Source organism: Ranitomeya imitator, chromosome 4 (assembly GCF_032444005.1).
Source record: "Ranitomeya imitator isolate aRanImi1 chromosome 4, aRanImi1.pri, whole genome shotgun sequence".
In the NCBI taxonomy this organism is placed as follows: Eukaryota; Metazoa; Chordata; class Amphibia; order Anura; family Dendrobatidae; genus Ranitomeya; species Ranitomeya imitator.
Genome location: NC_091285.1, coordinates 52,446,415 through 52,518,503, shown reverse-complemented (window position 1 = coordinate 52,518,503; position 72,089 = coordinate 52,446,415). Strand labels below are relative to the sequence as shown.

Below are 72,089 nucleotides of genomic sequence, written 5' to 3'. Positions count from 1 at the left end.
TCTAGCTAAAATAGGAAAGGATAGGACAGAATACTGTGCAGTCAGTATAAAACCCTTCCAAAAATATCCACAGCAGATTATACAAAAAAATCCTCCATCTAACTAAAGACATGGAACGTATATCTGCAACTCCAGAGAATCCTACACACAGAGCAGAAATACAATAAAAAATCCAGCACACAGCATGTGTGCCATAGGAAAAAAACCAGACACTTATCTTTGCTGAATTGGCAGCTAAGCAGGAGAAACCAGACAGAGGTCCAACACCTCCCAAGAACCATTGACAACTGGAAAGGACTAATGAATCCTGCAAACCTAAATACCCCAGTCAGAATTGCAATCAGCAGATACACCTGACCAGGACAGCAGCCCTGGGACAACTGCATTACCACCTACAACCACCGGAGGGAGCCCAAAAGCAGAATTCACAACAGCTCTCATGGCTAAGACAGATATTGAATCTGCATTTTGGTTGTTGCCGGTTTATACAGATAGTGTTAAATTGTTGAGTTGTTATTGGGAAGGGTTTTTTTATGCAGATAGGTGTTTGCTTTTGGGCTGTTCTTTATCCTGCACCTTTTTTGAGGCTTTTAGTTCATTTTTGGAATGGGTAGTTAGGGAGGTGTCAGGTCTTGATTCTATCATTCATTATCTGGATGATTTTTTCTGTGTTAGTCCAGCCGAGTCGGAGTGTTGTCACAGGATTTTGAGAGCAATCAAGAGGGTGGCTGGGCCTTTCGTACTTCCATTGGCTCCAGGCAAGACATAGTCCTTCAACCGGATTCGGACTCTGAGCTGTCTTCAGGTTAGATTTTTTCAAATTACCTATTTTTATTTCCTGACTATCTTTTTGCTAGGTTCACATTTGAGAGGATTTCAGTTCCCTGCGAATCCAGGGAACGTATCTTGAGGAGTTCTCTGTGCGAGGGGGATGCGGTGGTGCGAATCGCACTCCCCGCAGCCCGCTGTGTAGCTGGTAACCAGTAAACACAGCGGGTTGCTAGGGACCGCGTTCCCCGCTCTCCCGCATGCGGGGAACATGCGAAGGCTGAGAAAATTTCTAAGTTCCCTGCTGGATTCGCAGGGAACTGAAATTCTCTCAAATGTGAACCTAGCCTTATTTAGAACCAAAACAAAATGTTAATTTGAAATTATTTATCTTGCAGATGAGGAGACTCCTCCTCTACCACAAAAGAGAGCTCGGTTGGCGAGTGAGCCGACAGAGACCGCAAAAGATGGCACAGTGTGGCGTGAAGTACAAGTGGGGAAACGTCTCCATTTCACCCCAATAGAACCGTACCCCACAGATGGAGAGCCAAGTGCTAAGGTCAGACGAAGTGTCCGGAGTCATCTTCAGAGCTTCCTCTGTTTTATCTCTCTTGACATGCTTCGTAGCATTCAAGAATGGACTACTCAACATGCACGTCACATGGAGCGGGTGGATTGGTTCATGGGTCTCCCGGAACTAATGGCATTTATTTCAGTCTGCTCTTGGGCTCCCTCTTGTGGTTTCAAGTTGTATGGTTGCTCCTTGGAGTTAGCTGTCATTAGCTGCCTCCACTCTCTTCGGCTCGGCTATTTAGGCCTGGCTCTTTCTTCAGCCAGTGCCACTTGTAAATGGTTCCTGGTTGGTTTCACATCTCTTTGGATTTCCCTGTTATCCTGACCAGTTCAGCAAAGCTAAGTTTTTGCTTGCGCTTTTCTGTTCACAGATTGTGGACTTATCCATTCAGTGCTTTCTATGTTTGTCCAGCGTTGTCAGTATGAATTAATTCTGTCTTGCTGGAAGCTCTGGGAAGCAGATTTACCCTACACACCTTTAGTCAGGTGTGGAGATTTTTTTTGTAAACTCTGCTTGGATTTTTGTAGTGTTTTATACTGACCGCACAGTATTCCTTCCTGTCCTATCTATCAAGCTAGACTGGCCTCCTGTGCTCATCCTGGTTTCATTCTGTGTATGTCTTTTCCCTCTCCACGCACAGTCATTATTTGTGGGGGGCTAATCTATCCTTTGGGGATTTTCTCTGAGGCAAGATAGTTTTCCTGCTTCTGTCTTTAGGGGTAGTTAGCTCTTAGGCTGTGACGAGATGCCTAGGGAGAGTTAGGAGCATTCCACGGCTACTTCTAGTGTTGTGTTGAGCTTAGGGACTGCGGTCAGTACAGTTACCACTTCCTTCAGAGCTCATTCCATGTTGCTCCTAGACCACCGCATCATAACAGTATCCTGTACTATCCTTTCCTATCTAGGTAAAAGTGCCTCCTTTGCTTATCCCTGTTTTCTGTCTGCGTGTGTCTTTTCCTCTCCTACTCACAGTCATTATTTGTGGAGGGCTACCTATCCTTTGGGGGTCTACTCTGAGGCAAGAGAGTTTTTCCTATTTCCATCTTTAGGGATATTTAGTCCTTAGGCTGTGTCGAGGTGTCTAGGTCTGGTTAGGCACACCCCACGGCTACTTCTAGTTGCGGTGATAGGATCAGGGTTTGCGATCAGTAAAGTTACCACTGCTCCAGCGAAGGTCATTTCATGCTGCTCCAAGGCCACCTGATCATAACAGAAAGGCAGAGACAGCCGCAGAGGACCAATTCGCCACATCCGCGCCTTTCTTAGTCAAATCAGTCAAGGGTTTAACCACGCTGGAAAAATTAGCAATGAAACGGCGATAAAAATTTGCAAAATCCAAAAATTTCTGAAGGCTCTTCACAGATGTGGGCTGAATCCAATCATGAATAGCCTGAACCTTAACCGGATCCATCTCTATAGATGAGGGAGAAAAAATGAAGCCCAAAAAAGAGACCTTCTGCACCCCAAAGAGACACTTAGACCCTTTCACAAACAGGGCATTGTCACGAAGGATCTGAAATACCATCCTGACCTGTTCCACATGAGACTCCCAATCATCGGAAAAAATCAAAATATCGTCCAAATATACAATCAAGAACTTATCAATATAAGTCCAAAAGATATCATGCATGAAGGACTGAAAAACAGATGGAGCATTAGTGAGTCCGAATGGCATCACAAGGTATTCAAAATGGCTTTCGGGCGTGTTAAACGCAGTTTTCCATTCATCACCCTGCTTAATGCGAACAAGATTATATGCCCCCCGAAGGTCAATCTTAGTAAACCAACTAGCTCCCTTAATCCTAGCAAACAAATCGGTAAGCAAAGGCAAAGGATATTGAAACTTGACCATGATTTTATTCAAGAGGAGATAATCAATACAGGGTCTCAAGGAACCATCTTTTTTAGCAACAAAAAAGAACCCCGATCCCAATGGTGAAGAATATGGCCGAATTTGTCCTTTCTCCAAAGTCTCCTTAATATAGCTCCGCATGGCGGTATGTTCAGGCACAGACAGGTTGAAAAGTCGACCCTTAGGAAACTTACAGCCTGGAATCAAATCAATAGCACAATCGCAGTCCCTGTGCAGTGGAAGGAAACTGGACTTGGGCTCATCGAATACATCCTGAAAATCAGACAAAAACTCTGGAATTTCAGAAGAGGAAGAAGAGGAGATTGACATCAAAGGAACATCATTATGAACCCCCTGACAACCCCAACTAGTCACAGACATGGACTTCCAATCCAACACAGGATTATGTACCTGCAACCACGGAAAACCCAGCACGATAGCATCATGCAAATTATGCAACACCAGAAATCGATAATCTTCCTGATGGGCTGGCGCCATGCGCATGGTCACCTGTGTCCAAAACTGGGGCTTATTTTTAGCCAAGGGTGTAGCATCAATGCCCCTTAAAGGAATAGGGTTCTGCAAAGGCTGCAAGGAAAAACCACAACGCCTGGCAAACCCAAAGTCCACTAAATTCAAGGCGGCGCCTGAATCCACAAACGCCATGACAGAAAATGATGACAATGAGCAGATCAATGACACAGATAACAGAAATTTAGGTTGTACAGTACTGTTGGTAAATGAACTAGCAATCCTCTTTGTCCGCTTAGGACAGACTGAAATGACATAAGAAGCATCGCCACAATAATAACACAACCCATTTTGACGTCTGAATCCTTGTCGTTCTGTTCTAGACAGAATCCTATCACACTGCATTGGCTCAGGAATCTGCTCTGAGGACAACGCCACAGCGCGCACAGTTCTGCGCTCCCGCAAGCGCCGGTCAATCTGAATGGCCAGAGACATAGAATCACTCAGACCAGAAGGCTTGGGAAACCCCACCATGACATCTTTAACGGATTCAGAAAGACCCCTTCTGAAAATTGCCGCCTAAGCATAATTATTCCATTTAGTCAACACAGACCATTTTCTGAATTTCTGACAATATAATTCTGCCGCCTCTGGACCCTGAGACAGGGCCAACAAGGTCTTCTCAGCTTGATCCACAGAATTAGGTTCATCATATCATATAATAATCCCAAAGCCTGAAAAAAGGAGTGTATATTAGGCAAAGCCGGATTCCCAGATTCCAGGGAAAACGCCCAATCCTGCGGGTCGCCACGCAGCAGGGAGATTACGATTTTTACCTGCTGAATGGAATCACCGGAGGATCGAAAAAATTTGGACCTGTCACCAGAAAACAAATCAGTAGTAGGAATCTTCAGTTCTAAAGCAGGAGTCTGAACAATATAATCTGAAATACCCTGTACCCTGGCAGCAAGCTGGTCTACACGAGAAGCTATTTCCTGAACATTCATGCTAGCACAAAGCTCCTCAGCCACGCAGAGATTAAGAGGGAAGAGAACAGAAAGCAGACTGAAGAAAAAAAATTGGCTCAACACCTTTCTTCCCTTCTTCTGAGAGGCATTTAACTCATTATTGGCCAGTTGTACTGTTATGATCCTGTGACCTTGGAGCAGCATGAAAACTTTCACTGGAGTAGGTGGTCACTATACTGACCACAAATCCTGATCTTAACACCGCAACTAGAAGTAGCCGTGGAGTGTACCTAACCAATCCTAGACACCTCGTCACAGCCGGAGGACTAAATACCCCTAAAGATGGAAATAGGAATACTATCTTGCCTCAGAGCAGAACCCCAAAGGATAGACAGCCCCCCACAAATATTGGCGGTGAGTCGGAGAGGAAAAAACATACACAGGCAGAAAAACAGGATTTAGCACAGGAGGCCACTCTAGCTAAAATAGGACAGGATAGGACAGAGTTCTGTGCGGTCAGTATTAAAACCCTTCAAAAATATCCACAGCAGAATATACAAAAACTTCCTCCATCTAACTAAAGACGTAGGAGCGTATATCTGCAAATCCAGCGAATCCTACATTCAGAGCAGGAATACAATCAAAAACAAGCACACAGCCTGTGTGCCACAGAAAAAGAAACAGACACTTATCTTTGCTGAAATGGCAGCCAAGTAGGAGAAGCCAGACAGAGATCCATCATGTCCCAAAAAACATTGACAACTGGCAAGGCCTAATGAGTCCTGCAAGCCTAAATACCCCAGTCAGAACTGCAGTTAGCAGATACACCTGTCCAAGACTGCAGCCCAGGAACAACTGCATTATCATCTACTACCACCAGAGGGAGCACAAAAGCAGAATTCACAACAGCTTAGTAGATCAAATCCGGCAGTACCTGTGCGCATGTTGAGGTACTTCTAAGACCCGCGTGACGTTTTTGGTCATGTGACTCCCGCAGTCATGTGGTATTGATGCAATCTAGTACGGTGTGAGAAGAGGACCACTACCTCGACGTGCGCACAGGTGCCGCTGGATCTGATCTACTAAGGCCGGGGCAGCGCTTCAACAGTCGATACTTACCAGCTGCCACACCGCTATCGGCAAGCTACTCTTTTCATCTACTTACCAAGACCCCTATATCTGGAATCAACTATTATTGAGACACCAAGGGGATCTCCTGCAAGCACGAGCTTCTTTATATCACCACAGGTAAAATACCATTCTATTTCTAACTCTGTGGATTTGACGTGCTTGCATTTCTCCTAGGCCTGTATTGAACCCCTTTTAAGCTCTTAAATGTAAACACAGCCTTTGGATTATCCAAGTGACGTATATAACTGATGAAATGGTTGCTTACTGGTGATCATAGACAGTCTGTGTAATAACACACAGCAGAGTTTTCTTTTTTTATTTATTAAAAAAACTGTCCAAAAATTATCCCTTTTTTCTTTTGTGATCAGCAACATCATTCTGCCATTGCCTGTAAGTTCATGAGAATGATTGACATTTCCGTTAGAGTTGGTAGTTTAGAATTAACCTCCTTGGGCCTGTTGCCTAAGTGAAACTTAATTTACCATAATTTACTATAAATGAGGCATACAAGGTCCTGGACCTGATAGCAGCTAACCATACTTGTAGCAATGACACTGAGTCTTTGGATGGTATTAGTGCCAAGAAATGAAGAATGCATATTTGAGAATTGTACTGAAGCTAAAGAACCGCCAACTAAGAATTAGCATTACCTAATGTAAATTTAAAAAATTGTTTCTCTTTCAGTGGAATCCACTGGAGTGACATCCCCCTGTAGGACCTTACACATGATTTGGCACAGAGTCCTAATGGGGATAGTCACCTTAGGTGGCTTGGCATTGATGGTGAACTTAGACATGTGGGAGTTCAGTTTACACACAAACAGACCATTTAAACCATGTTTCTTGGACACACAAAAGACTAACTGAGAGAACAGAGGTATAGTATGAAGAATATAGAAAGAAGTAGCTCAGAATGATGATGTTCGCGATCATCACTAGAATTATCCCTGACCCATGCCTGATTTCCGCCTTTTGATTTGCCCTAACTCAGATTGCCAATACCAATACTAGAGCAACTACCGCAATGGCTGACAGCCAGCTAGGCATTTGAATCATGTTCTCCATCTTCTCTTACTCCAAGTCATCTGAGTATCGAGGCTGATTGTCCATCTCATCCAATTTTTTGTGATTTTTGCCATTTTCATCCCACTTTCATGTCAGGACAGGGGCTTGATACTGCAGCGCCCCAGGGTCCTGGTCGTTGCAGTGATGTAATTCTTCCACCAGGGGGAGTGATGTTACTTCTGAAGGCAATAAAGATCTCTTTACCAGGTATCAGAAACCATGCAATACACTTCACACTCCAGTCCACCAGGGGGAGCTATGCTCCTATCTATTAGTGCACTCTTCACAATTAGGTAAAACTGGTGGTCTGGATAGGAAGTTAGTCAGAATCTGACTGGGCTTCACCCAGGCAGTAGCTGTCAGGCAGACAGAGGGGAAGGAGGAACATCTAATAGCTGCTGACAGGGTGGTCCCTGACAGGGGTGGGATCCTGTCAGAGGCCGAGACAGAAGGCCATGGAACTGCGTCGGCCCGGCGATCGGCAGCATCCTAAGAAAGTGACACGAACAGCAAATTGTATTGTAGAGGGTGAGAAACGAAGTCATAGCAAAAGGAGAGGAAACCAGGAGTTCTGCCCTGCAAAGGCTGCATCCTTTCTGAGGCGCAGGATCCGGTAGCCGGAACACTGAGGGAGCAACGGTCTCCATGCCTTGCTCCAGAGACCAGCAGGACAGCTAATTCCAAGTTACTAATTCGCCCTATACCAAGGAGGCACGGTGGCTACTTGTGGGGGCTGGGGCGTGCTAGAGTCCCAGTAAAAAGCCTCAGGCCATCAGTCATACGGGTTTGTCCTATCCTTACCATCTGGGGGACAGAGAAAGAGACATAACATCTAGAACATCTACGACAGTTGTAAGGACCTTATGAGAGGCACAGCAGTAAGGTACTACAACATCCAGGCGCTAGAGGAAGGCTACTGATTTCCACCTGAATAAGGGGACTCTGGATTTGCCTTCAGACCGGCCGGACTCTGCCTAACCTGTGACCTGGTGCTCTGGACTGTGGATGCTGAAGCTTTCAGTAAAAAGGTAAAGAGACTGCAACCTTGTGTCCTTGTTCTTCTCTGCACCTCCCACCTTATCACTATCTACACACCGGGAGCCCGGGGGATACACTTCACCTGTGGGTATATATATTATCTAGCTGCCATAACATCACCCCAGCGGACCCCCTAAAGCAGCGTCGGTCATCCTGACCGAATACCACAGGTGGCGTCACGAACATGTCCCTTTAAAGACTTTTCCCCTTTTACAATGAACGTCCCTAGGGCCACGGACCGGGTCAGCCACTGTGACATCCCCCTTGAAAACTGAAGGGCTCGGTACCGAGTACCCCACTGCTCTATGGGGGTGCTCCAATACCACAGCTAGTCTAATCAATGAGGTGTGTGTATGTGTCTCCAATTGGCAAACTTAAAATGGTCTGCCATCGGTGTGCTGTCTGTGATTTTCATATAGCCATATCCATAGCTCCCAACCGTCCCTCATTGTGCGGGACTGTCCTGGTTTTGATGCTTTGCCCCGCTGTCCAGCACGGGACGCTCTGATTCCCGCAGACAGCAGGAGAAGCAGCCGACACACCCCCTTGTATTAAGCCACGCCCCTTCCCCTTAAGTCTGTTTTTCTTCCAGTGTGCGGTACAGCTCAGAGGGAGAGAGAGGGGACATTTCTGAGGTACGTGTGACGCCCCCTTGTGTTAGGCCACGCCCCTTCCAGTATGTTCCTGAGTGAGTCTCCAGTGTGCATGCGGTACAGAACTTCAGAGAGGGAGACACTGAGAGGGGACACTTCTGTTCTTTGAAGTACATAAGTTACAACACAGTCACCACCTCCAGGGCTTATCTGCCGAACAAAGCCCTGGGTGCCGCAATAATCAGCAGACCAGTGGACTGCTGAGCTGATCATGCCTGGCTAGTAAACTAATCGTGCTTGGAATGAGTGGGGCTGAGCAGGGTGGGATGGACTCACTCACAGCCTCCTCTGTTACCGACCTCTGCTGCTGTGATTGCAGATCAACGTATCAGGTATGGAGAAGTCTGTGCAGTTAGCCGTGTGTGTATGAGGTGTATGGAGCGGAGCCTTGTGTATATGAAGTGTATGGAGCGGAGCTAAATGTGTATGAGGTGTATGGAGCGGAGCTATGTGTGTACGAGGTGTATGGAGCGGAGCCGTGTGTGTATGAGGTGTATGGAGCGGAGCCGTGTGTGTACGAGGTGAATGGAGCTGAGCCGTGTGTGTATGAGGTGTACGGAGCGGAGCCGTGTGTGTATGAGGTGTATGGAGCGGAGCCGTGTGTGTACGAGGTGTACGGAGCCGAGCCTTGTGTGTATGAGGTGTATGGAGCGGAGCCGTGTGTGTACAAGGTCAGGTGTATGGAGCGGAGCTAAATGTGTATGAGGTGTACAGAGCGGAGCCGTGTGTGTATGAGGTGTATAGAGCGGAGCTGTGTGTGTATGAGGTCAGGTGTATGGAGCGGAGCTAAATCTGTACGAGGTGTACGGAGCAGAGTTGTGTGTGTATGAGGAGTACGGAGCGGAGCCGTGTGTGTATGAGGTGTATGGAGCGGAGCCGTGTGTGTATGAGGTGTATAGAGCGGAGCTGTGTGTGTATGAGGTCAGGTGTATGGAGCGGAGCTAAATTTGTACGAGGTGTACGGAGCAGAGCCGTGTGTGTATGAGGAGTACGGAGCGGAGCTGTGTGTGTATGAGGTGTATAGAGCGGAGCTGTGTGTGTATGAGGTGTATAGAGCGGAGCTGTGTGTGTATGAGGTCAGGTGTATGGAGCGGAGCTAAATGTGTACGAGGTGTATGGAGCTGAGCCGTGTGCGTATGAGTTGTATGGAGCCGAGCCATGTGTGTACGAGGTGTAGGTAGCAGAGCCTTGTGTGTATGAGGTGTATGGAGCAGAGCCTTGTGTGTATGAGATGTATGGAGCGGACCCAAGTGTGTACGAGGTGTATGGAGCGGAGCCGTGTGTGTATGAGGTGTATGGAGCGGAGCTGTGTGTGTACGAGGTGTACGGAGCGGAGCCTTGTGTGCATGAGGTGTATGGAGTGGAGCCGTGTGTGTAAGAGGTGTATGTAGCGGAGCCGTGTGTGTACGAGGTCAGGTGTATGGAGCGGAGCTAAATGTGTATGAGGTGTACAGAGCGGAGCCGTGTGTGTATGAGGTGTATGGAGCGGAGCTGTGTGTGTATGAGGTCAGGTGTATGGAGCGGAGCTAAATGTGTACGAGGTGTACGGAGCTGAGCCGTGTGTGTACGAGGTGTATGGAGCGGAGCCGTGTGTGTATGAGTTATATGGAGCGGAGCCGTGTGTGTATGAGGTGTATGGAGCGGAGCCGTGTGTGTATGAGGTGTATGGAGCAGTGCCGTGTGTGTACGAGGTGTATGGAGCGGAGCCGTGTGTGTACGAGGTGTATGGATCGGAGCCGTGTGTGTACGAGGTCAGGTGTATGGAGCAGAGCTTAATGTGTACAAGGTGAATGGAGCGGAGCCATGTGTGTATGAGAAGTACGGAGCAGAGCCGTGTGTGTATGAGGTGTATGGAACGGAGCTGTGTGTGTATGAGGTGTATGGAGCGGAGCTGTGTGTGTACGAGGTCAGGTGTATGGAGCGGAGCTAAATGTGTACGAGGTGTACGGAGCGTAGCCGTGTGTGTATGAGGAGTACGGAGCGGAGCCGTGTGTGTATGAGGTGTATGGAGCGGAGCCGTGTGTGTATGAGGTGTATAGAGCAGAGCTGTGTGTGTATGAGGTCAGGTGTATGGAGCGGAGCTAAATCTGTACGAGGTGTACGGAGCGGAGTTGTGTGTGTATGAGGAGTACGGAGCAGAGCCATATGTGTATGAGGTGTATGGAGCGGAGCCGTGTGTGTATGAGGTGTATAGAGCGGAGCTGTGTGTGTATGAGGTCAGGTGTATGGAGCGGAGCTAAATGTGTACGAGGTGTACGGAGCTGAGCCGTGTGTGTATGAGGTGTATGAAGCGGAGCTGTGTGTGTATGAGGTCAGGTGTATGGAGCGGAGCTAAATGTGTACGAGGTGTACGGAGCAGAGCCGTGTGTGTATGAGGAGTACGGAGTGGAGCTGTGTGTGTATGAGGTGTATAGAGCGGAGCTGTGTGTGTATGAGGTGTATAGAGCGGAGCTGTGTGTGTATGAGGTCAGGTGTATGGAGCGGAGCTAAATGTGTACGAGGTGTATGGAGCTGAGCCGTGTGTGTATGAGTTGTATGGAGCAGAGCCTTGTGTGTATGAGGTGTATGGAGCGGACCCAAGTGTGTACGAGGTGTATGGAGCGGAGCCGTGTGTGTACGAGGTGTAGGGAGCAGAGCCTTGTGTGTATGAGGTGCATGGAGCAGAGCCTTGTGTGTATGAGGTGTATGGAGCGGACCCAAGTGTGTACGAGGTGTATGGAGCGGAGCCGTGTGTGTATGAGGTGTATGGAGCGGAGCCGTGTGTGTATGAGGTGTATAGAGCGGAGCTGTGTGTGTATGAGGTCAGGTGTATGGAGCGGAGCTAAATGTGTACGAGGTGTACGGAGCGGAGACGTGTGTGTATGAGGAGTACGGAGCGGAGCTGTATGTGTATGAGGTGTATGGAGCGGTGCCGTGTGTGTATGAGGTGTATAGAGCGGAGCTGTGTGTGTATGAGGTCAGGTGTATGGAGCGGAGCTAAATGTGTACGAGGTGTATGGAGCTGAGCCGTGTGTGTATGAGTTGTATGAAGCCGAGCCGTGTGTGTACGAGGTGTAGGGAGCAGAGCCATGTGTGTATGAGGTGTATGGAGCAGAGCCATGTGTGTATGAGGTGTATGGAGCAGAGCCTTGTGTGTATGAGGTGTTTGGAACGGAGCCGTGTGTGTACGAGGTGTATGGAGCGGAGCCGTGTGTGTACGAGGTGTATGGAGCGGAGCCGTGTGTGTATGAGGTGTATGGAGCGGAGCCATGTGTGTACGAGGTCAGGTGTATGGAGCGGAGCTAAATGTGTATGAGGTGTACGGAGCGGAGCCATGTGTGTATGAGGAGTACGGAGCGGAGCCGTGTGTGTATGAAGTGTATGTAACATAGTAACATAGTAAGGCCACAAAAAGACATTTGTCCATCCAGTTCAGCCTATATTCTATCATAATAAATCCCCAGATCTACGTCCTTCTACAGAACCTAATAATTGTATGATACAATATTGTTCTGCTCCAGGAAGACATCCAGGCCTCTCTTGAACCCCTCGACTGAGTTCGCCATCACCACCTCCTCAGGCAAGCAATTCCAGATTCTCACTGCCCTAACAGTAAAGAATCCTCTTCTATGTTGGTGGAAAAACCTTCTCTCCTCCAGACGCAAAGAATGCCCCCTTGTGCCCGTCACCTTCCTTGGTATGAACAGATCCTCAGCGAGATATTTGTATTGTCCCCTTATATACTTATACATGGTTATTAGATCGCCCCTCAGTCGAGCCGTGCCGTGTGGAGCCGTGTGTGTATGAGGTGTATGGAGCGGAGCTGTGTGTGTACGAGGTGTACGGAGCAGAGTCTTGTGTGCATGAAGTGTATGGAGCGGAGCCGTGTGTGTACGAGGTGTACGGAGCGGAGCCGTGTGTGTATGAGGTGTATGGAGCGGAGCTGTGTGTGTACGAGGTGTACGGAGCAGAGTCTTGTGTGCATGAAGTGTATGGAGCGGAGCTGTGTGTGTACGAGGTGTACGGAGCGGAGCCTTGTGTGCATGAGGTGTATGGAGCGGAGCCGTGTGTGTATGAGGTGTATGGAGCGGAGCTGTGTGTGTACGAGGTCAGGTGTATGGAGCGGAGCTAAATGTGTATGAGGTGTACAGAGCGGAGCCGTGTGTGTGTGAGGTGCATGGAGCAGAGCTGTGTGTGTACGAGGTCCGGTGTATGGAGCAGAGCTAAATGTGTACGAGGTGTACAGAGCGGTGCTGTGTGTATGAGGTGTATGGAGTGGAGCCTTGTGTGTATGAGGTGTATGGAGCGGAGCCGTGTGTGTACAGCATCATGTGTGGCCATTATACAGTACGAAGCATCATGTGGGGCAATTATACAGTATGGAGCATAATGTGGCCATTATACAGTATGGAGCATCATGTGTGTTCATTATACAGTATGGAGCATCACGTGGGGTCAGTACACTGTACGCAGCATCATTTGGGGCCATTATACAGTTTGAGCATCATGTGTGGCCATTATACAGTATGCTACATCATGTGGGCCCATTATACTGTATGGAGCATCACGTGGGGCCAGTACACTGTACGCAGCATCATTTGGGTCCATTATACAGTATGGAGCATCACGTGGGGCCAGTACACTGTATGCAGCATCATTTGGGGCCATTATACAGTATGGAGCATCATGTGTGGCCATTATGCAGTATGGAGCATCACGTGGGGCCAGTACACTCTATGCAGCATCATTTGGGGCCATTATACAGTATGGAGCATCATGTGTGGCCATTATGCAGTATGGAGCATCATGTGGGGCCATTATACAGTATGGAGCATCATGTGTGGCCATTATACAGTATGGAGCATCATATGGGGCCAGTACACTGTATGCAGCATCATTTGGGGCCATTATACAGTATGGAGCATCATGTGTGGCCATTATACAGTATGGAGCATCATGTGGGGCCATTATACAGTATGGAGCATCATGTGTGGCCATTATACAGTATGGAGCACTGTGTGGCCATATTTTTTTTGTTTATAATTATTGTTTACGAAACATTGAGATCAGAAGTGCTAAATGGGTGTGGTTGGGGCGTGACTAGTTGTGAAATGGGTGTGGTCAGGGGTGTGGCTTAAAATTTGCCAAACTTTGTCCCTCTTTCTCTTCCTCAAAAGTTGGGAGGTATGCATATACAGATGAAAAATAGACAGTCCGCAAAAACACAGACATATACACAGCTCAAAAGATCATAACTGGTATGTTTTTATCTATGAAAACTATGTCTAGAACATATATGTAACAAAGGGAAGTCTGAATGAGGCCTAAAGGAAAGGACTAAATGCCTATCACAGTTCAGCCGCACCCTGTGTCTAAATATTTGAACATGACCTTTGGTTTATGAGTATCAGAAAAATAGGTTCATTTTTCTTTTCCTCTGTCAGCCATGGTGTCTGCTGATCTGAGAGGTGAGCTGGACTGCTCCATCTGTCTGAGCACTTATTTATTATTATTATTATTATTATTAAGTTGTTTCCACATCTCAGCATTACAGGATCTGTATAACTTATACAGATCCTGTAATGCTGAGATGTGGACACAACTTGGACTAGTGGATGGTACGCGCAAAATCTGTGTTGCAGGCACCCAGAAGGAGCAGAAGTGTGCCGGAAGAATTGTAGTAAAAGTAAAAATGAGAGAAGGTGTAAGGTCTTAGATATATAAAGTATATGTTACTAATATTGGGGCAAAAACAGAAGAAAGAATATTGGATAACATAACATAATATTTCACATGCAAATATGAAATCACACTCAACATGAGAATCACATCTTATGATAAAGTAGCATATAAATGTCTAATCAAAGCCAAGAGCCTAGAAGGGAAGAGAGTATCTTCCAGAAGACGCAATGAAATAGGGCGCACTACCAACATATAAACCTAATATAAAAAAATATATCCATAAATACGGGGTGCAAGCGAGTGAGAAAACGACCAAATATAACCAGCAGAAAGAAAAGAAAACCAGCAGAAAGAAAAGTATCACTCCAGTTATGCACACCACGTATAAAAAATGAAAACATAATGTAGGAAAAAACACAAGATTTTATTGACACACAACATAATAAAACATACTTAAAAACAGAAAGGCAAGGCCCTGTCCATAACACTCAGTAAATACAGAGTACAATAATATATATAACCCATAATAAGCATACTGATAACCAATGCTATAAGCCTGCCTGTACCCTAGGACTAGATGCAAACCATACGTGGCCAGCTCACAGGACAAACTAACCAACCCAGGCGGATGTATACAAAATCCTAAGTGGCCAGTAAACACCCAAATAGTGCATTTAGCCCGAACGGCTCATGGGACAAAAATATATACCCTAAGCCAGTAAGGCAACAGGATCCCAAAATAACAGTGGGAGAAAAAAAAAAAGCACTGGAACTGCCAGGAAAAACCTCAGAGCACTAGAAGAAGGGGTTACCCAAGTGGTGACCAGAGCGGAGTCCGTGGGCAGCCAGGCAAGCAAGCAGGACAGGGACCAGAGCAGCCCCACGCGTATCGCCCTTCAAGAGAGGGCTTTGTCAGGGGAAGTACCAACATGTGTCCCAAACCCTGTATAAATACCATCCCAATAAATTAGAACAAACTCGGCTTTGGGAAAATGGCCGCCGCGATCTCTAATGCGCACGCGCGGCATCCCGCGGCCATTTTCCTGAAGCCCCGTGCAGCAGAGCACTCGATCTGCGCACGCGCGGCCCCAGGAAGATGGCCGCCCCCACCGACGAAAGAGATGACAGCGCAGATCGCGCGCTGCTTGTTCACCACTACGCCACTACGCCACCAACGTAAAGCTGAGGAAGAACCAGCGATGTCACCACGCCCTCCCGACCTGACCAGCCTGATTGACAGGCGAAAACGGCGACTTTGGTAAGTTATTTCTCAGCATAGGTGGGGAATCGGGGTACACTACATACACTATAGGAACACACAGCGCAGGCCCTATTTAACAGTATTTATAGCTCAATCTAAAAAAACGGGGTGACAGGTTCCCTTTAAACCCTGAGGGGCCATAGTGCCTAATCTATAAATCCACCGGCTGTGGTCCCAGTTGCGCATGCGCCGCTATTCCCGTTCTTTAACTAATACACGCACACGTTCTTTTAGTAATGTATGTATATGTGTGTTAATTTCCATGGTGCCTGTGAAGGGAAGATTATATTAGACATCTTTTCCTCTGGTCGATATATGGCTACATGTTAGTTGAAATGGTTCCATTCATACAGGAAAGTTTTTCTTATATTGTATATCCCTAGGGCGGGTGTTTTAAGTATCCATGTGATAGGTCTGTTGCTTCTTTGGAGCATCTTGGTTGTTAGGTCACTTTGTAGTTAATAACTTTATCATCTGTGGCTGGGCACCTTCGATATTACTAGATTATTGAGATCTCTCTGGTTGCTAAGTAATATGTTGTATTTGTAAGACCATCCCTTTTGCAATGTGATTTTTTGACCATATAGGATAGGCGTTTAGCTACGCCAAGTAATTACGGGGCAGCTTTGTTTACCTAGAGCGTCTTGGTTGCCGGGTAATGCCGCACTGAATGGTGTCTTTATCCCTGCACACTCGCAGCTGTGTATTATGGCTGGCGCTCGGGCATGCCGAGTAAATACGAGGTAGCTCGGCTTACCTGGACCGTCTTGGTTGCCGGGCAACGCCGCACCTATGACTTTGCTGTCCTTACTCATTTCCGCAGCTGCGCACTACACATGATGGGCGTGTTTTAGCATGTTAAATAGTTATGGGCGGCGCTCGGGCATGCCGAGTAAACACGAAGCAGCTCGGCTTACCCGGAGCGTCTTGGTTGCTGGGCAACACCGCACTGAATGACTCCACTGTTTCTCTTCATTTTTTGCAGCTGCGCACTACACATGATAGGTGTGTTTTAGCCTGTTGAATAATTATGAGGCGGCTTTACCAGTCTGGAAGTGTCATGGACGGTTGCTAAGCAACATGGCACTGAACCACTACGTCACCACCGGTCTGGTGCTCCGGATGTAGCGTTTAATATTTCCATACACATGCGGTAATGCTGGCATATTGATGATTGGCTGGATTGTTATTTAAATAGACCCTCATTTCCCCTCCTTACCACACGCCCCCGGAAGAAGAACATATCGAAACGCGCGTAGGGGTTTCATGCTGGTCCTGCGCGTGTGCATATAGGTAACTATGATCTCTTGATTATGCCATAGTTAGGTGTATACCTGACCGTATTGTTAGCATTTTGAGCTTGGGTGCCATATAACACGTTGTGGCTGTGTCCACATTTATGATGGAGTAACTCAAATGTGCATTATTATTATACAAGCCTTATAGGCTGTTTTGATAACTAGTTATTTATCCTAGCACACCGGCACTTTAGCAGATAAAATACTTGTTTCAGGCAAATCATTTGACATAATTGAGTTAACAATAACCAAGGAATAAGCTATTTTGTGACTTACCTCACTATCTACAAGAAAGGTGTTATTGTTCAGATATATGTACCGCACTTAAAACCAGTCATTGGTTTGGAGGCACTTTTCACATTATGAAATTGTATATGTTAATTGATGGATTTTTTTATTATTTCTTTTTGTTATAAATAAAGGAGGCCTCGGTTGGTGTACCATTGAGTTGAATGTGTTCTGTGTAAATTTCATTTTTTTGGACTAATATGTATAAACGTTTGATTTCTGTTTCCAAACAGATAGTCCCTAACATTATAAAGTATTATAATGCCAGAGAATCAGCCTGGCGTTAAAAAGGCGACTAATATGTTTAATGTGGGTGCCTCCGCGTCCAATGTTGCTACATCTGTATCAGATAAAGAAATGTTCAGACAGTATAAGAATGTGATGTATAAAAAGACTAGACTTTGGTGGACAAAAACCACGTTGGAGAATTATGTTGATCAAGAAATTGTGCCCAGGGGACTAAGAGTGCAGCTGTTCCCGACATTTGACTTAAAAGATGACAAGTTGATTAAGCGATGGACTAGTGCCGCTACAGCCGGTTCCCTTGAGTTTCTGAAAATTATTATTGATAGTAATATACAGGCCATCTCTGAAACTGAGAGCGAGTTGGAAAAATTAGAAGAGGCCATGAAAAAAGAAATAAAAAAAGAACCGTTAGAGGCTTGGTCCAATGATTTCAACAATGATATGGAGAAATGGGAAAATGACATATGTCAGAGAAAGAGTAAAAAATATCAAAGAGACTTAAGAGATTACGAGGAGAACAAAGTGTATAGGTGGCAATAGAAAAAGCATCACACTGAGACTAACAGACAACGACAACCGTCGTTTAGCTCAATGTCATCAATGTCTGAAACGAGTATTGGCAGTAATAATCGGGGGTCAAATATGACCACAAGGTTTGGAGCACGCAAACATGAACAAAAAAGACAGGCAGATATATTTTCCAGAACATCCAAGAATAGGGATGATAATTTTAAGGTAATAAATTTATCTAATCACTCTCTTACTGACATCCAATATGAGGTTTTGGCTAAAGGATTAACATTCTCTCCTTCCCAATATCTAGATCCGTTCATAGCGATTAAAGACCTTCACCTCTTTTCGCGAAAAATGATTTTAAAAAGGATGCAGAGGATTACAGAATTAGATGACCTTTTTCCATCTACCCAAGAAAGGAATGCACTAGCCGATTTGGAAGCCCTTGCCGAGGAAAATAGTACCACATCGGTAAGCCAAAAATTCCCTATATCTCTTTTAGGTAAATCTAAAAAATTTCCCTCTCTCAGTTTGTGCCCTGCTATTGATGTTTTTACTAGATTGGTGACCACAGAGATCGAGAAACTGTGCCAACAAGGCTATGGTGGCTCTAATTGTGGCAAAGCTGAGAGAGAGGCAATTGATACCTTGACCAATCTTACCGATGGGGTCTTTAAACCCTCGGACAAGGGCGGAAACATAGTTATCTGGCCCAACGCCATGTATGAGAAACAGGCAATGAAATTATTGAATGACAGAGAATGCTACCGCAAACTGATCAGTAACCCTATGCATTCCTTTCAGAATGAACTGGTCAAAATATTGGAAGATGCCTTTGCCAATGGAACCATCCCAAAAAAATTTCTGGATGTCATCAAAGACATGCATCCACGACTCCCGACCCTGTTATCATCTGGTGGCCTTGGAGCAGCATGAGACGTACTCTGGAGAAGGTGGCCCCTGTACTGACCGCAAACCCTGAACCTAGCAGTGCAACTAGAAGTAGCCGTGGGGGGTACCTAACACTCCCTAGACCCCTCGACACAGCCTAAGAAACTAACTACCCCTAAAGACAGAAACAGGAAACCTATCTTGCCTTAGAGAAAATCCCCAAAGGACAGACAGCCCCCCACAAATATTAACTGTGAGAGGAGAAGGAAAAAACATACGCAGACATGAAATCAGGATTTAGCATAGGAGGCCATACTAGCTAAATAGAAAGAATAGAACAGAGTACTATGCGGATCAGTATTAAAACACTAGAAAATATCCACCACAGAAAATACAAAACACCACATCTGACTAAAGACATGGAGGGTATATCTGCATCTCCAGAGACACAGCAAGGCTGCAAAAAATACTTCACAGACAAAGCTGGACAAGACAAAACATGAAAATGCACAGAACTATAAGGTCCACAGCAGGTGGACAGCAAAAACAAAGCCAGGACTTATCTTTGAAGAAAAGCACAGCGAACAGGAGAGACCAGAAGAGATGTGAATCCTCCAAAAACAATGGACAACTGGCAGGGACTAAAGAGTCCTGCAAAGCTATATACCCCAGTCAGCTTTGCAATTAGTAGATACACCTGTCCAATCCTGCAGTCCAGGCACAACTGCATTACCCTCTACAACCACCGGAGGGAGCCCAAAAGCTGAATTCACAACACGACCCTATATTTGATCCCAAAGGTTCACAAGGACCTTATTGTTTTTAATTGTGCCTTTTTTTCATTTCTTTTTCATATGTCTATATTTTTCATCGGACATCAATTACTTTCCAGTCTCCTGCTACCGGCATAATTGTTTAGAGTCATAATGAACTTGCAATTGAGGATACATGGACGTGCGTTACGTACATGCCTTTTACTATGGTCAAAGATGCATTTCCATCCCCTTGAGAAACGCGCGTCGGGGGTCGCTCTCTGGCTGCGCCCTTCCCTCCTCATCCCTCCTGCGGTAAGCCATCTGGTCACTTTTACTTTCTTGCCCTCCTTGTTCCTCGGGTGCACTGTTTTACCCCTCAAGTATATATGTATGTATGTATGGGGTATCTTCACATTAGCACGAAGCACTTTAATGTATAGTTGTCTTATTAACCCTATTTACAGTTTCTAGTATCTTTGTATACATGTTATTAATGTTCTCACAGTAGGCTATCATAATTGGCATTTACACTGATTTTTTCCAAGTCATTATTGGTTGATTATTGGAGTGTCATAAATTCTTTGCCTATTATGGCCTTAATAGAAACAGGATGTGAGCATGGCACTGGCTCCATGGCCGCACCTTCTCACTCCCGGAACAGGTTGGGTTTCCCCCACCTCACCCCGAACCACATGTGACTCTACCTATGTCATTTATCTACTTAAGTGCCCCTGCGGTCTCGGATATGTTGATGAGACTACCCAACATATCCGAGACCGCATATCTCAACACAAGTCTACCATCCAGTGCAAGCGCATGATGCTACCAGTTCCTTTCCATTTTATTTCAGCTGGACACTCCGTGTCTCAACTGAGATTTCAGGTATTTGAAAATATCTCTCCCCTTAGACGTGGGGGTAACAGGATTCAGAGGTTAAAAGAGAGGGAGGCGTTTTGGATATTCACTCTCCAAACACTTCATCCACTCGGTATGAACAGAGAATATGAGGTTCTTCATTAATCAAACTGATCATAACGTGATTGTTATTTAAATATATGTGTCTAAAGTCCGACATGATATTATTTTGATTATATTGCTCTTTTTTCCCCCCTCTCCCTCTTCCTCTTAGATGCCACAGTGATTACTACAATTGATAGAGAAGGCGTCTTCTTCTGGAAGATATTCTCTTCCCTTCTAGGCTCTTGGCTTTGATTAGACATTTATATGCTACTTTATCATAAGATGTGATTCTCGTGTTGAGTGTGATTTCATATTTGCATGTGAAATATTATGTTATGTTATCCATAATTTCTTTCTTCTGTTTTTGCCCCAATATTAGTAACATATACTTTATATATCTAGGACCTTACGCCTTTTCTCATTTTTACTTTTACTACAGTTCTTCCGGCACACTCTGCTCCTTCTGGGTGCCTGCAACACAGATTTTGTGTGTACCATCCACTAGTCACTGCGGGAAACCGGATCTCACTGCGCATGCGCGTTTTTATATTCACTTCGGCTTTCTCCGGATAAACTCACGAGTCGGGCACCGGATATGATGTCACAGGTTGCACGGCACTTACACCAGACTTCCTGGAATGCCACACACTTCACTGCCTCTAATCTCTGGACGCACGCCGAGCCGTCACTAACACAGGTAAACACCGTTTATTGTGGGGAGCTAGTAGGGGTAGCCGGTTTCTTTACAACTGTGTCCTTTTTAACTATTTTTCTTTTTAACCATTTCTTGGTAATTACCTGTAACCAGTCACATTATTATGACTCTGAAGGACTCATTATATGTTGTTTTGGTCCTTCACTAGAACGCCATTCCGTTGTATATGCCTTGGGCATAGGATACACCACCGCACGCCAGTAACCTGACTTAGGTATTTTGACCTAATTATTTATATTGGGGACATGATTTATCCCTTCCTTTTTATCCCAATCTTTCTCTTCCGCTTTTTCCTTGCTTGGGTCCCTCTGCTTAGCAGACTATATGGACTATATATACTGGTTTGAGAAGTAGTTTTTTTCATGCAAACATGATTATATTATTTTGCTAACAGTTTTGGGTCACCAGCATTATCTATCTGCACATTTACCCTATTTGTTGATTTTTTTTCTGTAGTCACACATCAAATGTGTTGCAATGGTATTATAAACACACACATATATATATATATATATATATATATATATATATATGTATATATATGTATATATATGTATATATATATATATGTATATATATATATATATATATATATATGTATATGGGAAATATGTTTTCTATTATCATAGACTTCCTTGAAAAAGGCAGAGTTTGCCCAAACGTTGATGTGATGAAGTCTGTTGTTCTTTATATCGGCTGAATACCAGAAATAACAGAATTATCCTTTGAAACAGCATCTGTCTGTGGATCAATTGAGTGCCAAAGGTTATCTTATATGGCTATCTTATTTTCCTTTGAGCACCACCCATTTAATGAGTGCGCCACCCCTGATTTAAAGATTCTTCAAGAAGTTAAGTGAATGGGTGTAACTACAAGATTGCTAAGTATTGAGTAAAAGACACTTTCAGTTTCATTTCTCTGTTCCAACTTCCTCTGTCAGCCATGGCGTCTGCTGATCTGAGAGACGAATTGCTCTGCTCCATCTGTTTATCTATTTTTAAAGATCCTGTAATGCTGAGAAGTGAACACAACTTCTGCCGGGTCTGTATTGGTCGTGTGCTGGATACACAGGACGAGTCTGGAGTTTATTCCTGTCCTGAATGCAGAGAAGAGTTTCAGCAGCGGCCGGCACTGATGAGGAACATAAATCTCCATAATGTCGCAGAACGCTTCCTGATTACTCAGCAAGAACATGAGGAGATCACCGGGATCTGCTGCACTTACTGTGTGGACTCTCCGGTACCTGCTGTTAGATCCTGTCTTCGCTGTGAGGCTTCTCTGTGTGATAAACACCTGAGGGTTCACAGCAAATCACCAGAACACGTCTTATCTGATCCCAGCACTTCTCTGGAGAAAAGGAAATGTTCTGTCCATAAGAAAAACCTAGAATATTACTGCACTGAGGACGCTGCTGGTATCTGTGTGTCCTGCAGTTTGGGCGGAGAACATCGGGGACATCGGGTGGAGATGCTGGATGAGGCCTCAGAGAAGAAGAAAAAGAAACTGAGACATGCTTTACAGGAACTGGAAACAAAGAGAGAAAAGAGTGAGGAAAGAGTCCAGAGATTGGAGGAGCGCAGGAGAAAAGCTCAAGGAAAAGCAGCTGGAGAAGCCGAGAGAGTCGCTGCCCTGTGTACAGACATCAGGAGACGGGTGGACAACCTGGAGAAGAAGGTCCTGAGTGAGATCTCCAGGCAGGAGAAGGAAGAGTCACTGTCACTGTCTGCTCGGATCCATCAGCTGGAAATAAAGAAGGACGAGCTGTCCAGGAAGATGAGACACATTGAGGAGCTGTGTAACATGAGGGATCCACTGACTGTCTTACAGGAACCAGACACCGGTGACTTGTGTGATCCTGAGGAGGAGGGAGGTGATGAGGACACAGGAGGACATGATAAACAGCCCCATGATGGAGATGACCTGAATGTGGCTGTGATCTCACACACATTACACACATTATGTGAGGTAATATCAGGTATAAGGAGCGGGATCTATGTGGAGGGTCCTGCAGACATATTACTGGATGTAACCACAGCTCATAATAATCTCCTTATATCAGACGACATTAAAACTGCGACCGGGACAAAAGAGAATCAGAAACGTCCAGAAAGAGCAGAGAGATTCCAGGATTGTAATCAGGTGATGAGCAGGAGAGGATTTATCTCAGGACGACATTACTGGGATATGGAGATCAGTGGATCAGGGGATTGGAGTGTGGCGCTGTGTTATCCCAGTATAGACAGGAGGGGGCGTCAGTCACTGATTGGATATAATAACAAGTCCTGGTGTTTGTGGAGATCTAATAATCAGTATTCAGTGAGACATGACAGTGAAGTGATCAGATTACCTCACAAGATCTCCAGTTATAGAGTCAGGATATATCTGGATTATGAGGCCGGGCAGTTGTCCTTTTATGAGCTGTGTGACCCCATCAGACACTTACACACCTTCACTGCCACCTTCTTCGAGCCTCTTCACGCTGTGTTATATGTATATGAAGGTTCTATAAAGATATTAGGGAGAAGAAGTAGCTGGGTGAAACCATTATAACGTGATACATCCATTGATACGATAGAAAATATCTCAGATTTGTTGCAGTTAAATGTTTTAGATCATTCAACTAATTGCAGTATGAAATAAAGACAAGCTTAAAGATCAAAATGTGTTAAAATTCCAAGTGTTTGCCCCTTATAACTGGTTATATAGCTGCAATGATTCTTTTATTGTGAATTAATATTTAGCGCACTCTTTGCATAATTGTTTTAATTCTACTATTCTGGAGGGTTTTCTCGCATAAACTTCCCGATTCTGTCCTGTAACAATATCTCGAGGGTTATTATATATGATGTATTTGTTTGAAATAACAAAAAAAAAAACTGTTCAGAATAAAGTACCGGCAAATTAAATTAGATATTTGGAATGTTATGTGCATGATGCCTCATTTTCCGCTTGTAACTTGAACGGTGCAAATATTTAACATTTATCATGTCCATTGTTTCTGCATTTTGCTGTATTTTTTGGGTCATAGACATCAATGTGGAGCCCATTTTCAGAATAAAATAAGTGTTGCTCTAATGATTTCTACAGGAAGCGATATAAAATATAAAAAATGTAAGAAAATTGAAAAAATAGAGAAAAGTGTCGCTTTCTGGAGAAAGGAAATGTGATATCACAGGAGCAAGAAACAACAATCCAGCAGGAATATAAAATGTTGAACATTAAAAAAAAATCAAATACAAAATTTACTTGCAGATTTTCGCGAGTTTCATGCAATTTGTAAGTGAAAAAAACACATAAAAAATCCATTACATACATTGACCCAAATAGGGTCAGTATTCAAATTGCCCATTCTTTATTTTCTTTTAGAAGTGTCCTTATTGCTTTGATTCAGTCTACTGTCCGACAACTGAACCCAACGGTCCTTGATCTTTATTTTAGAGATGAACAACACTTGAAGCTGTCCCAGCAGCTACTTAAAGGTCAACGACAATCTATATTAACCCCTTCAAGTCGCGGCCCTTTTTCATTTTTGCGTTTTTCACTTCCCTCCTTCCCTGAGCCATAACTTTTTTATTTTTCCGTCAATATGGTCATGTGAGGGCTTATTTTTTGCGGGACAAGTTGTACTTTTGAACGACACCATTGGTTTTACCATGTCTTTTACTAGAAAACGGGAAAAAAATTCCAAGTGCGGTGAAATTGCAAAAAAAGTGCAATCCCACACTTGTTTTTTGTTTGGCTTTTTTGCTAGGTTCACTAAATGCTAAAACTAACCTGCCATTATGATTCTCTAGGTCATTACGAGTTCATAGACACGTAACATGACTAGGTTATTTTTTATCTAAGTGGTGAAAAAAAATTCCAAACTTTGCTAAAAAAAAAAAAAAAGTGCCATTTTCCGATACCCGTAGCGTCTCCATTTTTCGTGATCTGGGGTCGGGTGAGGGCTCATTTTTTGCATGCCGAGCTGGCGTTTTTAATGATACCATTTTTGCGCAGATACGTTCTTTTGATCGCCCGTTATTGCATTTTAATGCATAGCACTAGGCTATCTTCGGCTGAAGATAAGGGTTATCCTTTTCTGTAGCTATATATATATGTGTTTGTGCCTTGCCATTTTTGTGTATCCACACATGTGAGTCTTATCATTATCAGTCTGGGATTTAATATTAGGGCTTCCCAGGGCCAGTCGTCGCTGAGTGGGGGCGCCATTTCCGCTGACCAGTAGGGTGCCAACCTCCACAGCTAGGCAGGCTGCACAGCAGTAGGGTACAGAGGTAGTGAGGCCCATTTTTAATACACGAGCACTTTTTTGTTATGCACATTGTTGGTCTTTAGTCCGTGTATCTCACCCTGCCACAAACCTAGTTTATATGTATGACTATATATATATATATATATATATATATATATATATATATATATATATATATATACAGTGGGGCAAAAAAGTATTTAGTCAGTCAGCAATAGTGCAAGTTCCACCACTTAAAAAGATGAGAGGCGTCTGTAATTTACATCATAGGTAGACCTCAACTATGGGAGACAAACTGAGAAAAAAAAATCCAGAAAATCACATTGTCTGTTTTTTTTAACATTTTATTTGCATATTATGGTGGAAAATAAGTATTTGGTCAGAAACAAACAAATCAAGATTTCTGGCTCTCACAGACCTGTAACTTCTTTAAGAGTCTCCTCTTTCCTCCACTCATTACCTGTAGTAATGGCACCTGTTTAAACTTGTTATCAGTATAAAAAGACACCTGTGCACACCCTCAAACAGTCTGACTCCAAACTCCACTATGGTGAAGACCAAAGAGCTGTCAAAGGACACCAGAAACAAAATTGTAGCCCTGCACCAGGCTGGGAAGACTGAATCTGCAATAGCCAACCAGCTTGGAGTGAAGAAATCAACAGTGGGAGCAATAATTAGAAAATGGAAGACATACAAGACCACTGATAATCTCCCTCGATCTGGGGCTCCACGCAAAATCCCACCCCGTGGGGTCAGAATGATCACAAGAACGGTGAGCAAAAATCCCAGAACCACGCGGGGGGACCTAGTGAATGAACTGCAGAGAGCTGGGACCAATGTAACAAGGCCTACCATAAGTAACACACTACGCCACCATGGACTCAGATCCTGCAGTGCCAGACGTGTCCCACTGCTTAAGCCAGTACATGTCCGGGCCCGTCTGAAGTTTGCTAGAGAGCATTTGGATGATCCAGAGGAGTTTTGGGAGAATGTCCTATGGTCTGATGAAACCAAACTGGAACTGTTTGGTAGAAACACAACTTGTCGTGTTTGGAGGAAAAAGAATACTGAGTTGCATCCATCAAACACCATACCTACTGTAAAGCATGGTGGTGGAAACATCATGCTTTGGGGCTGTTTCTCTGCAAAGGGGCCAGGACGACTGATCCGGGTACATGAAAGAATGAATGGGGTCATGTATCGTGAGATTTTGAGTGCAAACCTCCTTCCATCAGCAAGGGCATTGAAGATGAAACGTGGCTGGGTCTTTCAACATGACAATGATCCAAAGCACACCGCCAGGGCAACGAAGGAGTGGCTTCGTAAGGAGCATTTCAAGGTCCTGGAGTGGCCTAGCCAGTCTCCAGATCTCAACCCTATAGAAAACCTTTGGAGGGAGTTGAAAGTCCGTGTTGCCAAGCGAAAAGCCAAAAACATCACTGCTCTAGAGGAGATCTGCATGGAGGAATGGGCCAACATACCAACAACAGTGTGTGGCAACCTTGTGAAGACTTACAGAAAACGTTTGACCTCTGTCATTGCCAACAAAGGATATATTACAAAGTATTGAGATGAAATTTTGTTTCTGACCAAATACTTATTTTCCACCATAATATGCAAATAAAATGTTAAAAAAACAGACAATGTGATTTTCTGGATTTTTTTTTTCTCAGTTTATCTCCCATAGTTGAGGTCTACCTATGATGTAAATTACAGACGCCTCTCATCTTTTTAAGTGGTGGAACTTGTACTATTGCTGACTGACTAAATACTTTTTTGCCCCACTGTATATATATATATATATATATATATATATATATATATATATATATATATATACAGTCAGCCAGTTAGTCTGCCTATCTTTTTCCTGTCTAGTATATATGCTGGTCTATATGTGACACCTATATTAGGATCTACATCAGGAGATACAGGGACAGCGAACGGTGATTGGGGGCGCCAATCTCGTATCTGTGTTTAGGGTGCCAACCTCCACTGCTAGGTAGGCAGTATTTAGAGGTTCTGTATGGCAGGGTAATCTAGAGTGCACGGTTGTGTGTTTTATGTGTTTATCTGGTTGTATTTGTGGCATGGTTTTAATTGGTATATTAATTAAAAGTTATATTTTATCTGTGTTATCATTAATATATAAAAGGTTGCTATTGGTTTAATCTTTATTAGAGATGAACAAATATGTTTGGAAAACGATCGCCAACATAAATTCGGCACAAATATGGCACATTCGGAATCACAAGCATTTTTGTCTTATATTCATTCGGTAAAAAGTGCGGGAAAATAATTGTGTTGCCACTAAAGTATTTTCAGCACTTTGGCTAGGATAGTGGTGGTGTATGATGAGCGGGGGGCACATGTTTGATGAGGGGAGTAGTGTGGAGAGCTCAGAGGAGCGGCGTGCTTGTAATTTTTGTTCTCTTAACTTTATGTATTCAAATTACGGCTAGCCAATCAGGGTGCAGGAAACATCCACAATGTCCAGACACAAGGGCTTGAGTCATTGGCTGCTTAAATCACATGTCCCTCTCTATATAAAGAGCGGATATCTTGTTTTAGCGCCATTTTGTCAATATAACAGCGCAGAGAGGCTGCTCCTGATGCTAGTCCTCGGTGCCAATAGATTTTAGCTAGTTAGCTAGGCGGTTGTTTCTAAGTCAGATAATTTAGCTAGTGTCCTGTGTGGCTGTGAAATCGACCTTCCAGCAGATTTTTTTTTCTAGCGCCATTAGTGAGGTCCACAGGCAAAGACAGCAGGGCACATTTCATAGAAGTGTGTTGTGCGTTTCTTCTATTGTGCTCCATGCAGTAATAGACCATTGGAAATCTATGTTTTTCAGTGCTAATGTGATCCAGCAAAGCATATGTCACCTTGTCATTTAGAGCCGCTGAACTTCATCTGTGTGCAGAGTAAGAAAGTAGGAATTAGGCTGCTTTAACACATCAGTGTTTTGCTGTCAGGCTCAATCCATCAAATTTTGAAAAAAACAGATCCGATGAATGATGCTGCCATATCCGTTTTTTCTCATAGACTTGTATTAGCGACGGATGACCTCACGTTTCACCCGTCGTTCGCCAGATCCATCGAAAATGGACAAAGTAAAGTTTTTTGTCTCCGGCAAAGAAACAGACAGTGCCGGATTCGGCGTTTGCTAGAATGGAAGCCTATGGGCACCGGAGGGCGACGGATCCGTCACATGATGGAGTCCGGAGCCAGATTCCGTTTTTTTTAACTGCACATGCTCAGATACAATTGGCCAGCCCACAATTAGGAAAGGTGTATATAAAGCCTGCTATGTAGGGCTTCACTCATCCATTTTCCAGCCAGCAAGACGCAGACCTGCCGCCAGAGCTTAAACCTGCCCCAGGCCAGCCAGCAACAGCTTGCCAGCAGCCAGCCACAGCCTGCCAGCCACAGCATGTTTTCTTCTGGGAGCCCTCCCCCGCGTCGTCAGCGCTGTGAGGTAAATACATTTTTTTCTTTTGTTTTGTTTTTTTTCTTTTTGGTGATGTTCACATAATATACAGTACAGACCAAAAGTTTGGACACATCTTCTCATTTAAAGATTTTTCTGTATTTTCATGACTATGAAAATTGTACATTCACACTGAAGGCATCAAAACTATGAATTAACACATGTGGAATTATATACTTAACAAAAAAGTGTGAAACAACTGAAATTATGTCTTATATTCTAGATTCTTCAAAGTAGCCACCTTTTGCTTTGATGACTGCTTTGCACACTCTTGGCATTCTCTTGATGAGCTTCAAAAGGTAGTCACCAGGAATGGTTTTCACTTCACAGGTGTGCCCTGTCAGATTTAATAAGTGGGATTTCTTGCCTTATAAATGGTGTTAGGACCATCAGTTGTGTTGTGCTGAAGTCTGGTGGATACACAGCTAATAGTCCTACTGAATAGACTGTTAGAATATGTATTATGGCAAAAAAATGCAGCGAAGTAAAGAAAATGAGTGGCCATCATTACTTTAAGAAATGAAGGTCAGTCAGTCCAAAAAATTGGGAAAACTTTGAAAGTGTCCCCAAGTGCAGTGTCAAAAAACCATCAAGCACTACAAAGAAACTGGCTCACATGAGGACCGCCCCAGGAAAGGAAGACCAAGAGTCACCTCTGCTTCTGAGGATAAGTTTATCCGAGTCACCAGCCTCAGAAATCACAGGTTAGCAGCATCTCAGATTAGAGACCAGGTCAATGCCACAAATAGTTCTAGCAGCAGACACATCTCTACAACACCTGTTAAGAGGAGACTTTGTGCAGCAGGCCTTCATGGTAAAATAGCTGCTAGGAAACCACTGCTAAGGACAGGCTACAAGCAGAAGAGACTTGTTTGGGCTAAAGAATACAAGGAATGGATATTAGACCAGTGGAAATCTGTGCTTTGGTCTGACGAGTTCAAATTTGAGATCTTTGGTTCCAACCACCATGTCTTTGTGCGATGCAGAAAAGGTGAATGGATGGACTTTACATGCCTGGTTCCCACCGTGAAGCATGGAGGAAGAGGTGTGATGGTGTGGGGGTGCTTTGCTGGTGACACTGTTGGAGATTTATTCAAAATTGAAGGCATACTGAACCAGCATGGCTACCACAGCATCTTGCAGCAGCATGCTATTCCATCCAGTTTGCGTTTAGTTGGACCATCATTTATTTTTCAACAGGACAGTGACCCCAAGCACACCTCCAGGCTGTGTAAGGGCTAATTGACCAAGAAGGAGAGTGATGGGGTGCTACGCCAGATGACCTGACCTCCACAGTCACCAGACCTGAATCCAATCGAGATGGTTTTTGGTGAGCTGGACCGCAGAGTGAAGGCAAAAGGGCCAACAGGTGCTAAGCATCTCTGGGAACTCCTTTCGATGATCAAAACCCAAAAGTAATGCATATTCTCAGAAAACATTGGAACGTCTTGAGAACTGACTCTGATATTGCTAAGTGGATTACACCCAGACCCTCGGTGACATTCAGACAGGGTAAATCAATAAAGGACCAACTTGTTAACAGTCACTTTGCCCCCCCCCTAAAAAAAGAAGGTACGTGGCTAGAAAATAGAGCCATAGGTACCTTCAGATGTGGGCATTGTAATTATTGGCGGTATGTAACGCCTTCCAGTACGTTCACGAGTACAGTCACCAAGAGAACATACAATAATAAACAGTTTGCAAATTGCAAAACGGTGGGTGTTGTTTACCTCTGTACGTGTTGCTGTCCATTAAACTATATCAGAAAGACCAAGAGACAGTTTAAAATACGTATTGGAGAGCATCTTGGCGACATACGCAAAAAGAGGGATACACCGTTGGCGCGTCATGTGAATATGCATCACGGGGGAGAATTGGGGTCAATTGCATTTAGGGTAATTCAAGTGGTGGAACCATCGGTCCGTCAAGGAGATTGGGATAAGAAAATCTTGCAGAGAGAAACAAGGTGGATCTTTTGGATGGACACCATCCACCCTAACGGACTTAATGAGCAGCTGACTTTCTCGAGCTTCATCTAGTTGTGATGGTGAGAGCATTTCCCATGCGAGGAAACAATGTAGCCTGGTTAATACATTGATATTGTGTTATCCATACAAATCCAGGTGGTAGAGGTACTCCTAGACCGCAACGTTCTTTAATATAGTCGGAGACGATTAAATGTTTTATTGGCTATTGAGCCTTAACATATATATGGAATTTCATATCTGGCAATTATTTGCCGTATAGCTTCCACTATGTTCCATATCCTCTCTCTACTTGATGTTCTGCTGGCACCCAGCAAACTGTATGTTATGCTGCGAATAAAGATACAAATGAAGTCCTATAATTGCCATTTAATTAGGTAGGATGGGATTGTGGCAGCTGATAAGTCATATTTTATGCTGTGGCTAAATATACAGTATGTGTAAACTATTAATTGTCATCTTGTCACTCAGGACATTGCCTGAATTAATAACATCACTTACTTATAATTTAAATGGCAGGCATTACTTGGGAACAATAATATGTTACCCACATTCAGCTGCTGGATTTAACGTACATCTGGGCAGCACACAAGGCAGGATTGCTATGTGCATGAGAAAGTGCAGGCGCATGCGCAGGACAGAAGCGGGCGCGATGAGAAATGGAGACATTATATCTCCGGGACCAACAATGCTGCTCTGAGGCTGCGCTGTACGCAGAGTTATGGTGGAGCGCATGTGCGTTCCACAGAACGCTCCTCATGTCATCAGTGTGAGTATATGCGTTCCACAGAGCGTCATCAGTATGAGCACATGCGCTCCAGAGAGCGCGCCTGACGGCATTAGGCTTCCTGATTCAGCACAGCACGTGTATTATGGTGCCGGACATAGGAGGACGCCAATGCCTAATTAAGGTGGGTGGAGATTAAAGCACTGCACTATATAAGAGAGTGGATATGGTAGCTGGTAGCACAGACTCTGGTATACAGCATCTTGATTCCTGCCTGTAGCTCTATGACCTATTAAGGATGAGCAATCTTCAAGTCCCCTGATGAACCCCCTGAGAAAATATTACGGGGGAGAAACGCGTTGGGACAGCGTGAGCTAATGTATTGACATGGCTGCTCTAAGGGAACGCCTGAGGAGCAAAGAGCTAAGTGGATGATTCTTATTAGCTATGATTTTTATATCACATGGCGCATATTTAGCATACTAAGTACTTGATTTTCTAAGGCATTAGTTATACATAACGTGTGTGGGTATATCCCCGTTATGATAAACTATGAAGATGGGAGTGTTCACCTAACTTATCTATGTAACTTACAGTATATGGTGCATATATAGCATATTAAGCACTTTATTGACTAAGGCATTAGTTATAGATGATATGTGTGTGGGTCTATCCCCTCTATGATAAACTATGGATATGGGAGCATTTTTCTAGCCTATCTGTATCTGTGCACTCAGTAAGGCAGTTTTTGATGTAGTATTTTCTAACAGTATCTTCTCAAGCTGTCAAAGAAAAACTTGTTTACAATCTATATATATAATTGCCTAAGGGTTTTTCCGCCTGTCTGTCTGTCTGTCTGTCTGTCCTGGAAATCCCGCGTCTCTGATTGGTCGAGGCCGCCAGGCCTCGACCAATCAGCAACGGGCACAGCGACGATGATGTCATAAAGGACGTAGACATCTCACGTTTCTGATTCAGCGACGGGCACAGTATCGACGTAGATGTCATAATGGTTGCCATGGCAACGATGATGTCATAAAGGTTGCCTCGACCAATCAGCGACGGGCACAGTGTGCCGCAAATTCTGGAATCATCATTGTCCATATATTACAGGGGCATGCATATTCTAGAATACCCGATGCGTTAGAATCGGGCCACAGTCTAGTATATATATATATATATATATATATATATATAGTACAGCTTAGGTGTATTATACCTTCCTGCTGATCGCAGACTTGTTACTACCCCATAGTTTTACATAGTTCTACAAACAACTAATCAAGCCCTTAGTGACTATTTATTATAAGCAAGTCATTTTTGTAAGGAATAGTGGTAGCCATAGTTGCAGTGTATATAGAAGTGCTTTTGTATTTTTACTATGGATCTAATCTGATCCATATATGTGTGTTTTTGTCTGTGGTTATTAGGTTTTTAGGGACTTCCTAGGGATATAAGGGACAGCCACCGTGGAGCAGGGGGCGCCATAGCGCAAATTTAGGGTGCCAACCTCCGCTGCAAGGAAGGATATCAGACTTTAGGGCCTATTAGGGTCAGAAGAGGCATATTATATGTAGCATTTTTTCATTTTTTCAATTTTTGATGTTTTTTTATTGTTATTTTTTATATTTTTTTTTCAGTTTTTCTATATGGGTTTTTTTGGTATCACAAAAATGTACTCTATATAAATGTCTCTATAGGTAGGCTGTGTCCCTAATTGCAGGAACTTGTAGTCCCTAATAGGGATGTTCTTCATTTAGATTTTTGTTGATCGTATGTATTGTACTTGATTATTAATAAAGACTGATGTTTTTAGGGGCAGGTTTGTTTTTTAGATCTGCAGGATGGCCAAGGGTCATGACTCTACCAGTCATTAGTTGATATGGGGTGATTGCAGTGCTCTTTGCATCCGTTCCCCGTATTGCCATTAGAATCGCAGGTAGGTGACACAGCCAATTACTTCCGGATTGCAAAACCATTTTTTTTTAATCTCTCCTTTAAAGTTCGATTCATTCTTTCTACTATCCCAGATGATTGCGGATGATATGATACATGAAACTTTTGTTCTACATTCAACATTTCACACATATTAGTCATGATTTTGCCGGTGAAATGTGTGCCTCTATCTGATTCAATGACTTTTGGAAATCCCCACCTTGAGAAAACCTCCCTTCATAATGCTTGCCTCACAGCTTCTAGTTCAGCTCTTGGTGCTGAGAATTTTCTTGGGCATTTAATGAGAATTTGTTCATTTGTTTGAGGACACCACAGGGCATAACCTGTGTAAAATTGTCCCTCTTCCCAATACCTTGATCCATCCACCCAATTTTTAGATCTTCCTTTCCTGCCACTAATGTAAACCCCTCCTGGGTCTTGGTCATGTGTACCTCCCCGCAGTCATGTTTTTCCCCTTTGTATTGCATCAATTGTGGCAGGATGTAGTTAGTATCATGAGTTATTGTGATGTTCCTAGGTGTCAAATCTACCAGCCATCTTGCTACTCTTTGGGAAGATACACCACTGAGTGTTCGCTCCAAGAGCATTTTGATGGGCGTGTGGGGTGTTTGCAGTATGATTTCAGAAAATCCTACTATGTATTCTGTGGATAGTATTGCCCAATGTACTGCCAACAGATTCCTCACACAGTCATCAAATCCTATTTCCACAGGACTTAACAATCTTGATAGTTATCCAACAGGAAGCCATTTTCCTTGCCTCTCCTGTAGCAATACAGAGACGTGAACATGCAATGAAAAATGCTGCCACAAGATGTCAGCCAATATTTCATCATCTGTTCTCAAAAGCATAGCTGGATCTAAAGATTCTGCCCCTTCGATTGAATCAATACCATAATTGTCAGTAACCATCTTTAAACAGCCTCTATACCGTGATCCTCTCCACAACATCCAGTTGCACAAATCCACAATAAGTCCATGTTCCTTCATAACATCTGACCCAACAATGGTACCTTCATGTGTTGGTGAAAGATATAAGCCATGCTCAACACATAGATTTCCTAGGTTTATTGTTACTGGCAAAGATTGCTCTGAAAATACTAATTGTCCTCCAAAACCTCTCAGGAAAATCTGTTTACCACTATTACCACTAAGATCCATCTTCAAATCCAGATTAGTTAAACTGACAGCAGCCCCTGTATCCAGTAAAGGTATCGTCACATTAAGCGACGCTGCAGCGATATAGACAACGATGCCGATCGCTGCAGCGTCGCTGTTTGGTCGCCAGAGAGCTGTCACACAGACAGCTCTCCAGCGACCAACGATGCCGAAGTCCCCGGGTAACCAGGGTAAACATCGGGTTACTAAGCGCAGGGCCGCGCTTAGTAACCCGATGTTTACCCTGGTTACCATTTTAAATGTAAAAAAAAAAAACACTACATACTTACATTTCGGTGTCTGTCGCGTCCCCCGGCATCAGCTTCCCTGCACTGTGCAAGCGCCGGCCGTGTAGCAGAGCGGTGACATCACCGCAGTGCTCTGCTTTACGGCCGGCCGGCGCTGACACAGTGCAGGGAAGCTGACGCCGGGGGACGCGACAAACACCGGAATGTAAGTATGTAGTGTTTTTTTGTTTTTTTTACATATACAATGGTAACCAGGGTAAATATCGGGTTACTAAGTGCGGCCCTGCGCTTAGTAACCCAATGTTTACCCTGGTTACAAGTGAACACATCGCTGGATCGGCGTCACACACGCTGATTCAGCAATGTCAGTGGGTGATCCAGCGACGAAATAAAGTTCCAGACTTTCAGCTCCGACCAGCGATGTCACAGCAGGATCCTGATCGCTGCTGCATGTCAACGATATCGCTATCCAGGACGCTGCAACGTCACGGATCGCTATCATTATCGTTCTAAAGTTGCTCAGTGTGAAGATGTTTGTACGATGGCCCCCTACTGTACCCTGAATACGGGGTCTCCTGCCCTTGTCCCTGCTAAGCTGACTCACTAGGAACAACACTGGGGCCTGACATCCCTATTGTTTTAGGTGGGATCTTTAATTCCTCTGGCTTTCCTGCCATTGCCTTTCCAATCTTCCTCAGCTCTTAAAGAAGAAGGCCATATAATGTTAGCCCCTCCCCCCCCCCCGCCAAGAGACTGAAATAAAGGGGGGGTCCCATGGCATCACAGATCTGGACGGTTTTTTGCCCCTCAATTTTAGCTGGGAGAAGCAGGTTTGGTTTTAAATGGGGTTCAAACAAAGGTCAATTTAAATGTCTGCACTGTGCTATTTTTAGAAAGACTGGTTTTATCTGGTGCCTTTTTGCGCCTTTTCTAACAGTTTTCATTGGTTTAAAATGGTTGTTGGGCAGATTTCTCTTATTATATAAGGCCCAGCTGTCACCTGAGAACTGTCATTCTATTGGAGCTGTGAAGAAACGAAGATCCCTCTCTGATGGAAGCACTTCTGCAGCAGATTCTTTCCAGGCCGGCGCGGAGGGCGGGGTTGATTGGCTAAAGAGCTGCCTTGCTATAGAACCTAATGCGGTAGCTGCTGAAGCCGTCTCCCCCCTATCTTACCAGCACCTCAGGCAGAGTCTCCGGGTCAAGAGGTTGCCTGTTCCACCGCCGGTCTGCGGAGCTTCCGGCTCGTCTGTGCCGCCGCCCCTTCCTCGAGCAGCGCTTCCTGTGAGGAGGTCCGGACGTCGCTCTCAAGCACCTGCCAGGAAGCCGCCCAGCTCGACCTCTAGAAGATCACGCAACCCAGCGCGAGATCTCCGGCCGCGTCATCACTGTCCGCCGGCAACGTCATCCAGGAGCGCCGACAGTGCAGGGGAAAGAAGCAGTCGTAAAAGCGCTGTAGGAACCCCTCTGTCAGGCGCTCTGTCGGCGGTGTCAGCCGCTTGCAGCGGCATCCAGGCTCCCCCTCCGGATCGTGTGTCCCTGCAGCCCGAAGACTCCATCAGGCCAGCATCGGCTGGCGTACCCTGGCGCTCGCCCAACACGGAGGGCTCGAGTGCTGGAGGATCGTCTGGACACGGCAGCGACGGCCGCAGAAGGGGCCCCTGTCTGTATCACACTCTGACATTAAAACTATGATTAGGGATGTGGTCTCTGAGACTCTGGGAGAAGTTTTGAAATCTGCTTCTCCCTCAGTTGTCAGTTCTGAGATTAACACTTTATCTACCACATCCTCCACAACGATTCCCCAGAATCATTTCAAAGAAGCTCTTACATGTGAGCTTTCTCCTCTGGGCTTTCATTTAAGCCCCGCAACTAAGGAGATGATCTGGAGCAATCAATACATTGATTTATTTTCGTTGCTTCCTCGCAGGGATCAGCCTAGTAAATTTGAAAGGCGTGATTGCAAATCTGACTCTGATGACCTGAAACGTGGTCACTCCAAATCTTTCAACAATTGGATTCAGGCCTTTTCCATTTACTTGGCTGTCCTAGGCGAGAAATCACCTAACTTATGTAGTAAATTATTTCAACACATTGATATAATTTTAGAGGCATACCGCAATTTTGGCGATTTTGCCTGGTTGAATTACGACGAATCATTCAGGCAAAAATTAGCTGTTCATCCAGATCTCTCCTGGGGTACGAATGAAGTAGGCCTATGGATTAATCTTATGTTGCCTCAGAGACAATCTGCATCTAAACAGGCGTCTTCGGTCCTCCCTAAGAGGGGCGTCTGTTTTGCCTTTAATGATTCGGTCTGTAAATGGAGCAACAATTGTAGATTTCGGCACGAGTGTTCATTTTGTGGAAATGCACACTCTATGTCGAGAGGCTTCAAAAAACAGTCAGCTCAGCAAGCGCTTTCCAGGGACACTAATTCAAAAGGCTCAGACGCCAGTGATCCTGGAAAGATTGGTGTACTGGCTAAACAGGTACCCAGATATTCCGAGCAGTAAACTTATTTTTGACGGGTTTGTTAAAGGTTTTTTTGTCCCGTCATATAAAGGGGTTGGTTGTAAGATGGTGAAAAATCTCTCCTCTTTGGCAGAGAACCCTGACATAGCCAGAGAAAAATTTTTCAGTGAGTTAGAGCTAGGAAGGGTTGCGGGTCCGTTTACATCACCTTTTCAGAATTTTCGTATTTCCCCCTTAGGTTTAGTTCCCAAAAAAGATTCAGGGTCTTTTCGCCTGATTCACCATTTATCGTACCCCGCCGGCTCATCATTAAATGATGAGGTAGATAAGGATGTTTGTTCCGTTACCTACGCATCATTTGATTCAGCCATTGCTATGCTCAGGTCTATGGGTAAGAACGCGCTAATGTCCAAATCGGACATTAAGTCGGCGTTTCGGCTATTACCTATAAACCCGGAAGGTTTCAATTCCTTGGGTTTTTATTTTGATAACCAATTCTTTTTTGACAAATGCCTTCCCATGGGTTTTTCCCTTTCTTGTTTTTATTTTGAGAGTTTTTCGTCATTTTTGCACTGGGAACTAGAATCCAATTCCCCTAACGTCTATATTTTACACTATCTGGATGATTTTCTTTTTGTGGGCCCCCTGGGCTCCACAATTTGCCTGGATACACTCAATAATTTTCTCAGAATGTGCAAGTATTTCGGGGTCCCTATTGCTCATGAGAAGACAGTTTTTCCTTGTAATTCTATCGAGTTTTTAGGCGTCACGTTAGATTCTGTTAAAATGGAATCTAGACTCCCGATGGACAAAATTTTAAAGTTATCCAGTGCACTATCTAACTTTTTGTGCAAAAGGAAAATTACGCTAAAAGAGCTTCAGTCTCTTTTAGGTTTACTTAATTTTGCTCTGCGCATCATTCCAATTGGTCGCGTTTTTTCTAGACGGTTATATGATGCAACTAAAGGTTTGTCATCCCCTTCTTCTCATATCAGAATTTCTGCTGAGTTGAGGGAGGATGTTAAAATTTGGCTTGAATTTGTTTCTGAATTTAACGGAAAGTCATGCTGGCAATCTGCTTTTATTTCTGCCGACTCGATCCCATTTTCTTTTTCAGTTAATCCCGCTTTTGGCTGTGGTGTTTTCTTGTTATCTCATTGGTGCGCTATTCAATGGCCATCTCGTTGGTTTGAGTGTCGCATCACAAAAAATGAGATGGTTTTGGAACTTTTTGCAATTTTTGGGGGGCTCTATTTATGGGGCTCTCTGATTCAGAACTCCAGAGTTATTATTTTTTCTTTGAATCAAGGAGTAATTTTCTCCATAAATACCTTGTCCTCAAAGAACAAATATGCTTCTTTGATTGTGAGGCAATTGGTCTTAACATGTCTTAAATTTAATATTTGGGTTAAAGCTAAGCATGGTGTTAGCAGTTGGGCTGCGGCGGCTGGTTCTCTGTGTGAACATGAGCGGTCAATTTTTTGCTTCCAGGTACCGAACGCGGATTTGGAACCAACTGCTTGCCCGCAGTCGATCTGGGATCTCATTTCGATCTGATTCCTCAGTGTATTAGGAACTCTCTCTCCGCTAGATCATGGGCCGACTATTCGGCTGCATGGCATAGATGGGTGAATTTTTGTGTTCTTAATAATTTAAGTTTTAACACTTCTAATGCTTTTGCGGGCCTGAGATTTGCGGAATCTCTGGCTGTATCGGGCCTTTCTCATTCAGCTATAGCCAAATCAATTGCTGGGGTATCGTTTTTTCTCAAATTAAGAGGTAGCCCCCCATTATCTAGTTTTTTCCCTTTAAAACAATTTTTAAAAGGTTTAAAAAGATTTAATTTTAAATCAGACTCTAGACGCCCAATTTCCTTTCAGATTTTGAAAGATTTGTGCTTAGCGCTTTCAGATGTCTGTACTTCTAGAGAAGAGAGTATTTTATTTTATGCGATATTTACACTTACATTTTTTGGAGCTTTGCGAGTTAGCGAAGTAGTCTCTGCTAAAAAATCCGAGCCTTCTGGTCTTTTAATTTCTGATGTAAGCATTTATGATTCTAATGTAGTAATGTATATTAGAAAATCAAAAACGTACCAGTTGGGTAGGGAGTCTAGGTTAAATATTAATGCCTTTCCTGAACCTTTAATCTGCCCGGTAGTTATTTTAAAGCGTTGGCTATCAATAAGGCCCGACATCAAAGGCCCTTTGTTTATTCATATGGACGGTTCACCTGTTACTATTTTTCAATTTAATGCGGTTTTGAGAAAATGTTTGGGTTTTTTGAAGTATGACCACCTGAGGATTACTTCACATTCTTTTAGAAAAGGCGCTGCGACTGAAGCATCCAGAGCAGGCCTAGATGACGCTTTAATTCAGAAATTGGGTAGATGGGAGTCTGGCAGATTCAAACTGTATGTTCGGCATGAGCTTTGTGATTATTAATTGTTAATTTACTTTTTCAGGTCCATCCATAGTCTGGATCATTGGACATTCGTTTATATTTTGGGCAGAGAAGAGGGCCAGACAGAGATTTTTTTCTGAGAATTTATCATTTAATTCAACCGAAGTTCAGATCTTCTGGCACAGTATTCAGGGCATGAAATTGTCCAATTTTTGTTTTGAGTTTAGAAAATGTGTTAAAAATTTTCCTTTTCCAGATTTAGTGATTTTTCATTTATCCGGTAATGATTTGGGCAAAATGAGAACTTTAGATCTTTTAGCTTTTATGAGATCAGACATTTGTAGCCTTAGACAGTCATTTCCGTCCGTAGGTTTTGTTTTTTTGGAAATAGTCCCTAGACTTTTATGATCAGATTCTAAATTTTTATTTATGGGTAAGATCCGTAAGAGAGTTAATAGGAGTATGAACAAATTTTTGCCTTTAATTGGCGGTTTTTCTTTTCGGCATGTAGAATTAGAAGGGTTTTTGCCAGGGCTTTTTCGGAAGGATTTAGTCCACCTATCTGATATCGGGTTAGACATTTTTAATCTAAATTTACAAACGATGGTTGAAAAGTGGCTGTGTGGTTTTGGGGGGGCCTCGCCTCTTTGAGGCTTGGCTCTTGGGAAAATCGCCCATTGTTATGGGCGGATTGATATTGGTGTTATTGGATTTATGGAAATTGATATGATTGCATTATTTAAGCTGTGTATTAATTGGTTTAACCCTTAATAAACATCACGGCCATTTTTCTTCCAATAAATAAACTTGTGTTGCGTCCTTTTTGTTTAATGGTAAGGATTAGATCTTGTGATGCCATGTAACTTCAGGAAGACTATGCTCTCCATTACTTGCATTTGGTTCTTGTTTTTGAGTTTGCTTCCTATCAATAAAAGGTCTATTATTGATAATTATTTTACTACTTCTGCATTCTTTCATAGTGTGACCTGTGTATCCACATCTATAACATTTCCCAACGAACCTTACTTTGCCTTCATTTTTGACTATCTCTGAGATTCGCCTTTGGGGCTTGTTGTCATGACTTGTGTCCTGAATCCAATCCTTCAATATATTTACAAAGGCTTGATAGGAATTTGCGTTTCTCAAGGCAACTTTTGATGGATAGTCAACAAAGGTGCATTTGTTAGCCACTGAATATAGAAAACTGTTATCATCAGGAGACATGTCAGGGCAGTTATAGGTAGAACGATATAATGTCAAATATTCACTTCAGAAAATAATTGGATCATCTCCTCTGTTTAGTTTTGCATTTTCTAAGGCAATAGTACCTCTTGTATCTCGTCCTCCCATGTCTCTCTTTAATTCCTCCATTCTGTCACTAGCATTTCCCCAATTGCATTCAAGATCTGCAGACAATCCTTTGTGATATCCTACAGGAGGCTGCAACTTTTCACAGAGTTGGGATGGGAGCCATACCCGAAGCCCTATTACCTAGTTTGTATTGTGTCACTACAGCCTCTAGCCTATTGGAGAGAGTAATGGCTGATGCGCTTGGGTCAAATGTCCCTAATATCTGGCATAGGTTTGTCTTTTCTTGTATGGTGAGTGTTGTGCAATGTACTTGATTGCTGCTCTTTATAAGTGAATTCTCCCTCGTTTGTCTCAATCTACCTGACTCATGGTAACACAAGCCCCACCATTCAAAATAAATAAGACAAGCACACCAGATTTAGTTTGGAATAAAAATTGGCCGTGGTGTTTATTTTTTAGGTAAAATGAAGAATAAATCTAATATATAATTGCCTAGAATACTACTTCCTGCAATTTGTGCCAACTTCCGTGGCTTTGTCCGGAGCTAATGTCCAGAGCTAATGTCCGGAGCTAATGTCCGGAGCTAATGTCCGGAGCTAATGTCCGGAGATAAGTGACGTCAACAGTGTCCAGTGTCTGATTGGTTGCCGCCTGCTGCGAGCGACCAATCAGAAACGTGCCGTACTGTGACACACTCCGCCCGCCATTTTGGTGTGATTTTTGAATTTTTACCTCACAGCAAGTTTCTACTGCGTGGAGGCGGGCCCAGTGACGTTGTTCTTCAAGCTCCTGCCGAATTTCGTCAAAAAAATTATAATACCATTTACCAAAACTATATATATTTAGTTGGGAAGTGGTTCAGTGACATTTTCACACCAATTTTGAACTTTTGTTTGGTGTTTTCTCCATATACTGCCTATTATTCACTGACTGTTATACTGAGAGACTGCCGTTTATTAACCTCTTCTTTGCCACATTGGGTATATTGCTCTATTATTTGCCACATAAGGACATTGTCTATTATTGCCCAGCAATTTCTCTGCAATATAAACTGCCTATTTATTACTATCTGCATTCCTGCAAAGAACTATTGCCTATTATTAACTGAGTATTTTCCTACTACCTGACACTGCCTCTTATTAACCTGTTGTTTGCCACCACCACGCTTAAAGCTGTTTAGCTTAGCCAACATGAGCTCTAATAGTAAGGATACTAATGACACAGAGCCCAAAGCTGCTGATGGCGCACGTAAGATTAGGTCTGATATAAAGTATACTAATAATGCAGAGCAAAAACACAAGTTGTCGTCTGATGTCTTTCATCCCTCCCCTCATAAGCATGTTCATGGATCCTGTGTAACTGTACCTTAAATAACAAGAATTGTCAAGAGCTGGTGAGTGCAGCCATTTTTTGTTCTTTCTTACTATTATTTATTAATTGTATTATTCTTACATTTGAATAAATAAAGTATATGTGGATTCTAGACTCCCGATTCTTTAGAATCGGGCTGCCATCTAGTTATTAATAAAATACCAACCAGAATTAAATAATCATTCATCAACTGAATTAAATTTCACCATTAAAAATCCAATCCACCCGACACCGGGCGATTTTCCCACAAAATAAACGACACGACAAGGTTACAACAGAACCAAAAAAGGGGGTGGGAGGCCGGGATCTTAAATCTTCTGAGGTAAACTAGTGACAGCGGCTCTGAACAGCTGTTTTTGTAGCCAGGAATTCCCTCTGTTCGGTATCTGTAAGCCAATCAAAACACTGGAAAAAAACCCGGGAAGAACAGTGGGGAAAAATAAGGGGAGGGCGTTCAGGAGTAAAGAGAGAGAACCTCTGATTTGGGTTACCTTTAGGGCTATCCGCGGTGCGTACAGGCTGCTCCTCCCGCCTTTTCCAGTCTTTCTTCCTGGTCATTAGATTTGCACATTTGATTACAGCAATGATTATTCACTTTAGTACCTTTCTGTGATTTCAAAGACATATTATCATGTTTTTTTAGTTCCAGTACATTAGCATCATGCAACTGATTTCTAAGTATTGTCATAACATCATTATACTTTGCTTCCTTTTCTTATAGCAAAGCAATTCGCTGCTCCCTAAGTTGACATCTTTCCTCATACTCTTCGAGCTTATCTTCTAACTCACAATTTTGGTCATTCATATTGTCTACCTCATCCCTTAGATTTTTCACATTCACAACTTTGATCTTCAGCACTAGCAATAGCCATACTGACTTCCTGTTCAATTTTGTCCACCTCACCACTTAATTGAGCTTTCTCTGAATACCAATGCAATTCCTTTCATTTTCAACAACATACACAAAACATTTGCTAACTTCTCTTTCTTTTTCGACAATTTACTCTCACTCTGCCCTTCACATTGTTTCATTAGGTCATTAAACTGACGTGTCAATGCATCATCTGCACAAGCATTAACCGAGCAGAGGCATACTTTTTGTTACTCCACGCTATACTTACCTGTCCAGCCGGCGCACTCTCGACGCTCCTCCTCGCTCCTCTCTGTCTGGATTCCCTGGCATTCATCCCTTCGGCGGTCCGTGCATGCGCAGACGTGCTCCTCTCACCGCCAGGACTTCTGGGAAGTCGTGACGCGCTGGCTCCGCCCCCAATATGGCGGCGCCCATCGGGTATTTCTCCCCTGCTTCTGACTGGGTAAGACGCCTTTGAGTCTATTGCGTTCGCTGGTTTACCGCCAGCATTCCCTTAGGTTCCTTGGCTATGATCTCTGTTATCTCCGCAGTGTCTCTTACTTTCTCTGTTTACCGTGTCCTGCCAGTCCTGTGTTCCTGCCGTATCCTGCCAGTCCCGTGCTGCTGCCTTGTCCTGCCAGCCCTTCATTCCTGCCGTGTCCAGCCAGCTCTGCATTCCTGTCATACCTTGCCAGTCCTGTGTACCTGCCGTACCCTGCCAGTCCAGAGTCTCCGTTGTCTCCATCCGTCGAGTGCTATCATCTTATCAGTTAGTACCCTGTCTTTGCTGCCTCCATCTGTCCAGTGCCTCCGCCATTCTAGCCTCTTCAGTAGCTCTATCTTTCCTCTGTCCTCAGTTCTCTCTCTGCGCTATCCTCAGTCATCCCTTTGGCTCCGGCTGTTGCGGCTTCACGCTCCTTGGGCCTGTCCCAAACACTCCCTGTACCGGGGGTGGTACCATCTGGTTCACTCGCCCTCGGGGGCTCTGAAGTCGTGACCCAGAGGGTCCACTTCCTAGTCTTGATACTTTTCAATAAACTTACTGACTATTTCCATGTTAATTATTTCCAACTATTTTCACAGAGGACAAATAAAAATAAACAAATCAACTTTCCAAACAGAAATTACAAATGAACTAAACACGACACAGAAACCAGTGAATATTACTTCACTAAACAGGGAATCAGACTGAATCCAATCTTCCCTCAGGCAATCACACTCCAATACTAGAGTCTTGTGACTTTACCAATATCTGATTGACAGTATCTCATGCACTTGATCAAATACAGATCCAAGATCCAGAGTGATCTCCTATTGAAGCATAAGGCTACTTCCCCTTATCATTAGATTTAGATTTTAACCTCTAAAGGTACCTTCACACATAACGATATTGTTAACGATATCGTTGCTATTTGTGACGTAGCAACGATATCGTTAATGAAATCGTTATGTGTGACAGCGACCAACGATCAGGCCCCTGCTGGGAGATCGTTGGTCGCTGAATAAAGTCCAGAACTTTATTTCGTCGCTGGACTCCCTGGAGACATCGCTGGATCGGCGTGTGTGACACCGATCCAGCGATGTCTTCACTGGTAACCAGGGTAAACATCGGGTAACTAAGCGCAGGGCCGCGCTTAGTAACCCGATGTTTACCCTGGTTACCATGCTAAAAGTAAAAAAAAACAAACAGTACATACTTACCTACAGCTGTCTGTCCTCCAGCGCTGTGCTCTGCACTCCTCCTGTACTGTCTGTGAGCCGGAAAGCAGAGCGGTGACGTCACCGCTCTGCTTTCCGGCTCCCAGACAGTACAGGAGGAGAGCAGAGAAGCAGAGCACAGCGCTGGAGGACAGACAGCGTTAGGTAAGTATGTAGTGTTTGTTTTTTTTTACTTTTAGCATGGTAACCAGGGTAAACATCGGGTTACTAAGCGCGGCCCTGCGCTTAGTTACCCGATGTTTACCCTGGTTACCGGCATCGTTGGTCGCTGGAGAGCGGTCTGTGTGACAGCTCTCCAGCGACCAAACAGCGACGCTGCAGCGATTCGGATCGTTGTCGGTATCGCTGCAGCGTCGCTAAATGTGAAGGGGCCTTAACTCACTTTCTTCTCAGAGAAGTCTGGTTTTATCCTTTAGATCTTTTGAGAAACTCAATCAACAGGGCGCTACCCTAACTTTACCGGCAACAATTCAACAACATTTAAACAAATAAAGACATACCAATAGGCCTAAACTTAACAGAAAAACATTAATAAACATAAAATATAATGCATGTATTAAATCTAATTAAAGGAATGTATGCTTACCAATTAAGCGCGTCCGCTCACTGATGAAGAATATCACAGAACTTCTGGTCAATATCTCAGGCGTTCCAGTTTTTCCACGAACCAGCGTGTCACTTGTTCACCGATAAGATGTTCTCCTTGGGTCTGTTTCCTTGAAGAAGGGCTTTCTTGTCTGGTCTTAAAATTGGATATTTTCAGGCGCTTGGATGAAGCAGTTGGGAACTTCTCGGTTCTGGGTAGAATGCTGTTTTTCCACGATCCGCTGGGGTGACAAATGTCGGTGGTGATTTCTCATCCTGTATCCTGTCCTGAATATTTCCTATACAATCAATAACTCAAGTTTGGGAAAATGACAAAGATATTTAATGACAAGTAAAATAAGATAGTAGTAAGACAATTCAAATAATAAAATAACAATAAAACCTCATCTTCAATGTCCTATAATTAGAGAAAATACCAAAATAAATATCTACAAGTATACTTAGCAATGATTCTTCATGGCAATAATGAGAGAGTTGGCCTTGATTCTTCCTCCATTTATACCAACATTTCACATCCACACCCACATACAAGCCATGACTCCACCATTGCTTCCGGTATCTTCTGTGGCAAAAGTCCAATCATCTTCCGGCAATGTGAACACTGTCATTGACTGCAGTAATCATCACCTTCCTGCAGATGGCGTCCTCCTACTTGGGAAGAAAGTTCTTGTGTAGGACAGGTTCAACTCCATTTGGGCTGGCTCCAACATGTCCATTCAAAGAACAATGGTTCATCATCCGAACACCACAGGCATTGTGTATCCATATACATATCCATAGGCCGAAGAGAGGATGTCTATCTCATGAGCAGTGGTTTAGAATGGAAACCCACAGGAGTTGTGTACATGTGTAGATAATGATAGGTCACAAACAGGATAGAGGCTATTGATTCAAGATTTCCACAGTGTATACCTGTGTCCTCCATTAGGGTGGAGGGCCAATATTCACTTAGTATGTAGATGCACCTCTGCCTTCTCACTAAAACAAAGGACATCACACAAAAGAAAAAGAACACAGGCCTGACCGCCTGATAGGTTTACAGTCTTGTATCTGGTTTATCTCATCAACAGAGTCCTGATCATATTCAGCACTCATAAATTCTATATATTTCTATGGTACGCACATTGTCCATGTTGTCTTCCAACACCCTATAATTAATAACCAGCAAAGGCTATGCAGACAGCTGCGGGAAGAAATTAATAGCCTAGAAAGAGGCCATGGATATTGCCCCCTCCCCCCCCCCCCGGCTAAACACATCAGCTCTCAGCCGCCCCAGAAAAGGCACAATTCCAAGATGCGCAAATTCTGGCACTTAGCCTTGCTCATCCTACTTGCCCTGTAGCGGTAAGCAGTAGCAAGTGGGGTTCATATTTGTTGAGTTGCACTTTTGAACGACACAATTGGTTTTACCATGTCTTGTACTCGAAAGCGGGAACAAAATACCAAGTGTGGTGTAATTGCAAAAAAGTGCAATCCCACACTTGTTTTTTGTTCACTAAATGCTAAAACTGACCTGCCACTATGATTCTTCAGGTCATTACGAGTTCATAGACACCAAACATGTCTAGGTTATTTTTTATCTAAGTGGTGAAAAAAATTCCAAACTTTGCTAAAAAAAACAAATAAAAAAAAATAGCGCAAATTTCCGATACCTGTAGCGTTTCCATTTTTCGGGATCTTGGGTCGGGTGTGGGCTTATTTCTTGCGCGCTGAGCTGACGTTTTTAATGATACCACTTTTGTGCCGATACAATCTTTTGATCGCACGTTATTGCTATTTAATGCAATGTCGCAGTGACCCAAAAAACAAAATTCTGGCGTTTAGAATTTTTTTATCGCTACACCGTTTAGCGATCAGGTTGATCCCTTTTTTTTTTTATAGATCGGGCGATTCTGAACAAGGCAATACCAAATATGTGTATGTTTGATTTTTTTTTACTGTTTTATTTTGAATGGGGCAAAAGGGGGGTGATTTAAACTTTTATATTTTTTTTTATTTTTTTCATATTTTTTAAAACATTTCTTATTTACTTTTGCCATGCTTCATTAGCCTCCATGTGAGACTAGAAGCTGGAACAGCTGATCGGCTCTGCTACATAGAAACGATGCTCAGATCGCCCCTATGTAGCTGAATTACAGCATTGCTATGAGCGCCGACCACAGGGTGACACTCACAGCAATCCGGCATCAACAACCATAGAGGTCTTAAAGAGATATCTGGTTGTCATGCCGACACATCGCTGACCCCATCGCTGAAAAACTATACACTGATTCCCAGGCTCCGGATGGCATCCGTGTGGGGTACGTGTCACATGGACTCATTGACTTGTGATCTATGCAGTCATCCATCACAGATCACGTGTGCAGTGCGCTCGCTACACTGAGCAGCCAATCACAGATCATGTGTGCAGTGCACTCACTACACTGAGCAGCCAATCACAGATCATGTGTGCAGTGCACTCACTACACCGAGCAGCCAATCACAGATCATTTATGCAGTGCACTCACTACACCGAGCAGCCAATCACAGATCATATGTGCAGTGCACTCACTACACTGAGCAGCCAATCACAGATCATGTAACATAGTAACATAGTTAGTAAGGCCGAAAAAAGACATTTGTCCATCCAGTTCAGCCTATATTCCATCATAGTAAATCCCCAGATCTACGTCCTTCTACAGAACCTAATAATTGTATGATACAATATTGTTCTGCTCCAGGAAGACATCCAGGCCTCTCTTGAACCCCTCGACTGAGTTCGCCATCACCACCTCCTCAGGCAAGCAATTCCAGATTCTCACTGCCCTAACAGTAAAGAATCCTCTTCTATGTTGGTGGAAAAACCTTCTCTCCTCCAGACGCAAAGAATGCCCCCTTGTGCCCGTCACCTTCCTTGGTATAAACAGATCCTCAGCGAGATATTTGTATTGTCCCCTTATATACTTATACATGGTTATTAGATCGCCCCTCACTAGTGCACTCACTACACTGAGCAGCCAATCACAGATCACGTGTGCAGTGCACTCACTACACTGAGCAGCCAATCACAGTAATGAATGTGTTCATGTGGGAGGAGCCCGGTCACAACAAAGCATTGCCAACCATTCCCCACTTGCTCACACTGCTCCAAGTCTCCTCCACATCACTAGCAGCCGGCAGAGGAAAAGCAGGAACCAAGGTAAGAGCTGCTCAAATAAGGGCAAAAAAAATCAGCTAGATGAGTGGGAAACGTCCGTAGGACGAGCATTAAGGAGCCGTGTGCGAGTCCAGAATCTTATTTATGGAAGTTCTTCTGTTGATACATTCAGATTCTTCAACTTTTATTCGTTTTTATTTGTGTTTTCTGAGTTTCTTTTATAACTTTTTATATGAACATTTCAAACTTCTAATTGTAATGAACATAAAAGAAATCTGGATGGAGCATCCACAGTATATAGAAAAAGTCATGTCTCTGGGAAGAAGGGAGCTAAGACAGAAAAGCACGCACACCTTTTGTGTTTTTTCTTTTTCATTTCCATCTATATGGCCGTGTAAGGCTATGTGCACACGTTCCCAATTTTTCGCATTTTTGCACGTTTTTTTTCTCAAGCAAAACGCTTCAAAAATGCTTAAAAACACATACATTAGTATCCCATAATTTATAATGGATTCTACATTTTTTGTGCACATGTTGGCGTTTTTTTCCGTTTGCGTTTGCGGGAAAAAAACGCATGCCGAAAAAAATGCAGCATGTTCATTAATTTTGCGGATTTTTTGCGGATTTCCCATTATATTATGGCATTGGGAACGTATATTGCTTTATACAGAGTGGGCCCCATATATTGCTCCCTACAGAATAGGCCCCATATAATGATCCCTACAGAATGGGCCCCATATATTTCTCCATACAGAATGGGCCCCATATAATGCTCCCCACAGAATGGGCCCTATATATTGCTCCGTACAGAATGGGCCCCATATACTGCTCTACAAGTAATTGGCCCCCATATACTGCTTTAAATATTATCTCTCGACGCTGTCCGACTCATCGGCGTCTTCCGGCTCTCTGCGCCGTGACTGTTCAGGCACAGGGCGCACACTAATCACATCATCGCGCCCTCTCACCTGAAACGTCACAGTCAAAGGATGGAAGACACCGCAGCCCAGAAACGGAGAGGCGAGTATCGCAAATCTCGGGGTTTGGAGCAAGCAGTGGGGGATCGGGCCCCCATAGCACGCCAGTGACCCCGATGGTGAGTGAGCCCCTCCACCTGCTCAGGGCCCCGGCACTTGCCCGCGTGCGCCGGGTGCTGATACCGGCCCTGTACATATTCATACATCATATATAGAGGACTGAATACCTGTTATAATTTTTCTGTATCCTGTGTCTACATAGCTGAACCCAAACTTTACTCTGAGTATTAAATAATTGTAGTTTATTTTCTCTCTTTTTCCATCAGCCATGGCGTCTATTGATCTGAGAGATGAGCTGCTCTGCTCCATCTGTTTAACCACGTTTAAGGACCCTGTAATGCTGAGATGTGGACACAACTTCTGCCGGGTCTGTATTGGTCGTGTGCTGGATACACAGGACGAGTCTGGAATTTATTCCTGTCCTGACTGCAGAAAAAGATTTCAGCAGCGGCCGGCACTGATGAGGAACATAAATCTCCATAATGTTGCAGCACGTTTCCTGATTACTCAGCAAGAACAAGAGGAGATCACCGGGATCTGCTGCACTTACTGTGTGGACTCTCCGGTACCTGCTGTTAGATCCTGTCTACACTGTGAGGCTTCTCTGTGTGATAAACACCTGAGGGTCCACAGCAAATCACCAGAACACGTCTTCTCTGATCCCAGCACTTCTCTGGAGAAAAGAAAATGTTCTGTCCATAAGAAGATCCTGGAATATTACTGCACCGAGGACGCGGCTTGTATCTGTGTCTATAGTTCAGCAGGAGAACATCGAGGACATCAGGTGGAGACGCTGGAAGAGGCCTCTGAGAAGAAGAAGAGGAAACTGAAAAATGTCCTCCAGAAACTGATCACAGAGGCAGAGGAGACTGAGGAAAGACTCCGGAGTCTGGAGGAGCACAGGAGAAAAGCTCAGGAAAAAGCAGCTGGAGAAGCCGAGAGAGTCACGGCCCTGTGTACAGACATCAGGAGACGGATGGACGACCTGGAGAAGAAGCTTCTGACTGAGATCTCCAGGCAGGAGAAGGAAGAGTCACTGTCACTGTCTGCTCTGATCCATCAGCTGGAAATAAAGGACGAGCTGTCCAGGAAGATGAGACACATTGAGGAGCTGTGTAACATGACGGATCCACTGACTGTCTTACAGGAACCAGACACCGGTGACTTGTGTGATCCTGATGAGGAGGGAGGTGATGAGGACACAGGAGGACATGATAAACAGCCCCATGATGGAGATGACCTGGATGTGGCTGTGATCTCACACACATTACACACATTATGTGAGGTAATATCAGGTATAAGGAGGGGGATCTATGTGGAAGATCCTGCAGACATATTACTGGATATAAAAACGGCTGTTAATAATGTCCTTATATCAGACGACCTGAAAACTGCAACCTGGACAGGAGAAAAGCAGAAACGTCCAGAAAGAGCAGGGAGATTCCAGGATTCACCTCGGGTGATGAGCAGGAGAGGATTTACCTCAGGATGACATTACTGGGATGTGGAGACCAGGAGATCAGGAGTGTGGAGGGTGGGGATGTGTTATCCCAGTATAGACAGGAGGGGACGTCAGTCAGTGATTGGATATAATAACAAGTCCTGGTGTTTGTGGAGATTTGATGATGATGATGATGATGATCAGTATTCAGTGAGACATGACAGTGAAGTGATCAGATTACCTCACAAGATCTCCAGTTATAGAGTCAGGATATGTCTGGATTATGAGGCCGGGCAGTTGTCCTTTTATGAGCTGTGTGACCCCATCAGATACTTACACACCTTCACTGCCACCTTCTCCGAGCCCCTCCATGCTGCATTATGTGTATATGATGGTTCTATAAAGATATTAGGGATAAGCAGAAACTAGAAGAAACCGTCATAATTTAAAGGGAAGGTCCCACCAGTTTTCTTGTAGTTTGTTTTTGTGTGAAATTAAGCTTAAAATAGTAATTAAAATGCATTAATGCAATGTGTGCACTGTTTGCAAACATTTCTATATGAAAAATATTATATATTTCCTTACAAACATATATATTTACCACTAGGGGGAACATTTTCCGTTTTAGACCTCTAGCAGCTATAGTAAGACTTGCCAGCTTTACGATATGTTTCCACAGTCAGGATTTGCTCAGGATTTGATGCAGGTAAAATCTAGACCTGAGGTCACTGGCAGGTCACCTGCGTTTTTCAAGCGTTTTTTTTTTCATGCGGATTTGTGTGTGTTTTTGTAAGCTAAATAAAGATATACAAAAAAAGAATTGTGATGTCACAAACGTTGTGAAACGGCCGTCGTTTGTACCTGTACACTCTGCTGTATGTACACCCCCGAGCCATGAAGATTTTATCGCAATAGTTACCTGTCTTGAAGATTGGCAAGTGCTGCCATTTTCTTCCTGCTTACGATTCGCATTTGTATGTCTTCCTGGCAAAGCACCCGAGATCATGGGGCCAGCTTCAGCAGACAGCCGGAGTGTTCAACAAGCAAGCGCTCTGGTGGTGCGGTCAGCTGTTTTCTTTGTGATTAAAGATAGATAGATCCATAAGATAGATAGATAGATAGATAGATAGATAGATATGATAGATAGATATGATAGATACGATAGATAGATAATGGATAAATACGATAGATAATAGATAGATAATAGATAGATACGATAGATACATACAATAGATATCTATTGTATCTATCTACTATATACCGATATATATATATATATATATCTATCTATAAATATATCTAATATAGACAAAATTGGAACAGCATCTAAAAAAATGCCTTAACGCAGTGCAAAGCTCTCCCAGCCAGTAGTCCAATGACTTCCAACAATATCAACAAAATAAGAAAAGCAGCACAAAAAAATAGAAAAAAGCAGACTTTATTGCCTGAACGGCGTGGCAATAACGTTGCCACGCCGTTCAGGCAATAAAGTCCACTTTTTTCTATTTTTTTGTGCTGCTTTTCTTATTTTGTTCATATAAATATATCTATCTATAAATATATCTATCTATAGATAGCTAGATAGATATATCGATAGATAGACAATAGATGATAAATAGATAATAGATACAATAGATGGATAGATAGATAATACATATAGATAGATAGATGATACGATAGATGGATCATACATGTGAGAAACGCGGACGAGTCTCTTATTTTAATACCCGGCACTCGGGAGCAGAGAGTGCAGGTACATGTATTTCTATGCAGCCGCACGCTCCGCTCCCGAGTGACGGCAGCAGAGCCGTGTATTAAGATAAGAGACTCGTCCGAGTTTCTCGCATGTGTGATCCCGGCCTTAAATAAGGACACACACACAAAATCTGCGTTAGTCCGGGGTCACACTTACGAGAAACTCATACGAGTCTCTCGCTTCAATACCCGGCACTGCCTCCGACACTCTGGGCCAGAGTGTGCGGCTGCATGTATTTCTATGCAGATGAACGCTCCGGTAGCGAGTGCCGGCGGCAGTGCCGGGTATTGACCCCGGCCTTAAACGCAATATGTTTAATTTAAAAAAAAAAATGCTGTGGGCTCCCACGCAATTTTCTGCGCCAGAGAGGGAAAGCCAGCGATTGCGGGACCGATGTTTGAAGCCTGGGAAGGGGTTAATACCCATGGAGCTTCCCAGGCTATAAATATCAGCCTGCAGCTGTATATTTAGCCTTTACTGGCTATAAAAATAGGGGGATCCCCCCAAAAATGACGTGGGGTCCTCCTATAATTTATAGCTAGAAAGGCTACGCAGACAGCTGCGGGGCTGATATTCATAGCCTAGAGAAGGATCATGGATATTGGCCCCCCGCTACAAATACCAGCCCCAGCCGCCCCAGAAATGGCGCATCTGTAGTGGAGGGAGCAGGATGACAGCAGCACAGAGTATTGTTATGATGCGGTGGTTAAGGAGCAACATGGAACGAGCTCTGAAGGAAGTGGTAACTGTACTGACCGCAGTCCCTAAGCTCAACACAACACTAGAAGTTGCCGTGGAATGCTCCTAACTCTCCCTAGGCATCTCGTCACAGCCTAAGAGCTAACTACCCCTAAAGATAGAAGCAGGAAAACTATCTTGCCTCAGAGAAAATCCCCAAAGGATAGATTAGCCCCCCACAAATAATGACTGTGAGTGGAGAGGGAAAAGACATACACAGAATGAAACCAGGATGAGCACAGGAGGCCAGTCTAGCTTGATAGATGAGACAGGATGGAATACTGTGCGGTCAGTATAAAACACTACAAAAATCCACGCAGAGTTTACAAAAAATCTCCACACCTGACTAAAGGTGTGGAGGGTAAATCTGCTTCCCAGAGCTTCCAGCAAGACAGAATTAATTCATACTGATAAGCTGGACAAACATAGAAAGCACTGAACGGATAAGTCCACAATCTGTGAACAGAACAGAGCATGCAAGAACTTAGCTTTGCTGAACTGGTCAGGAAAACAGGGAAATCCAAAAAGATGTGAATCCAACCAGAAACATTTACAAGTGGCACTGGCTGAAGGAACAGCCAGGCCTAAATAGCCGAGCAGAAGAGATGATAAGTGGAGGCAGCTGATGACAGCTAACTCCAAGGAGAAGCCATACCACTTGAAACCACAAGAGGGAGCCCAAGAGCAGAACTCACAAAAGTGCCACTTACAACCACCGGAGGGAGCCCAAGAGCGGAATTCACAACAGTACCCCCCCCTTGAGGAGGGGTCACCGAACCCTCACCAGAGCCCCCAGGCCGATCAGGACGAGCCAAATGAAAAGCACGAACCAAATCGGTGGCATGGACATTGGAGGCAACAACCCAAGAATTATCCTCCTGGCCATAACCCTTCCACTTGACAAGATACTGAAGCCTCCGCCTCGAAAAACGAGAATCCAAAATCTTCTCAACCTCATATTCCAACTCTCCCTCAACCAACACCGGGGCAGGAGGGTCAACCGAGGGAACAACGGACACCACATATCTCCGCAACAAAGATCTATGGAAAACATTATGAATGGCAAAAGAGGCTGGAAGAGCCAAACGAAAAGACACCGGATTAATCATTTCAGAAATTTTATAAGGACCAATAAACCGAGGCTTAAACTTAGGGGACGAAACCTTCATAGGAACATGACGAGAAGACAACCAAACCAAATCCCCCACACGAAGCCGGGGACCAACACACCGACGGCGGTTAGCAAAACGCTGAGCCCTTTCCTGAGACAACGTCAAATTGTCCACCACATGAGTCCAAATCTGCTGCAGCCTGTCCACCACAGAATCAACACCAGGACAATCAGAAGGCTCAACTTGCCCAGAAGAAAAGCGAGGATGAAAACCAAAATTACAAAAGAAAGGAGAAACCAAAGTAGCCGAACTAGCCCGATTATTAAGGGCAAACTCGGCCAACGGCAAGAAAGACACCCAATCATCCTGATCAGCAGACACAAAGCATCTCAAATAGGTCTCCAAGGTCTGATTAGTTCGCTCAGTTTGGCCATTAGTCTGAGGATGAAACGCCGAAGAAAAAGACAAATCAATGCCCATCCTAGCACAAAAGGCCCGCCAAAATCTAGAGACAAACTGAGAACCTCTGTCAGACACAATATTCTCCGGAATGCCATGCAAACGAACCACATGCTGAAAAAACAATGGAACCAGATCTGAGGAGGAAGGCAACTTAGGCAAAGGTACCAGATGGACCATTTTAGAGAACCGGTCACAAACAACCCAGATAACAGACATCTTCTGGGAAACCGGAAGATCCGAAATAAAATCCATGGAAATATGCGTCCAGGGCCTCTCAGGGACCGGCAAAGGCAAAAGCAACCCACTAGCGCGGGAACAGCAAGGCTTGGCTCAGGCGCAAGTCCCACAGGATTGCACAAAAGCACGGACATCGCGCGACAAGGACGGCCACCAAAAGGACCTAGCAACCAAATCTCTGGTACCAAAAATCCCAGGATGACCAGCCAACACTGAACAATGAACCTCAGAAAACACCTTACTTGTCCATCTATCAGGAACAAACAGCTTCCCCACAGGACAGCGGTCAGGCCTATCAGCCTGAAATTCCTGAAGCACCCGCCGCAACTCAGGAGAGATGGCAGAAAGAATCACCCCTTCCTTAAGAATGCCAACCGGCTCAAGGACTCCAGGAGAATCAGGCGAAAAACTCCTAGAGAGGGCATCAGCCTTAACATTCTTAGATCCCGGAAGATACGAGACCACAAAATCAAAACGGGAGAAAAACAGGGACCATCGAGCCTGTCTAGGATTAAGCCGCTTGGCCGACTCGAGGTAAATCAGATTCTTATGATCGGTCAGGACCACAACGCGGTGCTTAGGTCCCTCAAGCCAATGTCGCCACTACTCAAACGCCCACTTCATAGCCAACAACTCCCGATTGCCGACATCATAATTGCGTTCCGCAGGCGAAAACTTTCTGGAAAAAAAAGCACACGGTTTCATCAAAGAACCATCAGACTCCCTCTGAGACAAAACGGCCCCTGCCCCAATCTCAGAAGCGTCGACGTCAACCTGAAAAGGAAGAGAAACATCCAGCTGACGCAACACAGGGGCAGAAGTAAATCGGCGTTTAAGCTCCTGAAAGGCCTCAACAGCCGCAGAGGACCAATTCGTCACATCCGCGCCTTTCTTCGTCAAATCAGTAAGGGGCTTAACCACACTGGAAAAGTTGGCAATGAAACGGCGATAGAAATTAGCAAAGCCCAAAAATTTTTGAAGGCCCTTCACAGATGTGGGTTGAATCCAGTCATGAATAGCTTGGACCTTAACAGGATCCATTTCTATAGACGAGGGAGAAAAAATAAAACCCAAAAAAGAGACCTTCTGAACTCCGAATAGGCACTTAGACCCCTTCACAAACAAAGCATTATCACGAAGGATCTGGAACACCATCCTGACCTGCTTCACATGAGACTCCCAATCATCGGAAAAAATCAAAATATCATCAAAATATACGACCATGAATTTATCAAGATAATTGCGGAAAATGTCATGCATGAAAGACTGGAACACAGATGGAGCATTAGAGAGTCCAAATGGCATCACAAGGTATTCAAAATGGCCTTCGGGCATATTAAATGCAGTTTTCCATTCGTCACCCTGTTTAATATGAACAAGATTATTTGCCCCTCGGAGGTCAATCTTAGTAAACCAACTAGCCCCCTTAATCTGAGCAAACAAATCAGTAAGCAAAGGCAAGGGGTATTGGAATTTGACCGTGATCTTATTAAGAAGACGATAATCAAAACAGGGTCTCAAGGAGCCATCCTTCTTAGCAACAAAAAAGAAACCCGCTCCCAATGGTGACGAAGAGGGCCGAATATGCCCCTTCTCAAAAGACTCCTTAACATAACTCCGCATGGCGGCATGCTCTGGTACAGACAGATTGAAAAGTCGGCCCTTAGGGAACTTGCAACCAGGAATCAAGTTAGAGACACAAAAGAGAATAGTGAAACCAAAAACACTCAGTTTGAAAAAATGTTGCAGTAATCCGCAAGTGCTAGTAAAAGATGTAAAAAACAGGGTATTTGGTTGATACGTTTTTTGCAAAAAATGTATACTAAGCTGCTCTACCAATCTTCACGGTATACCCTTATCAGAGCAGTCCTAACTAATGTATGCAATCCCTATCTGATGTATTTAAAAACCTGATCATCTGTATATAACCTGTGTGAACAGGGTTCAGAGAGGAAAAATCCATGTGTGCATACAGGGTAGAACAGCTTTTGTGCAGATAGCCCAAGAGGAGTGGTGGAACTCCCCAGTCTTGTAGACACAAGAGAACAATTATGGAAACAGGAACACATGAGCTACTTGCACAGTGAACAAGTCTGTATGATCATGTTCACACACCACCAAGAAACCTGAAGACACAAAAGAGAATAGTGAAACCAAAAACACTCAGTTTGAAAAAATGTTGCAGTAATCCGCAAGTGCTAGTAAAAGATGTAAAAAACAGGGTATTTGGTTGATACGTTTTTTGCAAAAAATGTATACTAAGCTGCTCTACCAATCTTCACGGTATACCCTTATCAGAGCAGTCCTAACTAATGTATGCAATCCCTATCTGATGTATTTAAAAACCTGATCATCTGTATATAACCTGTGTGAACAGGGTTCAGAGAGGAAAAATCCATGTGTGCATACAGGGTAGAACAGCTTTTGTGCAGATAGCCCAAGAGGAGTGGTGGAACTCCCCAGTCTTGTAGACACAAGAGAACAATTATGGAAACATGGAATTATGGATTATGGAAACATAATTGTTCTCTTGTGTCTACAAGACTGGGGAGTTCCACCACTCCTCTTGGGCTATCTGCACAAAAGCTGTTCTACCCTTTATGCACACATGGATTTTTCCTCTCTGAACCCTGTTCACACAGGTTATATACAGATGATCAGGTTTTTAAATACATCAGATAGGGATTGCATACATTAGTTAGGACTGCTCTGATAAGGGTATACCGTGAAGATTGGTAGAGCAGCTTAGTATACATTTTTTGCAAAAAACGTATCAACCAAATACCCTGTTTTTTACATCTTTTACTAGCACTTGCGGATTACTGCAACATTTTTTCAAACTGAGTGTTTTTGGTTTCACTATTCTCTTTTGTGTCTTCAGGTTTCTTGGTGGTGTGTGAACATGATCATACAGACTTGTTCACTGTGCAAGTAGCTCATGTGTTCCTGTTTCCATAATTGTTCTCTTGTGTCTACAATACTGGGGAGTTCCACCACTCCTCTTGGGCTATCTGCACAAAAGCTGTTCTACCCTGTATGCACACATGGATTTTTCCTCTCTGAACCCTGTTCACACAGGTTATATACAGATGATCAGGTTTTTAAATACATCAGATAGGGATTGCATACATTAGTTAGGACTGCTCTGATAAGGGTATACCGTGAAGATTGGTAGAGCAGCTTAGTATACATTTTTTGCAAAAAACGTATCAACCAAATACCCTGTTTTTTACATCTTTTACTAGCACTTGCGGATTACTGCAACATTTTTTCAAACTGAGTGTTTTTGGTTTCACTATTCTCTTTTGTGTCTTCAGGTTTCTTGGTGGTGTGTGAACATGATCATACAGACTTGTTCACTGTGCAAGTAGCTCATGTGTTCCTGTTTCCAGGAATCAAGTTAATAGCACAATCACAGTCCCGGTGCGGTGGAAGGGAACTGGACTTGGGCTCATCAAATACATCCTGGAAATCCGACAAACTCAGGGACCTCAGAAGAGGGGGAAGAGGAAATTGACATCAAAGGAACGTCACTATGTACCCCTTGACAACCCCAACTAGTCACAAACATAGTTTTCCAATCCAGCACCGGATTATTTTCCTGTAACCATGGAAAACCCAGTACAACAACATCATGCAGGTTATGCAACACCAGAAAACGGCAATCTTCCTGATGTGCCGGAGCCATGTACATAGTCATCTGCGTCCAGTACTGAGGTTTATCCTTGGCCAAGGGTGTAGCATCAATACCCCTCAAAGGAATAGGGCTCTGCAAAGGCTGCAAGGAAAAACCACAGCGCCTGGCGAATTCTAAGTCCATTAAGTTCAGGGCAGCGCCTGAATCCACAAATGCCATGACAGAAAAGGACGACAATGAGCAAATCAGGGTCAAAGATATGATAAATTTAGGCTGCATAGTACTAATGGTAACAGACCTAGCGAATCTCTTAGTACGCTTAGGGCAATCAGAGATAACATGAGCCGAATCACCACAGTAAAAACACAGCCTATTCTGACGTCTGAATTCCTGCCGTTCTGTTCTAGTCAAAATCCTATCACATTGCATAGGTTCTGGACTCTGCTGAGAGGATACTGCCATATGGTGCACAGCTTTGCGCTCACGCAGACGCGGATCAATCTGAATGGCTAGAGACATAGATTCGCTCAAACCGGCAGGCGTAGGAAAGCCCACCATAACATCTTTAAGGGCTACAGAAAGACCTTTTCTGAAAATAGCAGCCAGAGCCTCCTCATTCCATTTAGTGAGCACAGACCATTTTCTAAATTTCTGGCAGTATAATTCTGCCGCTTCCTGACCTTGACACAAGGCCAACAGGGTTTTTTCTGCATGATCCACAGAATTAGGTTCGTCATACAATAATCCGAGCGCTTGAAAAAATGCGTCTACATTCAATAATGCCGGATCCCCTGTTTCAAGAGAAAAAGCCCAGTCTTGAGGGTCACCACGCAGCAAGGATATGATGATTTTTACTTGCTGAATGGGATCACCAGAAGAACGGGGTTTCAAAGCAAAAAACAATTTGCAGTTATTTTTAAAGTTCAAAAACTTTGATCTGTCCCCAAAAAACAAATCAGGAGTAGGAATTCTAGGCTCTAAAGTCGGAGTCTGGACAACATAATCTTGGATATTCTGTACTCTTGCAGCAAGTTGATCCACACGAGAAAACAAACCCTGAACATCCATGCCAGAGCATATATCCTGAACCATCCAGATATCAAGAGGAAAAAAGAGACAAACTAGAGCACAGAAAAAAAAATGGTTCAGAACTTTCTTTTCTTTCTTTTGAGCTGCATTTAATTCATTTTTGGCCACTTGTACTGTTATGATGCGGTGGTTAAGGAGCAACATGGAACGAGCTCTGAAGGAAGTGGTAACTGTACTGACCGCAGTCCCTAATCTCAACACACTAGAAGTAGCCGTGGAATGCTCCTAACTCTCCCTAGGCATCTTGTCACAGCCTAAGAGCTAACTACCCCTAAAGATAGCAGCAGGAAAACTATCTTGCCTCAGAGAAAATCCCCAAAGGATATATTAGCCCCCCACAAATAATGACTGTGAGTGGAGAGGGAAAAGACATACACAGAATGAAACCAGGATGAGCTCAGGAGGCCAGTCTAGCTTGATAGATAGGACAGGATGGAATACTGTGCGGTCAGTATAAAACACTACAAAAATCCACGCAGAGTTTACAAAAAATCTCCACACCTGACTAAAGGTGTGGAGGGTAAATCTGCTTCCCAGAGCTTCCAGCAAGACAGAATTAATTCATACTTATAAGCTGGACAAACATAGAAAGCGCTGAACGGATAAGTCCACAATCTGTGAACAGAACAGAGCATGCAAGAACTTAGCTTTGCTGAACTGGTCAGGAAAACAGGGAAATCCAAAAAGATGTGAATCCAGCCAGAAACCATTTACAAGTGGCACTGGCTGAAGGAACAGCCAGGCCTAAATAGCCGAGCAGAAGAGACGATAAGTGGAGGCAGCTGATGACAGCTAACTCCAAGGAGCAGCCATACCACTTGAAACCACAAGAGGGAGCCCAAGAGCAGAACTCACAAAGTGCCACTTACAACCACCAGAGGGAGCCCAAGAGCGGAATTCACAACAGAGTATTTCAGGAGAGCAGTGTGCTGGTCTATGGGGGGTCATAGAGGAGATATATGGTGGAGGGAGCAGGGTCACTACAGCACAGAGTATTTCAGGAGAGCAGTGTGCTGGTTTATGGGGGGTCACAGAGGGAGATATATGGTGGAAGGAGCAGGGTGACCGCAGCACAGAGTATTTCAGGAGAGCAGTGCGTTGAACTATGGGGGGTCACAGATGAGATATATGTTGGGAGGATATATGATCCCTGTTGTGTGCATGCTACCTCACACCCCTGTTTTGTGAGTAACGTTCTTGTCATCCCTCCACCTTAACCCTTATCCGGCTGAATAGGTACAATTGTAACTATTCCGTTTTAAAATTGCAATAACTTTTTTTTGAAAAGACGTAGAGGGCTGAAATTTCGTGACATCTCTACATTTTTGGTCCAGAATATATTGGCCAAATTTCAATAAAATATCTCCACCCGCTTCCGAGATAAGGGGTCGAGATCTTTTTGCATCCATAACAAGCTGCATAGGTACAAATGTACCTCATATATTTTGAATGAAGATAATGCAAGGGAAAAAGCATAAATTTTTTTTTAATGATAATGCTATTTAACTATTATAAACAAGTAAAAAACTGTTCATTTACATTATAAAAGAAAATGTAAGAAACTTTTTTTTATTGATTTTCTTTGCAAGTAATGCATGTTGGCTTTGCTACAGAGTGTTCATCGCAAATGGGTTTCACACAAACCACACAAGACTTTCTAGTCTTGCGTTGTTTTCGCCTCAGGTCTCTGCAGACATAGCAACTACCAACAACAGGGGAGGGTCCACGACTACCATGAGGTATTTTGGGGCCAGCTGCTGGCTGCGATGCTACCACAATGCATCGTCCAAGCACCATTTCTACTGCACCTCGAAGAAAATGGTTTCTCATTATCATTTTGTTTGTACTACGATCTTCAATTGCAATCATACACAGCTGATTTGCGAGATCTTTCAGGAACTTTCTTCGTTGATCCTTTGCCCTGAAGCTTGGATTGTGTTCTCTGTAGATGATGTAGGATGCTAACCCACTGACATCAATCATATTGTAGAAAAATGCCAAAGTCCAACGTGATGTTCGTCGTTTCACAGTGTACTCTCCCAACATTTTATCCATAACATCAACGCCACCTTTTGTTATGTTGTAGTATTTTATTATCTCTGGCTTGGCTGCTAGTGTCTCTTCAACTTCTCCCGTCATGTGCATAGATGATAGAAGCACGACTGATTTGTTCTTCTTTGGTACATATGAACAGACTGTTGCATCATGATTGTAGGCAAAATTTGTCGAGTATACAGGCCTTTCTTTGGCAGGCTGCATGTTGTTAGGTAGGAACCTTTTGTTTTTTCTCACTGTACCAACTAGTGTCATGTTCCAGGAGTTCAATACCTTAGCTAGTTCCATGGTTGTAAAGAAGTTATCGGTGGTGACATTTCTTCCAGAGCCTTTATACGAGCTCACTAGGTCCAATACTGTTCGTTCTCCAATGTTTACTTGTCGAGGACCATCAGTTGGTTTCCCAGTGTAGAGCTGACCTTGTAAAGGGTAGGCATTTGATGAGTCACAAGCCCAGAAAATCTTTATGCCATATTTAGCTGGTTTTGAAGGTATATACTGGGTAAATTTAGTATGACCTCTAAATGGAAATAATTGCTCGTCGACGGTGATACAATGATATGGCTTGTAGGCTCTCTCCAGATTACTGTTCAGCATTGTCCAGATGTCCCGTATTGGTGCAGCTTTATCTGTTTGCACACGTTCTGCACGTGTATTTTCGTTGTCAAACCTGATAAATCTGAGTATCATCTTGAAGCGGTCACGAGACATGGCTGCACGTATAAGAGGCAGAGCAGCAACATTCCACATTTCCTCCAGATTCTCTTTGTTGGCTCTGTGCACACCAGCAGCAATCAGTATGCCCAAAAATGCATGAAGTTCAGTTTCAGTAAATTGCTTGAATGTTTTTTGTGGTGGCCGTTTGGAAGAATCAGGAAAACGTTGTACCAGTTCGTTGTTGTAAGCATCACAAACTCTCTTGGCCTTTCGATTCGTTTCCCGTAATATGATGTCACACATCTCGGGAGTCATGATGGACTTGAATAGCTCTTTTGCTGTATATAGGTTGCTGATTGCTGCAGGGCCACCTCTTTGTCGTAGGACATTACGAGATTTTGTTTGTGCATTTGGCAGTGGATTACTGCACCATTGAGTTTCATCCTTAGCAGTCCAAATGTCGCCTGCACTTTGAGGCACAGAATCATCCTCAACACTTTCGTCTGATTCGTATTCATTTTCATGCTCTATGACCATTTCTTGTTCAATGTCTGAATCTTCTTCAGTAACATCCACTTGTGGTACATAGTTTTCATCATCAGATGGAACATATGGTTCATCCTCATGCTCAGAATCAGATTCTTCTAGCATTCGCATTATTTCGTCAGACGTAAATCTGTAAATATGAAAAAATGTAAAATAAATAATTTTCCGAAATACTACATTATTGGCTTTTCACAAAATTATACTAACCTGCAAACACGTTTTCTTGGATTATGGCGGAAACTAGATCCAGCATTACTATCACTCATGATGACTTGCTAGATGAATTTTGGCTTCGTATTTTGTGCTGAATATAAATAAAACATCGTAAAACAATATGTAGATACTAATTATTATCCATTTTTCGTATAAAAATTATACCTATAGTGATAAGTTTCATACAAAATATATGTAAGCCAAGTCCAAGCTGAAAGACAATTTGACTGTTCTGTCCCCACATAATGAGAATAAAGGTATAACTGGCTGTTAGATGCTGTGAGACTTTCCTACCTTCGTTTCCAAGAAATTGAAGACTTCACAAGCCTAGAAATGTGTGCTCACAGCAATGAGATGAACAGCAAAATGGCTAATGAGAGGAGGGAGGCAGGAAGACAAGTAGAAGCCACTCCCAGTTTGAATTAACTTAATTGACAGCAACATAAGTGACCAGTAACAACACTGAACAATAGATATCAGCATAACATTTGTAGCTGAATGAACTTTAGTTTCTGAAACCAAGTAAAGTCTTCCCACAGTGGAGGTATATGTGAAGGTACAATTGTACCTATGCAGCCTGTTAAGGTTGTAAAATTATGCAGCCTGACAAGGGTTAATCACTGTCCTGTCAGCTGTCTGTCTCTTTCGCTCGCCTTCCAGTGAAGATGGAGCTGCTTATCTTTATCCAGATATGACTGCCTCCTCTTCTCATTGCTTTGAGGTGCTCTGTGATCTCCTCCTTGTACCATGTTAGTTTGCCCCCTGAGCAGTGGCCCTGTTTGGTGTTCTTGTTTTTCTTGGGGATGACACATAATTCCCTGTATCCCAGGGGTGCCAGGGCTTCCTCCTCTGCTTGGACCCATGTCTCCAGGAGGATCTGGATGTCAATGTTCTTTAGCCTTTGTTTGAAGTCTGGGTCGTTTATCTTGTACCCAAAAGGTGACGCATTAAATCCTTGAATGTTCCAGCTGGAGATAACTAAGGATGTCATCTTTAGTCGATATGTCTTATAATGGAGAAAGATTTTCATAGGACATAACAGTTCAAGTGGTGGATTTAGGTGGCATGTTTTAGGGGTGTCCCATGAGTTTGCTGCATAATGTGTTGAGCACTGTCCTTCTGCCATGTTGCTGCCCTCTGTTATTTTGTGTTGCCATTGTGGGGTTTGTGGTCTCCAGTACTTTTGCCCTCTCTGTGGACTCTCACTGCGGATCACTGTGGGTTGCCATCTCTTTGGTGGGCGTCTTGCTTGTGGTCTCGGAAGTCTGTTTAGAACGATGACCTTTAGCTCTCTGGCTAGATGGCTGACTCCTTTGTTTATTGAGGTGCTTCTCGTCGTGTAGGTGATGGAGCGTTATTTCGGGTGCCTTGCCAGTTGAATGTTTGGTGTTAAGGCGATACTGGCGGCCAGCTCTGATTTGATTTGCTGGTTTACCTGTTGGTCTATGTCTATGGGATATTTTTGGTGGGCAGCTATTGCGAGTTTTGATAGGCCTTGGGTGGCTGTCTCTTGGTGAATATCGCTTGGGCCGGTGTGTAATATGAGATGTGTGGGCTCTGTGAAGTATGGGTTATTGATCACCTTCTCTGCTTGAGGGATTGTTGAACAGCGGATTTTTGTGACCTGTGCCACCGGGAACAGTCTCTTAGGGTCCAGGTATTTCCCGTTTGAGTCTATTATTAGGACAATGTCAAGGCCCGGTGTTTTATTTGGGCTGTTTGTTTTTTGTGTGTCCTTGGCTGTTGGTTGCCCTGGATTGCTGTGACGATGAGGCTGTATATTCGTTGTTATGATTGAGGGTAGGATATTTCTTGGGTTCAGGGGTTTTGGTTGCCCTGATTTGCTGTGTGGATGGGGGCTGTACTTTTATTTCTGGGGTGGTGTGTGGTGTCCTTGTGACTTAGGCTGTCACTGGTCTGTGATGTGTCAGGCACCAAGATGGTTGGTGCAGGTTTGGGTTTTGGGGGACAGCTTGTATTTTGAGGTGCCCTCTCTGGCTTTTGTTGCAGTTTGATGATTTTAGCTCTGTTATTTCTTCTTTGAGGTAAGCATTTTCTTCCTGCAGTCTTTGAAGTGACCTTTGCATTTCACACTGATCTCTTTTCAGCCTTGATAATTCCTCCTTCAGTTGGTCATTTGCATTTTTCTCACCTTGGCTTCTTTGAAATTCCTCTTTAAATTGAATAAACTCACTCCCTAGTTGGCACAGGCAGCCTCTGAGTAAGGCTACGTTCACACTAGCGTTGCGCCGCCCTGCGTCGGCGACGCAACGCGCGACGCACGAAAAAACGCGTGCGTCATTTTTTGACCAAAATCGGACGCACAGAAAATGCAACTTGTTGCATTTTCTTGCGTCCGACGCTAGCGTCGGAAACGACGCAAGTGTCGAAAAACGCCACCCTAAAAACGCACGCGTCCCCTATGTTAAACATAGGGGCGCGTCGCCGCTGCATCGCCGCTGCGTCGCCAGCGCAACAGCGACGCACATTGGCGGAACGCCAATGTGAACGTAGCCTAAAATATCCATGGGGGGTTGTGATGTAGATGGGCTGGGGGATGGCTAGTGACTCTATCTGCTGTGATCTGATCAGGAGTGGTTATGCTTCCTTCCTGCCTCAGGGTTTGCATTTCAAATTCATTCTTAATGTGCTGGAATAATGCAGCCCCCCTCATAGGGTATAATGATGTCTCCATAAGGAATAATGGTGCCCCCCTCATAGGGAATAATGAAGCCCCCTCATAGGGTATAATAATGTCCCCATAGGGAATAATGCTGCCACCATCATAGGGAATAATGCTTCCCCCCATAGGGTATAATGATGTTCCCATAGGGAATAATGCTGCCCACCTCATAGGTAATAATGCAGACCCCCTCATAGGGTATAATGATGTCCCCATAAGGAATAATGCTGCCCCCATCATAGGGAATAATGCTGCCCCCCATAGGGTTTAATGATGTTCCCATAGGGAATAATGCTGCCCCCCTCATAGGGAATAATGCAGCCCCCCACATAGGGTATAATGATGTCCCCATAAGGAAAAATGCTGCCCCCATCATAGGGAATAATTCTGCCCCCCATAGGGTATAATGATGTTCCCATAGGGAATAATGCTGCCCCCCCCTCATAGGGAATAATGCTGCCCCCCATAGGGTATAATGATGTTCCCATAGGGAATAATGCTGCCCCCCCTCATAGGGAATAATGCTGCCCCCATCATAGGGAATAATGCTGCCCCCCTCCATAGGGTATACGGTAATTCCCCCCATATGGTATAATACCCCCCGCATATGGAATAATGCTGCCCCGGACTCACTGAGATATATATATATACTGTATATATAGCAATACTCACCTCTCTTCCTCGCTCCCACGCTGATTCTGGTGGTGGCTCTGCTCCGATGTCAGGGGCTGTGCTGCAGTCGGCCTCGCACACAGCAGGTACGCAATGAAGTGACATCATCGCGCACCCGCTGTGTGTCAGAGGCGAGGGGAATGATGGAGAGGAAGCATCATCTGACATTCTCTCTCTCCTCCATTAATGCGCACTGGGGGCGGTGCTGGCGACGGGTCCCCCTGGCTTGTGGCCCCATAGTGTGGGTTGGGGGGCCCCTGAGGGAGCCGTGGCCGAGGCCCTAGTCTGCAGACCCTGATAGCGGGCAGTGTTAGCTGCAACATGCGGCAAACGCTGACCACTATTATAGTGAAACTAATTCACTCTCCACGCCAATGGGGGCGTGAGGAAGCGTGAATATTCATTTCACTTTAGCAGCAGGATCAGGCTTAGGTTTCCTGTCACCCGCTGCTGCTCCGCTGGCACCGGGGGCCCCATAGCAGCTGCATGGTGTGCCGCTATTAGCGACACCCCTCTGGCTGGGGGCCCCTGGAGCAGCGGGACGCCAAGGCAGCTGCTGACCCTGTAAGCCAGCAGGTGTCATGGCCTGGGCCCTCTGGAGAATTTTCCGGTGGCCCAGTCGGACCCTGGCGGAGAATATGTGTAAGCGGAGAATATGTGCGTGTCTGTGTGTGTGCGGGTGTCTGCGTGTGTGTGTGCGGCTGTGTGCAGTAACACTACCGCCAGTACTGTCGGTCACAGAGCTGTGGGATCATGCTGGCAGATGTCAGTGTGATGCTGGCAGCTGACTGTGACCTGCGGTAAACAAACAGGCGTGGGCTGATGAGACTACTGCTCCCATCAGGCTATGTCTGCTGTCACTGATAACAGCGACAACAGGTGCCGCTGATAGGAGCGTACTATTATCTGCCAGCGCCTGTGCTCACAGTTACATACATATTCACACAAAAATAAAAACCCATTATACTCACCTCACACCGAATCCCCGACGCCCTCGTCTCCTAGAAATAAAGTAAAATAATAAACCAACATAAACTCCCTGTCCAGGTAATCTGAGTGTCCCATGGCGATCTCACGTGTAGAACAGTCACATCGGGAGATGTGACCGCTCTACCAGACTTAGGCGATACACTGGCAGAAGGCGATCGCTCTGATGCTATCACTTGCAGCACCACTGCGTGGGAAAGTTCTCACACAGCGGTAGTGCCGTAAGTGAGAGCACCGGAGCTGATGAACTCTGGTGAACTCACGGCAGTGCAGTGAAGCGATTATCTCCTGTCAGTGTATCACCGGAGACCGGGTAGAGCGGTCACATCTCTCGATGTGACTGTTCTACACGTGAGATCATTGTGGGACATACGGTAAATGGACTATGTCGGACAAGGAGTATTATATGTTGGTTTATTGTTTGATTTTTGTTGCACGAGATGACGACATCGGGGATTAGGCATTCAGTAAGTATGGTAAATTAAGAACCAATAAAGGAGTCTGTGTGTTTTTTTCAAATATAGGACTTTATTCTGCCTGTGTCTTTTTTTACCATATAACTACAGGATTAGTAATGGATAGGGGTATTATAGACGCCTCTCCATTACTAGGCCGTGGGCTTGACGTCACCTGACAATACAAAGGTGACATCAACCCCACAAATATGAACCCCACTTGCCACTGCTACAGTGTGCCAGAATTGGCGCATCTATAAGGCTACTTTCACACTGGCGTTTTTTGCAATGCGTCGTTTATGAAAAAAAAACACATCCTGCAAAGTTGTTTGCAGGATGCGTTTTTGCTCCATAGATTAACATTAGTGACACATTGCCACACGTCGCAACCGTCGTGCGACGGTTGCGCCGTGTTTTGGCGGACCGCCGGGAGCAAAAAAACGTTAAATGTAACGTTTTTTGCTGCCGACGGACCACTTTTTCCGACCGCGCATGTGCGGCCGGAACTCCGCCCCACCTCACAATGGGGCAGCGGATGCACCAGAGAAATGCCTGAGGGGGTGCCAATATCCATGGCCCTGTCCCAGGCTATTAATATCAGCCCGCAGCTGTCTGCTTAGTCTTTGGGGTTCGATTTTATAGGGGACATCGTGTCAATTTTTTCTAGGGTTCCCCTGTAAAATAGCCAGTAAAGGCTAAGCAAACATCTGTGAGCTGATATTAATAGCCTGGGAACCTTTATGGCTATTGGATCCTTCCCAGAATATTAACATCAGCCCTCAGCCGTCGTCTTTCCCTCTGCTGGTTATGAAAAATACGCGGGAGTCCATGGAAATGTTTTTTTTTAAATAAACAGATATTGCGTTTCACGCAGATTTTGTGTGTGTGTGTGTGTGTGTCATTATTTAACTCTTTATGTTCCGTTTTATTAATGAGGGTATCTGGCTGACACCTGTTCGATACTAAACCTCGGGTTTGGTATTACATACATATGTGTATCTATCTATCTATCTATCTATCTATCTATCTATCTATCTATCTATCTATCTATCTATCTATCTATCTATCTATCTATCTTTCTATATACAGTGGGTAAGGAAAATATTCAGACCCCTTTACATTTTTCTCTCTTTGTTTCATTGCAGTCATTTGGTAAATTCAAAAAAGTTCATTTTTTCTCATTAATGTACACCCTGCACCCCATCTTGACTGAAAAAAACAGAAATGCAGAAATTTTTGAAAATGTATTAAAAAAGAAAAACTGATATATCACATCAGTATTCAGACCTTTTGCTCAGACACTCAGAATTGAAAGCTTCCTAAAGAGATAATGGAGCAGAACCGAGCTTACTACAGAAATAAGGGAGCAGAACCGAGCTTACTTCAGAGATATGGAAGTAGAACGGAGCTTACTACAGAGATATGGGAGCAGAATCGCGCTTACTACAGAGATATGGAAGTAGAACGGAGCTTACTACAGAGATAAGGGAGCAGAACCGAGCTTACTACAGAGATAATGGAGCAGAACCAAGCTTACTACAGAGATAAGGGAGCAGAACCGAGCTTACAACAGAGATATGGGAGCAGAACCGAGCTTACTACAGAGATAAGGGAGCAGAACCGAGCTTACTACAGAGATAAGAGAGCAGAACCGAGAATACTACAGAAATAAGGGAGCAGAACCGAGCTTACTACAGAGATAAGGGAGCAGAACCGAGCTTACTACAGAGATATGGGAGCAGAACCGAGCTTACTACAGAGATAAGGGAGCAGAACCGAGCTTTCTACAGAGATAATGGAGCAGATCCGAGATTACTACAGAAATAAGGGAGCAGAACGGAGCTTAATACAGAAATAAGGGAGCAGAACCGAGCTTAATACAGAGATATGGGAGCTGAACTGAGCTAACTACAGAGATATGGGAGCAGAACCGAGCTTGCTACAGAAATAAGGGTGCAGAACCGAGCTTACAACAGAGATATGGGAGCAGAACCAAGCTTTCTACAGAGATAATGGAGCAGAACCGAGCTTACTACAGAAATAAGGGATCAGAACCGAGCTTGCTACAGAAATAAGGGAACAGAACCGAGCTTACTACAGAAATAAGGGAGCTGAACCAAGATTACTACAGAAATAAGGGAACAGAATCGAGTGTACTAAAGCGTTACGGGGGCAGCACTGAGCTTATTGCAGAGATATGGGAGCAGAATTAGGGACACTGCGGCTTATGCCGCTGTCCCCTGACTGCTGCGCCTCCCCCCCCCCACTCTGGTATTCGGAGATCTCCCTTTAAGTGAAGCCAAAAGGAATATGGGGTTAACTCCCTGGGAGGGGGCGTGGCTTATCCCCTGCTCTTGGCGCCGGGAAGCGCTGAAGCCACATCCGTCCCAGGACCCGGACCTGTTTGGGCTGCCGGATTATGGACCCGCTGGAGAGTGCGGTGAGGGATAGGATCGGCAGGGAAGGCAGCGCTTGGTTAGCAGCTTTGCTGACCGGGAGCGACTCCTTCCCTGCCATGGTGCAGGTGGCGCCGCCGGAGGGTCGGCGCTCTCGCAGAGCCACCCGACCTCCGGCACGGCTGAGCCCGCCAGTACTTTCAAAGAAGAGCGCGCGCAGCTCTCGTGCGCGCGCCTCTTCTGCTCTGGGCGCCAGGGAGACTGGGGGAAGCGCTTTGCAGCAGGTGGGGGAGACACAGGGGACGGCTTTGAGCGACATAAGCTTTATACCCCCTTCTGCCCCGGGCACACTGAGAGGGAGTTCAAGTCTGCAAACGCCAGCAGTGTCAGCCGGAGCTGTGCAATTAGTTAGAAACAGCATGGGGGGGGGTCCAGGGAACGTCTGCTTCCTCACAGGACTAAGGCACAGCAGGAAGGGAGGCTGAGGCTCCGCAGGGAGGCATTCCTCCACTTTCAAGGAGCACGGGGGAAGCTATTGCCAATATGGACAGGAGCAAGGACACGGCAGCCGTAGCGCAGCAGAACATGGGATCACATCACATAATATTAGCACAAGGTCAGCATAGTGCATACTCCCAGGCTAGTTTAGGGGGCGAATCACAGTTTCCACCTTACCCACTCATCTTTAGTACCCCGTATTCGCAAATACCGGGCGGGCAAATTACTCCCTCTCAAGCGACAGTAGTTGAACACCAGGACGCCTCAGCTTCGCGTTCGCTGATGGCAACCGGTGCTCGTGCCCCAGTTCAGGGTGCTGGCACCCCGGCTCTGGACAATAGGCAGAGTGCGGGTATCCGCTCCGCGCGCAGAGCATCATCGTCATCATCGTCATCCCCCAGATAGCATCGCAGAAGCGGACGTAGGAAGCGCGAGCGTCACGTTAGCAAACGGCGTTCATATAGATCTAGGTCCAGCCAGCGTAGTAGACGGTCTAGAGCCTCGCGGTGGCGTTCGCCTTCTTCATCCGGTAGTTCTTCAGGCAGGTCACACAGGCAGGAGTCTTCTCGTCGTAGGTCTATACATCGCATGGAGCGTCAAGGTCCGATGACTCCCGTGGCA

General features: G+C 44.3%; 1 protein-coding gene and 2 pseudogenes across 1 annotated transcript; 2 read left to right on the top strand and 1 right to left on the bottom strand.

The window, feature by feature from the left end:
• Positions 1 to 20,850: 20,850 nt before the first annotated feature.
• LOC138673940 (E3 ubiquitin/ISG15 ligase TRIM25-like) lies at positions 20,851 to 51,730 on the top strand (annotated as a pseudogene).
• LOC138675447 (E3 ubiquitin/ISG15 ligase TRIM25-like) lies at positions 22,037 to 24,032 on the top strand. Its single transcript, XM_069763628.1, has one exon. It carries the CDS (start codon positions 22,050 to 22,052, stop codon positions 23,655 to 23,657), a length of 1,608 nt encoding a protein of 535 aa, XP_069619729.1. The 5' UTR covers positions 22,037 to 22,049; the 3' UTR covers positions 23,658 to 24,032.
• Positions 40,642 to 43,041, bottom strand: LOC138674449 (posterior protein-like; annotated as a pseudogene).
• Positions 51,731 to 72,089: the final 20,359 nt, after the last annotated feature.

What these genes read in the sequence shown, in the direction of transcription:
- LOC138675447 (XM_069763628.1), top strand. Translation starts at nt 22,050, where the DNA reads ATGGCGTCTGCTGATCTGAGAGACGAATTGCTCTGCTCCATCTGTTTA.